The following is a 72,089-nucleotide window of genomic DNA, read 5'->3' as shown; positions in this document are numbered from 1 at the left end:
CTAAAAAAATCTTTAAGCAGGTGTTCTTTTTAAAAAGCTCTTTGAGGGGCGCCTGGGTGGCGCAGTCGGTTGGCGTCCGACTTCAGCCAGGTCACGATCTCACGGTCCATGAGTTCGAGCCCTGCATCGGGCTCTGGGCTGAGGGCTCAGAGCCTGGAGCCTGTTTCCGATTCTGTGTCTCCCTCTCTCTCTGCCCCTCCCCCGTTCATGCTCTGTCTCTCTCTGTCCCAAAAATAAATAAACGTTGAAAAAAAAATTTAAAAAAAAAAAAGCTCTTTGAATATTTCTAGATTAAAGATTTCTAAAAAATTTCCAAGACAACCAAATCTAAAAAATTTATTGCGAACTATAGTCTCACAGCCTTTAACATACACTTTATTTAAATAAACTGATTTACTATTTCAGTTTAAATCATTTTCTGATAATTAATATAAAAATATTTAAAACAGAATTTAATAAGAATTAATGTTATCAGTTTTGCTCTGAGTAATTACAACAATTACAATTGTAAAATTACAGTTTTACAAAACAAATACATTGAACAGAAACATTTTATAAAACAAATAATACAGTTCAGGGCTTGTCTGGTATTTTAATTTTGTCCAAATTATCTTTAAGGGTGCTACTTGACCCACACCTATAGGAAAGCCTAATTTTAGCTAGAAACTAAGTCCTACTTTTTACCTTGGGAAACATTCTGGAACTTAATAGCAGACACCATTCTACCTAACTGAACTCGAGTCCTAATTTTCATAAATGTGTTTGTTTCCAATATGAACGTTTGACCATTCTTTTTAAGTAAATGGACTTCTATTTTTTTTTTTTTTTTTTTTTTGCTTTTCTTCACAAGGACAGGTGGTCAGTGTTTTTCTCAGAAAACCTTACCTTTTGCTAATCTCCTGCTGTCTGCTCAGGTGCTTCAAACACCTCAACATACTGTGCCATCTTAGAATCTCCCAATGGTAACTACTTTTCTTTGTCTCCTCTGTGGTGCATTGAGTTACTACTGCACAGCTACCATGCTCAGTCTCCTAGCTGGGACTTCCTCTGAACAGAAAATAGAACGTCCTCAGGACCTTTCTATCATCAACCTCTTAAACTGCATACATTTTGATATGTTGGCTCAACATTTAGTGTCACTAACTTAGAGGATATTATTCTATTTTAAAGCATAGAGTTTGACAACGTAATCATTTCCCAGACTTGGTTTAACAGAATCAATCAACCTAAATAATTCTGGGAGACAATATCCACCTGAATAATCACTATTATTTCCAGGGGAGGTGGGATGTTTATTTATTTTTGAGAAAGAGAGAGACAGAGCATGAGCAGGGCAGAGGCAGAGACAGGGGGAGACACAGAATCTGAAGCAGGCTCCAAGCTCTGAACTGTCAGCACAGAGCCCAATGCAGGGCTCAAACTCACTAATGGCGGGGTCATGCACTGAGCCGAAGTCAGACACCTAACCAAGGGAACCCCCCCTTTTTTTCTAAGCACAAATATAGGAATACACTTTGAGTACTAAGTGTACCCAACAATCTGTACATCTCTTTCTAAACTGTGCAGTTATAAATTAACATGAATTACCACATGTAGAATTTAACTAATGAACCAACTAGGTTGCCCATTTCTCCAGGAAAAGCTCTGAGTCTGATGTATTCTTCAAAAAGCCCAGTTCACTGTTAGTTTTATCCACTCTTCATGTAATACCATTTCAATATTAATGTAATTATTAGGCTTTGTAAATTCCACTAAATTCTATGTTCTAACATTTATGTTTAATAGTACTTTCCTTGCAAAATACATTTTCAACCCATGTGGTTTAATTAATATCCATAATATTAATTCCCACCAGTTGCCATCTCCTGCCTTTGATTGAGAGGATGGACACATGATGCAAGGGGAAAAAGAGAATTTTACTATTTCTCTTTAGATTATGTTGATATGAGTACTGACTTACTGGAAAGATTATCTTCCCTCTTACTCCTTTTTTAGAGATTAAGCTAATTAAGTTTTTGTATCATTTATGGTGAAACATCTTGACTGATCTAAAATCTAGCACTTACCCTTTCAATATCATCACCAATTCCATGTAAATATTCTTTGTTTCCACTATATGCTCTCCTATATTTTTTAGTTAATTAATTTATTTTTGAGAGAGAGAAAGAGAATGAAAGAGACAGTGCACAAGTAAGGGGAGGAGAAGAAGAGAGAGACAATCCCATGCAGGCTCTGTGCTGTCAACCCAGAGTCCCACACGGGGCTCATGTTCCACTATGAGATCATGAACTGAGCCAAATCAAGAATCAGATGATATTTTTTATCATAATACTTTATTTTTTTTAAAGTTACATCCAAATTAGTTAGATTATAGTACAACAATGATTTCAGGAGTAGATTCCTTAATGCCCATTACCATTTAGCCCATCCCCCCTCCCACATCCCCTCCAGTAACCCTCTGTTTGGTCTCCATATTTATGAGTCTCTTATGCTTTGTCCCCCTCCCTGTTTATATATATTTTTTGTTTCCCTTACCTTATATTCATCTGATTTGTCTCTTAAATCCTTATATGAGTGAAGTCATATGATTTTTGTCTTTCTCTGACTGACAAATTTCACTTAGCATAATACCCTCCAGTTCCATCCTCATAGTTGCAAATAGCAAGATTTCATTCTTTTTGATTGCCAAGTAATACTCCATTGCATATATTACCACATCTTTTTTTTTATATATGAAATTTATTGTCAAATTGGTTTCCATACAACACCCAGTGCTCATCCCAAAAGGTGCCCTCCTCAATACCCATCACCCACCCTCTCCTCCCTCCCACCCCCCATCAACCCTCAGTTTGCTCTCAGTTCTCAACAGTCTCTTATGCTTTGGCTCTCTCCCACTCTAACCTCTTTTTTTTTTTTTTTCCTTCCCCTCCCCCATGGGTTCCTGTTAAGTTTCTCAGGATCCACATAAGAGTGAAACCATATGGTATCTGTCTTTCTCTGTATGGCTTATTTCACTTAGCATCACACTCTCCAGTTCCATCCACGTTGCTACAAAAGGCCATATTTCATTTTTTCTCATTGCCACGTAGTATTCCATAGTGTATATAAACCACAATTTCTTTATCCATTCATCAGTTGATGGACATTTAGGCTCTTTCCATAATTTGGCTATTGTTGAGAGTGCTGCTATGAACATTGGGGTACAAGTGCCCCTATGCATCAGTACTCCTGTGTCCCTTGGATAAATTCCTAGCAGTGCTATTGCTGGGTCATAGGGTAGGTCTATTTTTAATTTTCTGAGGAACCTCCACACTGCTTTCCAGAGCGGCTGCACCAATTTGCATTCCCACCAACAGTGCAAGAGGGTTCCCGTTTCTCCACATCCTCTCCAGCATCTATAGTCTCCTGATTTGTTCATTTTGGCCACTCTGACTGGCGTGAGGTGATATCTGAGTGTGGTTTTGATTTGTATTTCCCTGATAAGGAGCGACACTGAACATCTTTTCATGTGCCTGTTGGCCATCCGGATGTCTTCTTTAGAGAAGTGTCTATTCATGTTTTCTGCCCATTTCTTCACTGGGTTATTTGCTTTTCGGGTGTGGAGTTTGGTGAGCTCTTGATAGATTTTGGATACTAGCCCTTTGTCCGATATGTCATTTGCAAATATCTTTTCCCATTCCGTTGGTTGCCTTTTAGTTTTGTTGGTTGTTTCCTTGGCTGTGCAGAAGCTTTTTATCTTCATAAGGTCCCAGTCATTCACTTTTGCTTTTAATTCCCTTGCCTTTGGGGATGTGTCGAGTAAGAGATTGCTACGGCTGAGGTCAGAGAGGTCTTTTCCTGCTTTCTCCTCTAAGGTTTTGATGGTTTCCTGTCTTACATTCAGGTCCTTGATCCATTTTGGGTTTATTTTTGTGAATGGTGTGAGAAAGTGGTCTAGTTTCAACCTTCTGCATGTTGCTGTCCAGTTCTCCCAGCACCATTTGTTAAAGAGACTGTCTTTTTTTCCATTGGATGTTCTTTCCTGCTTTGTCAAAGATGAGTTGGCCATACGTTTGTGGGTCTAGTTCTGGGGTTTCTATTCTATTCCATTGGTCTATGTGTCTGTTTTTGTGCCCATACCATGCTGTCTTGATGATGACAGCTTTGTAGTAGAGGCTAAAGTCTGGGATTGTGATGCCTCCTGCTTTGGTCTTCTTCTTCAAAATTACTTTGGCTATTCGGGGCCTTTTGTGGTTCCATATGAATTTCCATATGTGTTCCATAGAACAAGGATTGCTTGTTCTAGTTTCGAGAAGAATGCTGGTGCAATTTTGATTGGGATTGCATTGAATGTGTAGATAGCTTTGGGTAGTATTGACATTTTGACAATATTTATTCTTGCAATCCATGAGCAGGGAATGTCTTTCCATTTCTTTAAATCTTCTTCAATTACCTTCATAAGCTTTCTATAGTTTTCAGCATACAGATCCTTTACATCTTTGGTTAGATTTATTCCTAGGTATTTTATGCTTCTTGGTGCAATTGTGAATGGGATCAGTTTCTTTATTTGTCTTTCTGTTGCTTCATTGTTAGTGTATAAGAATGCAACTGATTTCTGTACATTGATTTTGTATCCTGCAACTTTGCTGAATTCATGGATCAGTTCTAGCAGACTTTTGGTGGAGTCTATCGGATTTTCCATGTATAATATCATGTCATCTGCAAAAAGCGAAAGCTTGACTTCATCTTTGCCAATTTGGATGCCTTTGATTTCCTTTTGTTGTCTGATTGCTGATGCTAGAACTTCCAGCACTATGTTAAACAACAGCGGTGAGAGTGGGCATCCCTGTCGTGTTCCTGATCTCAGGGAAAAAGCTCTCAGTTTTTCCCCGTTGAGGATGATGTTAGCTGTGGGCTTTTCATAAATGGCTTTTATGATCTTTAAATATGTTCCTTCTATCCCAACTTTCTCAAGGGTTTTTATTAAGAAACGGTGCTGGATTTTGTCAAAGGCCTTTTCTGCATCGATTGACAGGATCATATGGTTTTTCTCTTTTTTTTGGTTAATGTGATGTATCACGTTGATTGATTTGCGAATGTTGAACCAGCCCTGCATCCCAGGAATGAATCCCACTTGATCATGGTGAATCATTCTTTTTATATGCCGTTGAATTCGATTTGCTAGTATCTTATTGAGAATTTTTGCATCCATATTCATCAGGGATATTGGCCTGTAGTTCTCTTTTTTTACTGGGTCTCTGTCTGGTTTAGGAATCAAAGTCATACTGGCTTCATAGAATGAGTCTGGAAGTTTTCCTTCCCTTTCTATTTCTTGGAATAGCTTGAGAAGGATAGGTACTATCTCTGCTTTAAATGTCTGGTAGAACTCCTCTGGGAAGCCATCTGGTCCTGGACTCTTATTTGTTGGGAGATTTTTGATAACCGATTCAATTTCTTCGCTGGTGATGGGTCTGTTCAAGCTTTCTATTTCCTCCTGATTGAGTTTTGGAAGCGTGTGGGTGTTCAGGAATTTGTCCATTTCTTCCAGGTTGTCCAACTTGTTGGCATATAATTTTTCATAGTATTCCCTGATAATTGTTTGTATCTCTGAGGGATTGGTTGTAAGAATTCCATTTTCATTCATGATTTTATCTATTTGGGTCATCTCCCGTTTCTTTTTGAGAAGCCTGGCTAGAGGTTTGTCAATTTTGTTTATTTTTTCAAAAAACCAACTCTTGGTTTCGTTGATCTGCTCTACAGTTTTTTTAGATTCTATATTGTTTATTTCTGCTCTGATCTTTATTATTTCTCTTCTTCTGCTGGGTTTAGGCTGCCTTTGCTGTTCTGCTTCTATTTCCTTTAGGTGTGCTGTTAGATTTTGCATTTGGGATTTTTCTTGTTTCTTAAGATAGGCCTGGGTTGCAATGTATTTTCCTCTCAGGACTGCCTTCGCTGCGTCCCAAAGCATTTGGATTGTTGTATTTTCATTTTTGTTTGTTTCCATATATTTTTTTAATTTCTTCTCTAATTGCCTGGTTGACCCACTCGTTCGTTAGTAGGGTGTTCTTTACCTCCATGTTTTTGGAAGTTTTCCAGACTTTTTTCTGTGGTTGATTTCAAGCTTCATAGCATTGTGGTCTGAAAGTATGCACGGTATGATTTCAATTCTTGTAAACTTATGAAGGGCTGTTTTGTGACCCAGTATATGATCTATCCTGGAGAATGTTCCATGTGCACTCGAGAAGAAAGTATATTCTGTTGCTTTGGGATGCAGAGTTCTAAATATATCTGTCAAGTCCATCTGATCCAATGTTCCATTCAGGGCCCTTGTTTCTTTATTGACCATGTGTCTAGATGATCTATCCATTCCTGTAAGTGGGGTGTTAAAGTCCCCTGCAATGACCACATTCTTATCAATAAGGTTGCTTATGTTTATGAGTAATTGTTTTATATATTTGGGCGCTCCGGTATTCGGCGCATAGACATTTATAATTGTTAGCTCTTCCTGATGGATAGACCCTGTCACTATTATATAATGTCCTTCTTCATCTCTTGTTACAGCCTTTAATTTAAAGTCTAGTTTGTCTGATATAAGTATGGCTACTCCAGCTTTCTTTTGGCTTCCAGTAGCATGATAAATAGTTCTCCATCCCCTCACTCTCAATCTAATGGTGTCCTCAGGTCTAAAATGAGTCTCTTGTAGACAGCAAATAGATGGGTCTTGTTTTTTTATCCATTCTGATACCCTATGTCTTTTGGTTGGCGCATTTATCCATTTGCATTCAGTGGTATTATAGAAAGATACGGGTTTAGAGTCATTGTGATGTCTGTATGTTTTATGCTTGTAGTGATGTCTCTGGTACTTTGTCTCACAGGGTCCCCCTTAGGATCTCTTGTAGGGCTGGTTTAGTGGTGACAAATTCCTTCAGTTTTTGTTTGTTTGGGAAGACCTTTATCTCTCCTATTCTAAATGACAGACTTGCTGGATAAAGGATTCTCGGCTGCATATTTTTTCTGTCTAGCACCCTGAAAATCTTGTGCCAATTCTTTCTGGCCTGCCAACTTTCAAAAGAGAGATCAGTCACGAGTCTTATAGGTCTCCCTTTATATGTGAGGGCACGTTTACCCCTTGCTGCTTTCAGAATTTTCTCTTTATCCTTGTATTTTGCCAGTTTCACTATGATATGTCGTGCAGAAGATCGATTCAAGTTACGTCTGAAGGGAGTTCTCTGTGCCTCTTGGATTTCAATGCCTTTTTCCTTCCCCACTTCAGGGAAGTTCTCAGCTATTATTTCTTCAAGTACCCCTTCAGCACCTTTCCCTCTCTCTTCCTCCTCTGGGATACCAATGATGCGTATATTATTTCTTTTTAGTGTATCACTTAGTTCTCTAATTTTCCCCTCATACTCCTGGATTTTTTTATCTCTCTTTTTCTCAGCTTCCTCTTTTTCCATAACTTTATCTTCTAGTTCACCTATTCTCTCCTCTGCCTCTTCAATCCGAGCCGTGGTGGTTTCCATTTTGTTATGCATTTCGTTTAAAGCGTTTTTCAGCTCCTCGTGACTGTTCCTTAGTCTCTTGATCTCTGTAGCAAGAGATTCTCTGCTGTCAGCTATACTGTTTTCAAGCCCAGCGATTAATTTTATGACTATTATTCTAAATTCACTTTCTGTTATATTATTTAAATCTTTTTTGATCAGCTCATTAGCTGTTGTTATTTCCTGGAGATTCTTCTGAGGGGAATTCTTCCACTTGGTCATTTTGGATAGTCCCTGGCGTGGTGAGGACCTGCAGGGCACTTCCCCTGTGCTGTGGTGTATAACTGGAGTTGGTGGGCAGAGCCGCAGTCAGACCTGATGTCTGCCCCCAGCCCACTGCTGTGTCCACAGTCAGACTGGTGTGTGCCTTCTCTTCCCCTCTCCTAGGGGCGGGATTCACTGTGGGGTGGGGTGGCCACTCTGGGCTACTTGCACACTGCCAGGCTTGTGATGCTGGGGATCTGGCGTCTTAGCTGGGGTGGGTAGGCAAGGTGCACAGGGGCAGGAGGGGCAGGCTTAGCTTGCTTCTCCTTAGGTGACCCACTTCAGGAGGGGCCCTGTGGCGGCAGGAGGGAGTCAGATCCGCTGCCGGAGGTTTGGCTCCGCAGAAGCGCAGAGTTGGGTGTTTGCGCTGAGCGAGCAAGTTCCCTGGCAGGAACTGGTTCTCTTTGGGATTTTGGCTGGGGGATGGGCGGGGGAGATGGCGCTGGCGAGCGCCTTTGTTCCCCACCAAACTGAGCTCTGTCGTCAGCGGGCTCAGCAGCTCTCCTTCCCTTTGTCCTCCAGCCTTCCCGCTTTCTGAGCAGAGCTGTTAACTTATGACCTCCCAGCCGCTAAATCGCGCTTGCTGTCGGAACACAGTCCGTCAGGCCCCTCCGCTTTTTGCAAGCCAGACTCGGGGGCTCTGCTTGGCCGGAGAGCCGCCCCTCCGCCCCGGCTCCCTCCCGCCAGTCCGTGGAGCGCGCACCACCTCGCCGCCCTTCCTACCCTCTTCCGTGGGCCTCTCGTCTGCGCTTGGCTCAGGCGACTTCCTTCTGCTAATCCTCTGGTGGTTTTCTGGGTTATTTAGGCAGGTGTAGGTGGAATCTAAGTGATCAGCAGGACGTGCGGTGAGCCCAGCGTCTTCCTACGCCGCCATCTTCCCTCTCCTATTACCACATCTTTATCCATTTATCCATTTACCCATCGATGGACATTTCGGCTCTTTCCATACTTTGGCTATTGTTGATAGTGCTGCTATAAACATGGAGGTGCATGTGTCCCTTCCAAACAGCACACCTGTAGCCCTTGGATAAATAAATAGTAGTGCAATTGCTGGGTCGAAGGTAGTTCTACTTTTAGTTTTTTGAGGAACCCCCATACTGTTTTCCACAGTGGCTTTCCGAGTGCACCAGCTTACATTCCCACCAACAATGCAAAAGAGATCCTCTTTCTCTGCATCCTCGCCAACATCTGTTGTTGTCTGAGTTGTCAATGTTAGCCATTCTGAAAGGTGTGAGGTGGCATCTCATGGTGGTTTTGATTTGTATTTCCTTATGATGTGTACGTTGAGCATTCTTTCATGTATCGGTTGGCCATCTGGATGTCTTCTTTGGAGAAGTGTCTATTCATGACTTTTGCCCATTTCTTCACTGGATTATTTGTTTTTTGCGTGTTGAGTTTGATAAGTTCTTCATAGATTTTGGATACTAACCCTCTATCTGATATGTCATTTGCAAATATCTTCTCCCATTCTGTCGGTTGCCTTTAGTTTTGCTGATTGTTTCCTTCACCATGCAGAAGCTTTTTATTTTTATGGGGTCCCAGTAGTTCATTTTTGCGTTTGTTTCCCTTGTCTCCAGGAGACGTGTTGAGTAAGAAGTTGCTGTGGCCAAGATCAAAGAGGTTTTTGCCTCTTTTGCTTTGTCTTCGAGGATTGTGATGGCTTCTTGTCTTACATTGAGGTCTTTCATCCATTTTGAGTTTACTTTTTGTGTATGGTGTAAGAAAGTGGTCCAGGTTCATTCTGCATGTTGCTGTCTAGTTTTCCCAGCACTACTCGCTGAAGAGACTTTCTTTATTCCATTGGATATTCTTTCCTGCTTTGTCAAAAATTAGTTGGCCATACGTTTATGGGTCCCTTTTGGGTTCTCTGTTCTGTTCCATTGATCTGAGTGTCTGTTCTTGTGCCAGTACCATACTGTCTTTATGATTACAGCTCTGTAGTATAGCTTGAAGTCCAGGAATGTGATGCCTCCTGATTTGGTTTTCTTTTTCAAGAATGCTTTGGCTCTACGGGGTCTTTTCTGGTTCCATACAAATTTTAGGATTATTTGTTCCTGGTGTTATTTTACTGGTGTTATTTTAATAGGGATTACATTGAATATGTAGATTGCTTTGGGTAGTATTCACTTTTTAACAATATCTGTTCTTTCTATCCAGGAGCATGGAATCATTTTCCATTTTTTTGTGTCTTCCTCAATTTTTTTCATACGCTCTCTATGGTTTTCAGTTTATATATTTTTCACCTTTTTGGTTAGATTTATTCCTAGGTATTTTAGTGTAACTGTAAACGGGATTGATCCCTTGATTTCTCTTTCTGTTGCTTCATTGTTGGTGTATAGGAATGCAACCGATGTCTGTGCATTGATTTTATAACCTGCAACTTTGCTGAATTCATGAATCAATTCTAGCAGTTTTTTGGTGGAATCTTTAGGGTTTTCCATATAGTGTATCATGTCATCTGAGAAAAGTGAATGTTTGACCTCCTCCTGGACGATTTGGATGCCTTTTATTTCTTTGTGTTGTCTGATTGCAGGGTCTAAGGCTTCCAATACAATGTTGAATAAGAGTGTCAAGAGTGGACATCCCTGTCTTGTTCCTGACCTTAAGGGGGAAAGCTCTAAGTTTTTCCCCATTGAGAATGATAATAGCGTTTGGTCGTTCATATACGGTTTTAATGATCTCGAGGTATGCTCCTTCTATTCCTACCTTCTTGAGGGTTTTTATCAAGAAAGGATGCTGTGTTTTGTCAAATGCTTTCTCTGAATCTATTGAGAGAATCATGTGGTTCTTGCCCTTTCTTTTATTGGTGTGATAAATCACATTAATTGTTTTGCAGATATTGAACCAGCCCTGCATCCCAGTTATAAATCCCACTTGGTCATGGTCAATCATTTTTTTAATGTGTTGTTGGATACGGTTGGCTAATATCTTGTTGAGGATTTTTGCACCCATGTTCATCAGGGAAATTGGTCTATTGGTCTGTAGTTCTCCTTTATAGTGGGGTCTCTGTCTGCTTTTGGAATCAAGGTAATGCTGGCTTCATAGAAAGAGTTTGGAAGTTTATCTTCCATTTCTATTTTTTGGGACAGCTTCAAGAGAATAGGTGTGAACTCTTCCTTAAATGTTTGGTAGAATTCCTCTGGAAAGCCATCTGGCCCTGGACTCCTGTTTTCTGGGAGATTTTTGATTACTGATTTGATTTTCTTACTGGTTATGGGTCTGTTCAAATTTTCTATTTCTTCTTATTTCAGTTTTGGTAAGGTATATGTTTCTAGGAATTTATCCACTTCTTCCAGGTTGCCCATTTTATTGGCATACAATTGCTCATAATATTCTCTTATTATTGTTTTTATTTCTGCTGTGTTGGTTGTGATCTCTCCTCTTTCATTCTTGATTTTATTTATTTGGGTCCTTTCCTTTTTCTTTTTGATCAAACTGGCTAGTGGTTTATCAATTTTGTTAATTCTTTCAAAGAACCAGCTTTTGGTTTCATTGATCTATTCTACTGTTTTTTGGTTTTGGTAGCATTAATTTCTCCTCTAATCTTTATTATTTCCTGTCTTCTGCTGGTTTGGGGTTTTATTTGCTATTCTTTTTCTAGCTTCTTAAGATATAAGGTTAGGTGTGTGTCTGAGATCTTTCTTCCTTCTTTAGGGAGGCCTGGATTGCTATATACTTTCCTCTTATGACCGCCTTTGCTGTATCCCAGAGGTTTTGGGTTGTGGTGTTATCATTTACATTGGCTTACATATACATTTTAATTTCATCTTTAATTGCTTGGTTAGCCCATTCATTCTTTAGTAGGATGTTCTTTAGTCTCCAAGTATGTGTTACCTTTCCAAATGTTTTCTTGTGGTTGATCTCAAGTTTCATAGCGTTGAGGTCTGAAAATATGCACAGTATGATCTTAATCTTTTGTACTTGCTGAGGGCCGATTTGTGTCCCAGTATGTGGTCTATTCTGGAGAATGTTCCATGTGCACTGGAGAAGAATGTATATTCTGCTCCTTTAAGATGAAATGTTTTGAATATATCTGTTAAGTCCATCTGGTCCAGTGTGTCATTCAAAGCCATTTTTTCCTTGTTGATCTTTTGATTAGAATATCTGTCCATTCCAGGGGCACCTCGGTGGCTCAGTAGGTTGAGCGACCAACTTCAGCTCAGGTCATGATCTCACAGTTTGTAAGTTCAAGCCCCACATCAGGCTCTGTGCTGACAGCTCAGGGCCTGGAGTCTACTTCTGATTCTGTGTCTCCCTCTCTCTCTGCCCCTCCCCCACCCATGTTCTGTCTCTGTCTCAGAAATAAATAAACAATAAAAAAATTAAAAAAAATATCTGTCCATTCCTGTGAGTGGGATGTTGAAGTCTCCTACTATTATGGTATTATTATTGATGAGATTCTTTATGTTTGTGATTAATTGACATATATTTGGGTGCTTCTACATTTGGTGCGCAAATGTTTATAGTTGTTAGGTCTCCTTGGTGGACAGTCCCTTTAATGAGGATATAATGTCCTTCTTCATCTCTTGATACATAGTCTTTATTTTAAAGTCTAGATTGTCTGATATAAGTATGGCGACTCCGGGTTTCTTTTCTTGACCATTAGCATGATCGATGGTTTTCCATCCCCTTATTTTCAATCTGAAGTTATCTTTAGGCCTAAAGTGGGTCTCTTGTAAACAGCATATAGATGGATCTTGTTATCCTATCCATTCTGTTGCCCTATGTCTCTTGATTGGAGCATTGAGTCCATTGATGTTTACAGTGAGTACTGAAAGATATGAATTTATTGCCATTATGTTGCTTGTAGAGTTGGAATTTCTGGTGGTGTTCTCTAGTCCTTTCTAATATTTGATGCTTTGGTATTTATTTATTTATTTATTTATTTATTTATTTATTTATTTATATTTTCATCTTTGCTCCCCTCAGAGAGTCCCCCTTAAAATTTCTTGCAGGGCTGGTTTACTGGTCATAAATTCCTTTAATTTTTGTTTGGGAAACTTTTGATCTCTCCTTCTATTTTGAATGACAGCCTTGCTGGATAAAGAATTCTTGGCTGCATATTTTTTCTGACTCAGCACACTGAATATATCCTGCCACTCTTTTCTGGCCTGCCAAGTTTCTGTGGATAGGTCTACTGCACACCTGATCTGTCTTCCCTTGTAGGTTAAGGACTTTTTTTTTCCCTTGGTGCTTTCAGGATTCTCTCCCTGCCTGAGTATTTTGTGAATTTGACTATGATATGCCTTGTTGATGGTTGGTTTTTGTTGAGTCTAATTGGGGTCCTCTGTGCTTCCTGGATTTTGATGTCTGCGTCTTTCCCCAAGTTAGAAAAGTTTTCCACTGTGATTTGCTCACATAACCCTTCTAGTCCTATCTGTCTCTCTTCCTCTTCTGGGACCTCTATGATTCTGAGTTGTTCCTTTTTAATGAGTCACTGATTTCTCTAATTCGTAAATCATGCTCTTTTGCCTTAATCTCCCTCTGTTTTTCTGGTTCTTTATTCTCCATAATTTTGTCCCCTATATCACTAATTCTCTGTTCTTCCTCATCCATCCTTGCCCCCGCAGCATCCATTAGAGATTGCAGCTGAGTTACAGCATTTTTTATTTCATCCTAATTTTTACTTCTTTTATGTCCACAGAAAGGGATTCCGATCTATTTTTGACTCCAGCTAGTATTCTTATTATCGTGATTTTAAATTCTGTTTCAGACATCTTGATTGTATCTGTGTTGGTTAAGTCCCTGGGTGTCACTTCTTCCTGCTCTTTCTTTTGGGATGAACTCCTTTGTTTGTCACTTTGAAGGGTGAAAATGAATTAATGAGGTAGAAAAAATTAAAGTAAAAAAATTAAAATGTAAAAAATATTAAAATTAAAAAATTAAAAATATACACACAAAAAAACGAATGATGCTAGATCCTAGGTGTGATTTTGTCTGGGTGTTGAAAGTGGCTTGATATATTAGAGGAAAAAGGGGAAAGAAGAAAAAAAAGAAATCTTTTGAAAATTTGAAAAAAATGAATAAACTGAAGTAGACTAAAATAAAATGATGGAAGGAAAATAGAATTTGAAAAAATTGACACAAAAGTAAAATATATAGTAAAAAAATTAAAGAAAAATATTTTTAATAAAAATTGAAAATAAATTTTTTTCTCTTTCTGTATTCAAGAAAAAGAAAAGTGAAAAAGAAAAATAAAGAAAGAAAATTGAATAGATGGACCTGCTAACAGATTGAAATAGGACTGAAATTACTTCGTTTTCCCCTAGAAGTCAGACTATGAAGTGCTTTATAGTCCATAAACTAAGCAGGCGGAGAGACTTGTGTTCTTGAAGATCTATGTTGGCCCAGTTGGGCGGGCTTAGCATAATGGCTCCTTTATCCACTAGATGGCCCTGCTAGTCTTCTGACGTGGAGTGTTATGGTGCATATGCGCATGTGCGGGAGTGGTGAAAATGGCGCCACCCAGTTACCCAGTCTCTAGTATTGGAACTCTGTTCTCTCCAATCAGCAGTCACGCACTAGTCCTTTGTCTTTAGCTTTCATCCACTCCCCGTTTATTCACTGTGCGTGACCAACCCCAGGTAGTACCTCTCTCTTGAGTTTTGTCTCAAATGCGGCTGTTTTCCCCAGCCTCTTACTTCTGAGGGACTGTGGCTTTGACCCATTCTGCCCCTCTGTGGAGTATCTCATGGAGCAATGGCCAAATGCCAGCCACACCCATGAACGTTTGCGGGACCCTGCTGCTGCCAAAGCCCAGAGATTGTGGCCAGGTGCCAGCCGGCCCCAGAAAAAGTTCACGAGATAGTGTAGCAGCAGCTTTTCAGGGATTATGGAAAATCACAACATACATCTGGCACCAGGTTTCACCCTTAAGGACCTTGTTCCAGCACCAGCAAATGCGGCCGTTCTCTGGGGTCTGCTGTGTCCATGTTGCCTCACAGCGTCTACCAAATCTCCTTCCAGCAGTGGGACTGCTTCTCCCCATGTTGCCCAAGAACCTCCCAGACCCCATTGTGCTCCTGGGGATTCATCCTTCCCACCAGAGCACCATCAGGTATTGAGCTGCAGAGTTGCAGACTCTCTGTGCTCCCCGTTTACAGTCTTAATGGAATTTAAACCCTCTTCTTTCTCTTTTCTCCTTTCTCCCTTTTTAGTTCAGTCCCTGTGGCTGTTTCCACTTTTCCACTTTCCTTCCAGCTGCTTTTGATGAGGGTGCTTTTCCCATATTCTCCCCACTGTCTCCATCCTCTCTCCACACACAAAAGCACCTCCCTGCCCTCTGCAGCTTCTCTCTCCTGAAGTTCACTTCTCCACACCAGGTACCTGCTGAATTCTGTGGTTCAGGTTGTGTAGATTGTTGTGTTAATCCTCAGGTCAGTTTTCTAGGTGTGCAGGATGGTTTAGTTTTGGTCTGGCTGTATCTCATGGATGCAAGACACACAAAAAACTTCCATGATGTTCCGCCGTCTTGGCTCCCTCTCAAGAGTCAGATGCTTAACCAGCTGAGCCACCCAGGTGCCCCTATCCTCTCCCATATTTTTATAGGACCTCCCATATTCCTACAGATTCCATTGGTGTTGATTAAGAGCACTGATGAATCAGTTATTGGCTTAGTGCAGGACTGACAGGGGTCTACAATAGCAGGAAATGAGCATTATACTTCAGGTGTGATGTAGAGGGAGCATCAGGTAGAATTGTACTTCACAGGATCCCTGTAAGACAGCAAAGTCCCTATACACACAGATAATTTAGAGGAATTTTACTCAATACCATACACAGGGAAAAGGGAGAAAACTATGGGAACTGGGAAGATCAAAGTTTTTAACGACTCTTCAGAATGTCTTCATCTTTACTAAGTAAGAGCTTAGAGGCTTGGACAATATCATTAATAACTAAATCAGTGGTAGGAGCAGAGCCGTGGAAGACTAACTCATTATTATCCAGACCCAATGTATTTCCAGACTGCTGGTATTGTGAGGAGCAATATTTATAAGTCACTAATACAGTGTCATTTTTAATTCATCTCAGGATTAAAGAGACTAGTACTTCCCAAGTAAAGTGGTATCCCTAGTAAAGATTAGGCATACCTATACCTCTTTATATGTTCTCATTTTGGTTGCTACACTGTTTTCACTGACAGTTTGTTAGCCATCTTGAAGATTTAGTTAAGTTATGCAGGTATGAGTCATTCTAGTATCATGTCATATTTACTGGTACTTAAAGGCATAAGACATAAAACTGGGTACATTAGATAAAATTTTATGACTTCATGACAATAAAATTACCAAAGACATTTGTTGAGTAGGTAAAATTACTATATGTGACTTACTTCTAAACTTTGGCAGCTCTTGGTTTTAGAACATTATATTCTTCTTTCTAAAGTTCTGATATACCATTTTATATTTGTTTTGTTTATAATCAGTACTGTTACTCATAGAAAATGTATAACATTGTGTCAGATTAACATATTCAACTCAGCTATCAGGAATTGCATTTTATATTTTTATTTTATTTTATGTGACTACAAACTTATGTGTAGAGTTATTAAAGAGGTGATAACAAATGGGGCATAATCACTTCATATAATTCTTTTAAAATTGCTTGCTGGTTGTCAATCTGTGGTCTTCCTCAGTTCCTTACCACATGGGACTCCTTATGGGGCAGCTCACAACATGAAAGCTTGCATCATTAGAACAAGCAGGTAAGAATAGCTAGGAATAAAATAACATATTCTTAATGAGGATAATATTTTCTGATAACTTCAGTTCTTATATATTTATTATATAAAGCTAAAATTATCTATTAAGATGTCAAAAACAGTTTAAACAAATGAAGTATACAGATTTCATTATAATTATTTCAATTATTCCCTTGGGATATATCTGCTCCTTGATATTCTGTATCATAATTTTTGTTTGACTCTATGTTAGCTCACAACCTTCTTGGGAGATTTCTGGGTGAACCCTGAAACCAGCCCTGTACTTGAAGGACAAAGAGAGACTGAAAAAAGAGGCAGGCCACTTCCAGATTGGTAGGTGGCAAGTTTAATAAGCATGGGAACTTCTAAGGCTTATCTTGGGTAGCCACAATGCAAATAGATTTCTATACCTGCCTTCTAGAATCCTTGAAGTTTATAAAGAGACCTTAAAATGATTTAGTCACATACCCAGTCCAGACAGCCTGGGAACAGTGTTTGTGAGTGGGAAAGGCAAGCTTCACACATATTCCAAGGACAGGGGAGGAGGTGGAAGTCTCCAATTGTCAGGGTCCAACTGGCAGTCACAGCTTCTTGATGACCTCCTCCAACAGACTAAAAATATATCTTCCATTTCACTTGCTGTTATCATGCATCAATTAATGTTTTTTCTCAAAATTGCAAAAACGCTAAAGTGTAAAACATATTTAATCAAATTTGTCATAGTAAATATCAACCAAATAATTTTTCTACTTATTAAATCAATGAATTCTTAGTCATCTGTGAAATATTATTTTCTGCAATTACACTGGGAGGAAACAGTGAAATTTCTGAGTAGGATGATTTAGGAACTATTCTGTTTACTAGTGTAACTCCTGGAATCTTATTATGACCAACATGAAATTATCAAAAACTGATTTAGCCCAAACATATCCATGATCTGAAATCAATACAGAACCTCAGGATATATGGGATTTATAATCTCATACTTGCCATGGGTCGGGAGTCCAGAACATTTTAGCTGTGTCTTCTGTTCAAGACTTGACAAAGCTGGGTGTGTCCTTGACTAAAGTTTGATTAGAGAAAAGTCAGTCTTAAAGCTCCCTTGGGTTGTTGGCAGAATTTATTTCTTTGCAGCTATATAACCAACATTCCTATTTACTTAGTAGTTGTTAGTAGGAGACCTTTCTATGTTTTTAGAGATCATAGGTCCTTAGCACATGGTCCCCTCCTTAGGCCCTCTCACACTTTAAATATCTTCCCTCAGTAAATGTCCAGTTCCTTTTAAGGGCTCACCTGATTGGATAAAGCCTACTCAGGATAATCTCCTCTTTGATGAACTCCTTTTTGATTGGGAATCTTAATTTTATCTGTAAAATCCCTTCAATTCTGCCACATTAAAAGGGAGGGAGTAATATGTATGTTGTGTATACAAAGGAGTATAAATCTTATGAGTTATCTGCAAATTCTACCTACCACAATGGTTTTGTTGATAGAATATAAGTGACTAAGGGAATCCAAAAGGAAGGCTGAACAAAATGCAGATCTCTTTTTCCATGTTAAAAAATGCTTTACAGCAATTTTGGAACACTAAAGTACGTTAAACATTTTAATTATATTTCTCTTCAGTTCTGTGCAATGTATTCAATTAGCTTTAGTTTCAATATACATAAGTATCTGAAATTCTTAATCCATTCCCATAAAGGGTAAAACCTTTTACTTGAAGTATTACATCATAATGTACTTGATCACTGAAATAAAAATTCCCCATCAGAGGACTAAATATATTTATTTTATTCTCATCTTCTTTCTGAAAAGAAGCATTTAGCTGTGATAATAATAATATTAGTAATAATAATAATAGTTGTGCTGTTTCATATTCCTTGCCACAGAAAATTCTCTCTTAATACTCCTTATCCATTAAATTTCCAATAACCTCTAGTGAGATATTTATCTTTTACCCTTTTATGTTTATTTATTTTATTATTTATGAAATGTCCAGAGCAACAGAGACATAAAAAGTCCAATGATTTACTAATACAGAGATGCTTATTACTCCCCTTTTAATGTACACTATCTTCCTTCTCCTCCCATAGATGTCTATTGCAAACTATAGATAATTGATTAATATGCCTATTTCTGACACATACGTGATTTTAAGAGAAATAAAATCATAATACCTTATTTGATTTTTTAATTAATAATATAGTCAATTACTAAAAACACTTTATATTCCAGGCACTATTCCAGTCACTGGGAATATAGTAGTGAACATACAGTAAAGGTTCTAAAAGCATGAATATTACTTTACACTGGGATGAAAAGAAATAAAACAGTAAAACATATGTCTAAGTAAAATAATCATTGAGAATAGTAGGGACAATATCAAATTATGTCATCGACCACTCTGTCTTTATTAGGTATGATTAGGAAAGTTTAGTCTTATTTAAATTTATTTTAAAAACCTGGGTAGCTTAAATAATTAATATATGGGTCTCTTTTAAGCTCAAAAGAAATTAACCATCAAATACTGATCCAATAACATTAATTTCGTCATATTTGAAAAGTTTTCTATCTTAATTGGTCTATTTAAGGTTCCAATACCTCTTTGTGTATGTTTGGATAGCTTATATTTGTTAGGAAATAACAAATTTCTGAAATTGGGTCTTTGAATTTGTCACCTGTGGTAGGCAGTCTCCTGAAAATGGCTCCCTATGATCTTTGACACCTGGTACTCATGTTCTGGTATAATCACCTCCCCTACAGTGTGATTATACAAGTGAGATTATAAAAAGACTATGTCTTCTGTCTAGTTTCCCCCTCTCTTCTTCTGGCTGTTTTTGCTGTTCATTCTAATGACACAAACTTTCATGTTGTGGTGAGCTGTCCCACAGAGACTCCCATGGGAGTCCGTAACAATTTCCAAACTTTTTTCCATGACATTGTTTAAAAATATTGTTTCTAATAAGAAGCCTAAGTAAAGTTCTTAATTCATTTTTTTTAAACATTTATTTATTTTTGAGACACAGAGAGAGAGAGCATGAGCAGGGGAGAGTCAGAGGAAGAGGGAGACATATAATCTGAAACAGGCTCCAGGCTCTGAGCTGTCAGCACAGAGCATGACACAGGGTTCGAACCCACAGACCATGAGATCATGACCTGAGCCGAAGTCGGACGCTTCACCAACTGAGCCACCCAGGCGCCCCATAAAGTTCTTAATTCAGTCTGTCTCCTTTTTAATAGAAGTTAGTCCATTCACTCTTTAAAGGAAGAAAATATGATTTAATAATTGCATATTATATTTTTCAGAGGCTAATTAGGTCTATAATATAAAAGGGTGGGGAAAAAAAAGAGTAAAAAGAAAAGGCAAGTGGCAGAAATCTTGCACAAGCTATTTAGTACCATCTGGTCAGGCAATACAATGTAAATTAATCTTACTTTCTAGTTCCCTGTGTAGACACACCTTTTCTTTACTGCTTCTGTTGACCCTTGGAGCAGAATATATTTCTACTGAATACCCATACTTTAGGAAACTTTATCAAACTTTCAAGTTCTGCTTTGATCATCTGTTCTATGAAAGTCATATTTTAATCAATAAAAATATTTCAAGTATGGTTTTATTATTAATGATAGTTTTATTGCAGCATAACTAAATGATATGTTCTCTTTCATTTCTACTTTGAAAACCATGAAGCTGTCATTATGACTTACTAAATTGTCACCATATTCTCACAGCTATTTATTATGCAAAATTTCAAACTTAAAGATTCATGGAAAGAATAACATAATGATGTAATTTATTTAGTAATTATTAAAATTTGTCATGTCTGCATTATTTGCATGTATAGTTCTAAACATAAATATATAGATATACAAATATAAATGGTATAGGAATCACATATATAAGTATTGTTATTTATTTGGAATTGGTTTAAAAACTGAAAAATCATAATACTTTACCACTAAGTATGCATTCTTTTTTAAAAATACCCTCCATCTAAAACTACTCAAAAATTATTTCTTAGAATTGTTTAATTTCTAGTTCATACTTAAGTGTCCCTAAATGTACCATTATGATAGAAATATCAGTTATACACATATTTCAAATAGGTTCACTTATTGCACTTGGTTTTTACATTTGGTTAACCTCACTTTTCTAAAAAATAACATTGAAGTAAATAGACAAAGCTGTTTAATTGATTGTAGAATGGTCCATATTCTCTATGTGTATGATTGTTTTCTCACAGTATTATGTAATATCTTTCTTCATTTCCTATATTTCATGTAGACTAGAAGCCAGATTAGTATAACCTAGAGGATGGTATGGATACAGGGTAAATATTTGTGATAAGAGCATTTCATAGATGATGCTAAGCACTTTGTGTGGAATCACATCAGAGGTCACTTGATACCAGGCTATCTCATTTTTAACAATGAACACCGTATTTTAAAGAATATAACTACCAGGTCTCAAAAATATAAAAGAATGCCATTCCTTTTAGAATCAGCAAGTGCCATGTTGGGGGATACTTTGAGTCTTTGCAAATATTCTGTTCCCTGATAACTTTTCACTGATGTTTTCAGGATTTTTTACTGATCATTATGTGAATCATTTACTTTCTCATAGGTTGAAAACATGATGTTCTGTTTATCATTGCTTCTAAATTTATCTGCCATTCCTTTGCAGTTTTATTTGAACTGCTAGTCTTCCTTTAAAAAGAAAGTGTAAGTAGTTATAATTTTAATTATCAATTTTTTTTTGAGGAAGAAATTGGCATGATGATTACCACCACTGATGGAAAATTTTTTCAAAAATTGTTAGTAACAAAAAAATTATTATTATTCAAAAATATGAAATGATAAATGCTTGATAGATTCATTATAAGTAGCTTTTTAGTAAGTAGTTATGAAATATTTTCCTCCATGGATATTAAATGAGTTTTTTTTCTTTTTTTTTCAGTATCATTATGATTTAAAGGATGATTATTTAATTTTAAACAGTAAATTTCAGGCATTATTTTTTGTGATGTTTAAATTATTCCAGTTGTGGCCATTGGAGCACCTTAAAATTGGATTTTTTGTCCATTTGACATGACTCTTATCATAAGTTGTCATATACTTCCTTGTTTTTTAATGTAAAATGTTGTTCATGAATACTTTACACTCCAGACCTGGAATCAATGATTTTTCCAAGGAGCCGTAGGTTGGTTATTATGTAAATGATATTTGGAAAAACTGGGAATGAGTTGTGTTCATCCTGTTAACAATACCAGGAAATACCTTTTGTTTAAGATAATTGTGAGTTTATTTTTGTATTGGCATTCAATAGTAAAAGGTAGTTTTTTTAAATATCTTTAATTTTACTCTTGATTATATTTGTAAATATTGATTCCTCATTACATATATGCATTTGTTTTTGTTATTTTATGTACTTGAATAAAGCCAATATTATAATAATATGATAAAATCACTGAGATCAGCCTAAGATTTATTTATGATTTTTGTTTCTGAAGAATAAATACCTTGAGGAGGTAGAGGGATACAAGGGGTTAAAAGCTAAGAGTATTAGGTTTCATTTTGAGATAATAAAAATATTCTGAAATTGGCTATGGTGATGGCTGCACATATCTGTAAATATAATTTAAAATATTAATTTGTGCACTTTTAATGGGAGAATTTTATATAAATTATATCTTAATAAACTATTAAAAAGTATACTACCCTATAAATGTTTACTCAAATCCTTTGTATCCTTTTAAATTAGGTTCTTTATATTATTGAGTTATGAGAAATCTTTGTATATTATAGACACAAGTTCATCTGATATGTTATTTGCAACATTCTTTTTTCTCATTCGGTGCATCATCTTTTTACTTTCTTGATGGTGTCCTTGATTTTTAAATTTTAGTGAAGTTCAATTATCTGTTTTTCTTGTAGTTATTTGTGCTTTTTATATGATTTATAAGGAAACATTCCCTAACCCAAGGTAACAAAGATTTACTCCTATTTCTTTTTCTAAGACTATTATAGATTCAGCTCTTAATATTAGAACTAGGATAAATTTGGAATTAATATTTGTGTATGATGCAAGATAGGAGTCTAACTGTATTGTTTTGCATATGTGCATTCAGTTGTCCATACACCATTTTTTGAAAAGATTGTTCTTTTTTCATTGAATTGACTTACCACTCTTGTCAAAAGGAAGTAACAGTATAAAAGTCAAACTTTCACACACTTAATAACATCAATGAATAGAAAAAGAAGAAGTAATTATGGATAATAGACTGATGAATTTAAATAAAAGATTTTAGTGATATCTTCTCATCATGGATTAGTTTATGTAACAATTAAGGAAAGCTTTGAAGAAACAAATAAAATTATAGTCTTTGGAAAACTAGGGCTTCAACATATGAAAACCATTTTTTTTTAACTTCCTTTATCTCATTTATCTCAATTATGCCTTACCTGAATTTTTATTCAGTTTCCCTGGTGACTATAGTGATCCATTTCATTCTCTAGACTCTGCTATTGTTGATTTCATTGCAATTCCAATGTGACATACATTTTAGAGATTTTCCCTGGCATGTGTTGTGGGTTCTTAGTCATTTTCATAAAATCTGTCAGAAATTATTTAGTTTCTTGGTATGATCATGAGACACCTCCTGAATTCTCAGAACTGCTACAATCACATTTTTTTAATTTTTTTATATTTCTCATGAAATTTAAATGTGAAATGAGGTGAAAAGAGACCTGAATGTGTATGCACAGACTGTCATGATGAACTGGAACACTCTTTATTTCAAGGTTTTTCTCAAATGTTACTTCCTTTTTCAGCTTTTTTTTTTTTTTTTCTTCAGAGAAAGACTCAAGAGAGAGCATGAGCAAGGGAGGGGCAGAGGAAGAGGGAAAGAGAGAATCTTAAGCAGGCTCTACGCCCAGTGTGGAGCACAACTCAGGGCTCAATCTCATGACGGAGATCGTGACCTGAGCAGAAATTAAGAGTTCAATGCTTAATAGACTGAGCCACTCAGGCACCCCACCTTTGTCAGTTTTCTCCAGATATGACCCAAAGTGTATATATTTTTGATGTACAATTTAAATTTTTATAGATCTATATTTGCACATTTCTTATAATATGATAACCACATGTTTTCGTGACTGTTTCTCCTATTTAGAAAACTGAGAGAAGATGCCTTAATTATTTTTGGATTCTTGTAACAAAATATGGTTTAAAAATATAAATGGAAACCAATTTGACAATAAATTTCATATATTAAAAAAATCATATATATTAATCTTATGCTCAATGTCCTGAATAGTTTATCATTCTATATAGAAAAAAATATAGTAAATATTCATGAATGATGCATCTTTTAATTCTGGAATATTATATGACTATATTAGTAAATATAAAATAAAGTGCATTGATTGGTATGTCTTTATCCCATTAAGTAATCTAAAATACTAGAAATCTCTTGTCCTATTACAGCTTTGAACATACTCATCGTGTGATAATCATTTAAAGTCTCTGAGTCTTAGTTTATCTATACATAATCTGAGAATGATGTCTGCCTTTTTTCATTTATTTATATGCAATGCTCATCAACAATGGAGGAGAAATTATGCTTGGTTATTTAACACTAACAAGATAATTAAGCAAGGCACTATCACTACACTGAAAAGCAAAAATACAAAAATCAAACTAAATAGTAAATTTTAATATGCAAATGTAAGGCATTATTATTACATGTATATCTATATATGTGCTGCCACCAAAGAGAGCACTACATGCATATCTTTGTAAACAGAGTTAAAATATGAACTTAAACTAAATTATACCCTGCAAGAGTAGTCTGATAAAATTGGAGAACCTGATACTAATCGCATATATTGGGTTATTTTTGTTGTTTATATATAAAATTGAATTATAATGAAAACAGTGTCTTCTTAACAGGAAAGCACCAATGTACTATATAATGTATATAATTTGACTTACTGTGTTCAGATGCAAGTGAAATGTTTAAGGGAAGGAATAATTCTCTAGGGCAGAATTTGGCAAGGCCTATGGGTGAAATTTGTCCTGCTGCCTGTTTTTGTAGGGCCTGACCTGAGAGCTAACAAAGGTTTTTACAGTTTAAATGTTTGGAAAATATTTTTTTTAATAATAATCTTTTAGGTTACTTGGAAATGATATGAAATTCAAGTTTCAGTGTTGTTATGAGCTGAGTTGTAGAAAAATTATATTTGCCCCCCAAATTCACAAGTTGAAATTTAAATACCCAGTACCTCAGAATGTTGACTATATTTGGATACAGCCTTTAAAGAGGCAATTAAATTAAAATGAGGCCATTAGTGTAGGTCTTACTCCAATATGGCTTGTGTCTTTATAATAAAAGGAAATTTGGATACTCAAAGAGACATGAAGAATGTGAGTGCAGAGAGGAAAGACCATGTGAGGGCATCAGAAGGTGTTATCTGCATGCCAAAAAGAGAGATCTCAGAGGAAACTAAACTTGTTGTTAAAAAGAAAACCATAGGCTTAAAAGGCATCCCCAAACAGGGGCTTAATTGCTAATCTAACTGCAATCTCAAACTTCCTCAGAAATACATTCTTTTTAAAAAAATTTTTTTAGGTTTATTTATTTATGAGAGACAGAGACAGCATTCATGGGGGAGGGGCAGAGAGAGAGGGAGACACAGAATCTGAAGGAGGCACCAGGCTCAGTGCTATCAGCACTGAGCCTGGCGCAGGGCTCAAACTCATAAACCATGAGATCATGACCAGAGCCAAAGTTGGACCCTTAACCTACTGAGCCACCCATGTGCCCCAGAAATACGTTCTTAATGGGTGAGTTAGGAATTTTCTGGTAGATGCCAATGAGTTTGCCACATGGGTCCTCTCCATCCCCAAAGAATGATGACAGAATCTGCGTAAACCACTTACTTTTCCCCCTCAAGCTTTGCCTAGAATAATCCTTTTCTTTTGCTAGTAATTTTTTTGCCACCTTCCTTCTATAAAAACCTGACATTCTGGGGCGCCTGGGTGGCTCAGTCGGTTAAATGCCCCGACTTCAGCTCAGGTCACAATCTCGCGGTCCGTGAGTTAGAGCCCCACGTCGGGCTCTTGGCTGACAGCTCAGAGCCTGGAGCCTGCTTCCGATTCTGTGTCTCCCTCTCTCTCTGCCCCTCCCCCGTTCATGCTCTGTCTCTCTCTGTCTTAAAAATAAATAAACGTTAAAAAAAACACCAAAAACCTGACATTCTGTACAACTCCTCAGATCTTGCCTCTACTTACTAGATGGGATACTACCTGATTCATAAATCATTTAATAAAGCCAATTAGAGCTGTAGAATTTATTCAGTCTAATTTTCGTTACCTAACACTGTCTACACTTTGATTTTGGACTTGTAGCCTTCAGAACTGTGAGAAAATAAATTTCTGATACTCAAGCCACTCAGTATGTGGCATTTTATTATGGCAGCCCTACCAAACTAAAATCAAGTATCCAGAAATAAAACCACATAAACAGCCCTGCTGATTTGTTTCTTTTCAGTGGCTGTTTGTTGTTGTTGTTGTTGTTGTTGTTGTTGTTGTTGTTGTTTTTATTCCAAAAGTAGAGTTGTGGTTGTGATAGAAATCATATGGCCTGAAAAACTAAAATATTTACTATCTGGCCTTTTGCAGAAAATGTTTGCCAATTACTGGTGTAAGTTTGTGGAAGATAAGAACTTTAGCAAAGAAACTTATATAATGCTGTGATTTTGAAAAGGCTCCCCACAATGTTTTAAATATTAACTAGGGAAATGCTACATAATGGTAACTGTACTCTCCCCCTGTCTCTGTAGCATGAAAAATAGAAAAGACAGTTCAAAATAAGTTAGGGTTGCAGTATTTCAGCAGCACATGTGCAAAATAATTTCTTAATCAAAATACCATTACTGATAATAGTGAGAAAATTATTATTTACTTTCATGGTAAAACTATAAAATTATGTAAGGTAAAGGATAAAGATCCAAAAGTTAATGTTCATGCTGATGTACCTGGAATTATTAGGCCATGTATTGAGAATTGTTGTCAAAGAAACTCAGGTGAATTCAAAAGAAATATTTTAATAGAAGGCTAAGAATATGACAATTTAGCTTAGGTAGATTAAGTCGTGGTATTATAGTAAAGAGTTAATAACAGAAGCAGCAATAGCACTTGGCCTAGCTATCAAGTGGTTCTTATTTTCTTGAAAATTGGAAGAAGTGTGAAAAAATAATGTGAGAAAATGTCAATCCAACTTTTCTCTTGAAATCTGGGGAAATACTATATCTCAAGGGACATAGTAGGTGTAAAAAGTTACAAATGCCTAAGCCTTCCAAGGAGAGAAGACTGTCCAAGTCCCAAGGGAGGGTGGTTCATGATGGAAAGGAGCTTCCTTGCCAAAAACTGTTGGATTGGGTTTCCGCAGCTTTATTCAGTACAAAAACATATTGTAGGCAGTAACCTAGGTCTCCCAGCAACACAGACACACAAGAGGATATGAGGTTTCATTCCATGAACTCACACAATTAAATGCTCTCAACAGTTGTGTTCTTATTCAATATGGAAGGTACAAAGGAAAACAAATGAACAGGTATAGTACCATAGTAATCTGTAGTCTATAAATGGATGCCCCTACTATGTGCCAGATGCTCTCACTGGATCTGAAATAGAAATATGAAACAGGATCCTTGTGCCCTTACAGTAATGGACTTATGGAGGGGAGAGAGCTGTCTTTAACCAATAAATTGCTAGTGCAGTAATTTCTTTAAAATGTAAAGATCATAAAATTTTAGTTCAATGAAAATACAAAGTGTAAAGTAAATTGTTTAATATTTTTTCAAGAATTATAGGAATTACCAAGTTCAAGCTATATAAACATTTAATGGACACTCTTCTTCAGATGAGTCCTAATATGTACTTGATAACTATCAAGAATTTTGTTGTTAAAGAATTGCATAGTGATAGATTAAAATTAAAGAAAAATCAACAAATCTTTTATTTGACCTATGTCACATGCTCCAGGAGAGGACAGGAGTGCCATATGCACCATATTTAGATTTCTTCTATGTAGAAAAATTGTAATTTCATAGGCATGTTACATGCAATTTTATTTTTCGTAAAAGTGCTTCCTATAGATCTGTCATCTAGAAGCTAGAATGTGTGAGACACATACATGATACAAGATGGAAAGTGGAGTTAAATAATCATTTTTTTTAATTATTTTTTTATTTTTTCAAAAAATTTATGTTTATTTTTTGAGAGAGAAAGAGCACAAGCGGGGGTGGGGGGGGAAGGGGGACACAGAATCTGAAACAGGCTCCAGGTTCCAGGCTCCAAGCTGTCAGCACAGAGCCCCACGCAGGGCTCAAACTCACAAACAATGAGATCAGGACATAAGCCAAAGTTGGTTGCTTCACTGACTGAGCCACCCAGGTGCCCCCTGTAAATGATTTTTTAAAATGTGGAGATGGTGGCCAGAATTAGCTTCTTACTTTCAATATCATAAATTCAGGGAATTTTAACACCTCTATCTACTTAAAGTGAATTATGTTTTAATACTGAAGTAATTTCCTTCAGATGTCAATTAAACAAATTAAATACATTTATAGAAAACTTTCTTGGGGATTTGTAGCTCTGGTGTGTAGTAGATGCAGAGTTCTAAATCCTCACATTCCTGGTGGGTACAAGGTTGACTGTGACTGAAAGCCACTGTGCTCTAATATGTTCTTGTTTTAATTAGGATAAATTGGTCTTTAGTGGGGGTTTTTTGATTTTTTTTTTTTTGTCAAATCGTAACATTTTCCACTACTTCTGTCTCAGGGTATTTGTTGGTTTTCATACTAAAATTTTGTGTCAAATTTATCTAAAGCAGAACTCATCCTCAGCTCCTTACCGTAATTTCTTCAAATGAAATTTATATTCAGTGAAAGAGCTCTGCCCCATCCTCACTGCCAGTGTGTTCCCTAAGGTAACAGAATTTACTAGATCTCCTTTTTAGGCACTAAAACCAATAGCAATTCGTAAGAAACAGGTGTTGTTTAATTTTCCTACTCTTTATTTCAAACTGTTGTTCAGTTAATTTCATTTATCCTTTTAATTACCTGCCATTATTTAGACAGTTTTAGTCATTTTGCCTCTTGTTACTTTGTTAATATAGATGATAGCGACCAAACTTTTAATAATCAGCCTAACGAAACCTCCAACTGGAAAATGTGAAATCTCATGTGGTGTGTATTGCAGGTAATTAAAGGAAAGAAAATAGAATAAGAAAGCCAGGAAGGGAAGCAGGTAAAAGAAAAGAAAAAGAAAGTGGAACAAAAGAACAAAAGTAAGAAGGAAGCAGGAAAGAGGAGAAAGAAAAAAGAAAAAAAATGAGAAAGAGTTTAATATCAGAGAAAATCAAACAACTCTGACGTAAGTAGGGTTCATTTGTATTAGGGTTCAAGAATAAAAACCAGTGGTAAATGGGTAGATATGAGTAGGGCTGATATATATTAAACAATCAAAAATATTCATTGGAATAAATTTATGTTCACTTAAATAACACCTAGAAATATATCTATTCAGTTCAGATGGTTATTCTAACATCTTAAATGCATATAACTCTTGGGTGGCTTAAGATACTATTTACTAATTATAACACTTACACACTTATTGTCTAATTTGTTACTACTATATAATCATATGTCTTATATTGTAAAGTCAGTCTTTTGCTCTTTCCTCCCTCCCTTCTTTCCTTCCATCCTTTTTTTCATTCAATTTTTTTTTACTTTTCTCACTGTTATCTCTCTTTCCTTCTTTGTTTCTTTTTTAAAATCCATTTCTCTTTTATTATTCCTTACATAAGGTCATAGGAGTCACAGTGGGACCTATAGAGATTGCTTAGAGAACTGCTAGCAATAAGGAAGAAAATATTTACTGATATACTTCTTAAAAATATCCCTTATAATTATGAACTCAAATTTAATTTATAATAGAAATGTAATGAAAATATTGAAAAATTTCCAAACACACAGAAATATGGGTGAAAATTTCCTTGAATATTAAAAAAATGTCATATATTATATAATATAGACAGTTTTAGATTTTGATCTTGATACAGGAAATTCTGAATCATTCCCTGGCTCTGGATGAAAGATGTTTTTCTTATATTCTTTTACCATCCAGGTGTATTCCTAAGGGAAATTGATACATTATTACTGCCAAGCTCCATTCATCCAACTCTGTGGTAGAAGAAAGAATCAAGCTTTGCCCAGGACTTTTTGTAGCCAACCTGCCTTTGCTTTGCTCTAGGTCTGCACAATGAAATAGACATTTTTCTTCCTTTTCCTCGGGCACTATCTTTCATGAAAAATTCATTTCTTCCATTTCCCATCTCTAAGTAACTCTTTGTAAAAAACATAGACAAAAGGAAGTGACCTTGAGTCCATTTGAATGACTAGTCCTGAACTGTTGGCTTGCTGTTTTCTGCTCTCACTGTGAGTGTCATACTTCTTACACTGACGCTTGCATACAAATTGAGCTTCTGTCTTCTACTGTGCGTCACTCATACCAATTAGGTCCTCCAGACAGACCCCAGTCAGCTGGCTATTATTGACGTAGGTTGGGTTCAAAGTTCCTCAGAAGACTGTAGTGCAAAAGTCTCAGTTTTTGAAACTTGCTAAATAGAAGCATTGGAATGAACAAAATGCTGTTGTTCTTAAAAATAAAAGGAAGTGCAATAAGCCATGAAATTTTAAGTTAGGAAGTTATCATCATGATGCATTACTCTATGTCCAATAATAATTATAACTGGAGCCCAGGAATGGCTAACTGCAAGGCTCAACACATGGACAGAAAAAGACAGTCAATAAAATCAAATAGATACAAGATAATATTAAATATAATATTAACATAAATTCCTAATAATTTATATACTTTCCTTAGCATTTCTGAGTAACTTCCAGAGAATACAGATGTTTATAATCATGCTAATTATTTTCAAAGGATAAATTTGAATCTCAAAAAAGGGATAAATTCTATTAGTCAAAAATTATCAACATAGAATTTCAGAGACAGAAATATTCAAGGAACCAGCCAAACCTTTGGAAGGTTGTAGTCAGGGATCTGACTGGGAAAAGGAGTTGGAAATAGAGATAAATGATAATTCTTAAAACCTGGTATAAAAAGAAAGCCTGTTTATGCTGTATTTTGCAGCCATCTCATAACAGATTTTGAGATTGGTTGAATGATTCTTAGTCTGAAATAACTACTCCTAAAATCATTTTTTTTCTTTTTAGTCTTTTTAGATCATTATTATAAAGCATGAAGACAAAAGCCTTTTTATTTTGTTTCTGAACTCTTGTTTTAGAACCCGTTCTACTCTCTGTAGAACCAGTTGGAGTATTATGCATGGATTTTTATAGCTGTTCAAAGAGTAACACATGTATTCTTGGTATGAACAACAGATTATGAGGTGACCTTGATGACTCATTTGACACACAAAAATCAGACTTTCAAGAAATATATTTTGTGCCTATGATCTTCTATGACCTGCATATATGTAAAACTAGAGAGAGTTCACTGTCATCTGTTTGCTTAAGAATAAGTCCAAGTACCTCAACAGGGTTCATAAGGCTCATCAAGACACAGCACCAACTGACCTACCCTGTCTCTTCAATGCCACTGTCATCACACTTGAGTGTGTCCAATACAACATTCTTATAAGGCTGTATTTTCACTCTCCATCCAAAAGGAATTCACGTTTTTCCTCTTTATTAGAAAAGCCTTTGCATCTCAGCTTGGACTCCATTTCCTCAAGCAGCTCTTTCTAAATCTTCAGGCTTGACTTTTTGTCTGTTCTTTGGGTTCTAAGACATCCTGAACTTAAGCCGTAGTTGTTTTTCCTTATCATTTCTACTGGGATAAATGGCATTTCACAATTACCAATGAGATATATGTTGCCTGACTTTACTGTGATTTGTTCAGCACTTACCCAAACATTTATCATACACTTGGACTACATTTCTCTAGTTTATTCCCATGATACTCTTTCTACCATGCTTATCTTTATGACTTGTTTATCCTATAACACTGGATTCTGATCCTGACAATTTTGCTCCATTCCTCTCCAGGCCAACTGCATTTTTCCTGTTCTCTTTATAGCCACCTGTAGAGTTCAATGGCTCCCCACTTTGTTATATCTCCTGACATTTTTAGAATCTTAAGTTTTCAATGAATAATCCTGATTAAGATAATCAAAAACAAAACAAAACCATAAGGTAACAGAACTGAAAAGTTTTAGAAGATAATGTTTACATACAAAAGCAAGTTCAGAAGCTATAAAGAGTAATTAAAGTAAAACAACATGAGTGATGCTTTTTACAGAAACATTTCTACATATATTTTATCAAAGAATTATATAAAAATAAAGAAATTTTATATACATGAAACCTAAACATTATAAAGACTAACATATCTAAGATCCCAGAGTTGTGATTTGAATTTTTATTAGTATGTCCCCTTGGGCCATGCTATTTGTATGAAGAATGATGGAAAGGCAGAGAACTGTTTTTATTATATGTTTTTTTTCAACGTTTATTTATTTTTGGGACAGAGAGAGACAGAGCATGAACGGGGGAGGAGCAGAGAGAGAGGGAGACACAGAATCGGAAACAGGCTCCAGGCTCTGAGCCATCAGCCCAGAGCCTGATGCGGGGCTGGAACTCACGGACCTCGAGATCCTGACCTGGCTGAAGTCGGACGCTTAACCGACTGCGCCACCCAGGCGCCCCTATTATATGTTAACAAAGGTAGAAACTTGTTGTGAATGAATGGCTGATAAGTGAAAGCAGTATACTGTGAATTATTCTTTGGAAGAGTTCAAGGATGAAAAAGAAGATGATGACATAGGGTAGTAGAGTTGAATGGTACTTTATTTTTTTGTACATGGAGGTAAAAGGCCAAAGTAAAGGGGAAATTGAAGGGAGGAAAATGTAAAAGATTGAGAAAGCAAGAGCGACAAAACAAAAGAGAAAAATAGAGCAAAGTGTAGGAAGAATATTCTTTTAACCTGGTGCTCTGATGGACTTTTGATTTTAAGACTCATTAGAAATTCAGCAAGAGAGGAAGAGGAAAGCCAGCCAGATGAAACAAGCCACTGAAGAATTTAGAAACAGAGATGTGTTAATCATGATCTTTTTCTATATGTAGCAAATGAAACCTGCTTGTGAGAAGGATGAGGAGGGACTTTGGGACCCTGAAAAACTGGAACAAAGTTTTGGAACTTAGATCTCTCTCTCTCTCTCTCTCTCTCTCTCTCTCTCTCTCTCTCTCACACACACACACACACACACACACACACACACACACACCCCTTCCAAGGAATCAGTAGCCCATGAAACCCATTATGAAGAATATTGGAATTAAGGTTTTATTGTTGTGATTCTTTGTTTCAAAGTTATATCCATACAATTAATTAGAAAGCACTTTCTAAAATCAGAAATGTTGATGTTATCCCTATATTTTTTTTTATTTTATTTTTTTAATTTTTTTTTTCAACTTTTTTTATTTATTTTTGGGACAGAGAGAGACAGAGCATGAACGGGGGAGGGGCAGAGAGAGAGGGAGACACAGAATCGGAAACAGGCTCCAGGCTCTGAGCCATCAGCCCAGAGCCTGACGCGGGGCTCGAACCCACGGACCGCGAGATCGTGACCTGGCTGAAGTCGGACGCTTAACCAACTGCGCCACCCAGGCGCCCCAGATCCCTATATTGATTTGATATCACTCACATTAGGAGGAGACAAATATTTTGTGGGTAGGTCCCAAAACACAGATTCTGCCCAAAATGCAGGGAAGGATTTCATTTCCTTGGCTCAGGCTGGCAAGCTAAAAACTTATATAGAAAATTTTCTGATGCCTTCCAAATGACCACCTTGGTAATTTATACCCTAACCTTACCAAATGGCCTTTCTTAAGGATCTTAAATTTTGACAAGCCTTACAAATTTTATTATTTATTTATTTATTTATTTATTTATTTATTTATTTCTTTAAACTAGTTATAATTTTTCAAAGTTATTATTTAAATTCTAGTTACTTAACATAAAGTGTAATATTAATGCTAGGGGTACAATATAGTGAGTGACTCAACACTTCCATACAACATCTGGTGCTCATCAGAAGTGTACTCCTTAATCCCCATCCCCCATTCCTTATGCACCTGCCCTTTAGTAACCATCGGTTTGTTCTGTATAGTTAAGAGTCTGTTGAGAGGCACATGGGTGGCTCAGTTGGTTAAACATCTGACTCTTGATTTTGGCTCTGGTCATGATCTCAGGGTTCCTGAGTTCGAGCTCCAAGTGGGGCTCTGTGCTGATAGTGCAGAGCCAGCTTGAGATTCTCTCTCTCTCCTCATCTCTCTTTGCCCCTCCCTTGCTTGTGTTCTCTCTCTCTCTCAAAATAAATGAGTATTTTGAATAAAAACAAGAATCTGTTTCTGGGATGCCTCTCTTCTCTTCTCTCTTTTCCCCTTTGCTCATTTGTTTTGTAAATTTATTTTAACTTGTCAGCCTATCAGTATAAATTACCTTCTGTTGGTAATTTAATTTTTCTAGAAAATCATCTTTATATCTTCTAAATTATTCTTTTAGAGTTGAACATTGTAATGTTTCTAAAAATTTCTCCTACATCTTTTTCACTAAATCTCCTTTCCTTCTTAATGTTGTGTTTTCTTTCTGTTTTCAAGTTAGATGTGACATTTTTTAATTGAATTGCTATTTGTGAGACTCTTTGTTTTATGCAAAATTCCATTACTTTTATGCTGTCTTAGTTAATTTCTAATTACTCTAATTACTAACAGTTTACTAATAGTGTTCTAATAACTTTGTTTTATTGAAAACTTAGTTCACTAAATTTCAAATTTATAAACATATTGATATCTGTTCAGGAATTATATTTTCACTATGTTATATTGAATTGTCTTACATTATACTATAATATGTTGCATTGGTATTTTATTATGGTATTGACTATTTACCATAAAATTTGAAATGGTCTATTTTTATTTATCCAAGACTCCATTGTGACATTTAATTTTCCCTAGCAACAAAACCAAATTTCTTAGTGAATCCTTAAAATGTTTATGTGATTTCATGTTAGCATTTTTTTCTGTGTCAAAATAGATTTTTGTTGTGTTTTTTTTCAGAGGCCTAGTTTGTCTTATGTATATTTTTCTTCACTTGTAAGGAGTTCCTTTCATTTTTTTACATTATCAACTAGAAATAGTTTGACATTCTTTATGGTGTGTCAAAAGGGAAAAGTTAGAGAAGGATGTAGAGAACTTTTGGATTTGGTGATGAGCAGTTTAAGACAAGACTTCCATTGTTGGAAATTAATTGGGATTAGGTAAAGTCTGTTGCATGGAGGCAAGACTGAAGCAACTTTTAGTGGTCAAATACTTAGATAACTGAACTGTTTATCTCAGTGAACAATTGATGTTCTGGGTAGACAGCCCTTTGCCCAGATGAGCAAAGTGTATACCTGTACAAACTGTTTTGCAAGAACTTCCTCATGCAAACATGGAAGTTACTTAACTTCCTGACTAAAAGTATCTTGGAGCAAATAGTTACGTTGATGCAGGTGGTCTTAGTTCTCAGTCAAATCGTTTTAAGTTGTGAAAACTCAGGCAATCTCCATTTACTTTGACCATCTCTTGATTTTTAAGCATTCTGTATAATTTTTGAAATTTTACTCCAAATTGCATATTGCTAGATGTGTTTTTTGTATTCTCTGTTCTATTTCTTACATCGATTTTTCTGTCTTTGTGTCTAATAGCACCCATGTTTTCTTCTAATGTAAGTTCTTATATTTATCTTTGGTCCATTTTAAGTTAAATGTTGTATATGGTGTTAGGTAAATTTTATGATTTCTTTTTTGCATAAATATTCACTTGTTTCAAAAGCATTTTTTGGAAAAGACCATCTTTTCTTAGTTGAATTTTCTTTGCTCCTCTGCTGAAAGTAATTAACCCTATGCAGGTAAATCTATTCAGGGGTTTCTATTTTTTCCTTACTGATCTACATATCTATCCTGATGTCAATAACCTATTGACAGTCACAATGTAGGTTCACAGTCAGTCTTTACATCAGGAAGCTACAGTCCTAAAACCTTGTTTTTTTGTTTTTGTTTTTTTTTTTTTGGCAAAATTGTTGCTATTCTAGATTTTGTGATTTTCCATATAATCAGCTTGTCAATTTTTACCTCTTCCCTCTCCTAAAGCTCTACCCTATTGGGTTTTGATTTGGATGGCATTCAATTTAGAGATCAACTTGTTGAGGATTGTCTTTTTAATAATATGGAGTTTCCTCATTTGTAATATGGTATATGTCCTCATTTTTTAGATTGTCTTTAATTCCTTCCAGCAATGTTTATGTAGCTTTTAGTTAATGAAACTTGTCCATATCTTGTTAAATTTAAAAAACAATTTTTCTAAATAATTTATAATTGTAAACAGTAGCATACTTCAACTTGAATTTCCAATTATTTGTTATTATATAAAACTACAACTTGATTATGGTAGATTAGCTGAATCTCCTTATTAGTTCTCAGAGATTTTGTATGGATTCCCTTGATTTTTCTATATAAATTATGCCATCCAATAAAATGAACACTTTTATTTCTTCCTTTCCAACCAGTATTCCATCGATTTTTTTTTTAATGTGTGTTTATTTTTGAGAGAGAGAGGGAGAGACAGAGAACAAGCAGGGGAGGGGCAGAGAGAGAGGGAGACACAGAATCTGAAGTAGGCTTCAGGCTCTGAGCTGTCAGCACAGAGCCCGACACAGGGCTCAAACTCACAAACCCAGAGATCATGACCTAAGTCCAAGTCTGACGCTTAATTAATTGAGCCACCAGGTGCTCCTCCATTGTTTTTGTTTATTTTCTTATTGCACTGGCTAGGTTATACAGTATATTGTTAATTAAAAGTAGTGAAAACATATTTTTGCCTTGTTTTTGAAATTTGGGTAAAGCTTTCAGGCTTTCAATGTTTAGTATAATGTTAGCTGCACATTTTTAATAGAAATTCTTTTTCAGGTTGAGGAATTTTCATTCAGTTTTGAGAATTTATAATGAATGGGTGTTGAACTCTTTCAAATGTTTTTTTCTGCATCTATAGAAATGTTCAACTGGTACTTCTTTTTGAATGTGTTAATATTTTAAGTTCCATTGGTTGAGTTTTCTTTTAAACTAATTGTGCATTCTGGAATGAACTCGGTTTTTCCAATGTGGGTACTATATTTTTTATAAATCATTGAATTCCATGTGCTAAAAATGTAAGGTTCTTTGGGTCTATATTAATGGGCAATAATGGTCTATATTTTTCTTTTCTTGTAGTGTCATGTCTGTTTTGGGAATCACTCTTGGTCTCATAAAAAGAATTGGCAGATTGAGCACCTTTTCATATGTATGTTGACCATCTGCATGTCTTCTTTGGAAAAATGTCTTTTCATGTCTTCTGCCCATTTTTTTTTTTGTTTTTAAATGACATTTATTTTATTTTATTTATTTTATTTTATTTTTTTTATTTATATATGAAATTTATTGTCAAATTGGTTTCCATACAACACCCAGTGCTCATCCCAAAAGGTGCCCTCCTCAATACCCATCACCCACCCTCTCCTCCCTCCCACCCCCCATCAACCCTTAGTTTGTTCTCAGTTCTCAACAGTCTCTTATGCTTTGGCTCTCTCCCACTCTAACCTCTTTGGTTTTTTTTTTTTTCCTTCCCCTCCCCCATGGGTTCCTGTTAAGTTTCTCAGGATCCACATAAGAGTGAAACCATATGGTATCTGTCTTTCTCTGTATGGCTTATTTCACTTAGCATCACACTCTCCAGTTCCATCCACGTTGCTACAAAAGGCCATATTTCATTTTTTCTCATTGCCACGTAGTATTCCATTGTGTATAGAAACCACAATTTCTTTATCCATTCATCAGTTGATGGACATTTCGGCTCTTTCCATAATTTGGCTATTGTTGAGAGTGCTGCTATGAACATTGGGGTACAAGTGCCCCTATGCATCAGTACTCCTGTGTCCCTTGGATAAATTCCTAGCAGTGCTATTGCTGGGTCATAGGGTAGGTCTATTTTTAATTTTCTGAAGAACCTCCACACTGCTTTCCAGAGTGGCTGCACCAATTTGCATTCCCACCAACAGTGCAAGAGGGTTCCCGTTTCTCCACATCCTCTCCAGCATCTAGAGTCTCCTGATTTGTTCATTTTGGCCACTCTGACTGGCGTGAGGTGATATCTGAGTGTGGTTTTGATTTGTATTTCCCTGATAAGGAGCGACGTTGAACATCTTTTCATGTGCCTGTTGGCCATCCGGATGTCTTCTTTAGAGAAGTGTCTATTCATGTTTTCTGCCCATTTCTTCACTGGGTTATTTGCTTTTCAGGTGTGGAGTTTGGTGAGCTCTTGATAGATTTTGGATACTAGCCCTTTGTCCGATATGTCATTTGCAAATATCTTTTCCCATTCCGTTGGTTGCCTTTTCGTTTTGTTGGTTGTTTCCTTTGCTGTGCAGAAGCTTTTTATCTTCATAAGGTCCCAGTAATTCACTTTTGCTTTTAATTCCCTTGCCTTTGGGGATGTGTCGAGTAAGAGATTGCTACGGCTGAGGTCAGAGAGGTCTTTTCCTGCTTTCTCCTCTAAGGTTTTGATGGTTTCCTGTCTCACATTCAGGTCCTTGATCCATTTTGAGTTTATTTTTGTGAATGGTGTGAGAAAGTGGTCTAGTTTCAACCTTCTGCATGTTGTTGTCCAGTTTTCCCAGCACCATTTGTTAAAGAGACTGTCTTTTTTCCATTGGATGTTCTTTCCTGCTTTGTCAAAGATGAGTTGGCCATACGTTTGTGGGTCTAGTTCTGGGGTTTCTATTCTATTCCATTGGTCTATGTGTCTGTTTTTGAGCCAATACCATGCTGTCTTGATGATGACAGCTTTGTAGTAGAGGCTAAAGTCTGGGATTGTGATGCCTCCTGCTTTGGTCTTCTTCTTCAAAATTACTTTGGCTATTCGGGGCCTTTTGTGGTTCCATATGAATTTTAGGATTGCTTGTTCTAGTTTTGAGAAGAATGCTGGTGCAATTTTGATTGGGATTGCATTGAATGTGTAGATAGCTTTGGGTAGTATTGACATTTTGACAATATTTATTCTTGCAATCCATGAGCAGGGAATGTCTTTCCATTTCTTTATATCTTCTTCAATTACCTTCATAAGCTTTCTATAGTTTTCAGCATACAGATCCTTTACATCTTTGGTTAGATTTATTCCTAGGTATTTTATGCTTCTTGGTGCAATTGTGAATGGGATCAGTTTCTTTATTTGTCTTTCTGTTGCTTCATTGTTAGTGTATAAGAATGCAACTGATTTCTGTACATTGATTTTGTATCCTGCAACTTTGCTGAATTCATGTATCAGGTCTAGCAGACTTTTGGTGGAGTCTATTGGATTTTCCATGTATAATATGTCATCTGCAAAAAGCGAAAGCTTGACTTCATCTTTGCCAATTTTGATGCCTTTGATTTCCTTCTGTTGTCTGATTGCTGATGCTAGAACTTCCAGCACTATGTTAAACAACAGTGGTGAGAGTGGGCATCCCTGTCGTGTTCCTGATCTCAGGGAAAAAGCTCTCAGTTTTTCCCCGTTGAGGATGATGTTAGCTGTGGGCTTTTCATAAATGGCTTTTATGATCTTTAAGTATGTTCCTTCTATCCCGACTTTCTCAAGGGTTTTTATTAAGAAAGGGTGCTGGATTTTGTCAAAGGCCTTTTCTGCATCGATTGACAGGATCATATGGTTTTTCTCTTTTTTTTGGTTAATGTGATGTATCACGTTGATTGATTTGCGAATGTTGAACCAGCCCTGCATCCCAGGAATGAATCCCACTTGATCATGGTGAATCATTCTTTTTATATGCCGTTGAATTCGATTTGCTAGTATCTTATTGAGAATTTTTGCATCCATATTCATCAGGGATATTGGCCTGTAGTTCTCTTTTTTTACTGGGTCTCTGTCTGGTTTAGGAATCAAAGTAATACTGGCTTCATAGAATGAGTCAGGAAGTTTTCCTTCCCTTTCTATTTCTTGGAATAGCTTGAGAAGGATAGGTATTATCTCTGCTTTAAACGTCTGGTAGAACTCCCCTGGGAAGCCATCTGGTCCTGGACTCTTATTTGTTGGGAGATTTTTGATAACCGATTCAATTTCTTCACTGGTTATGGGTCTGTTCAAACTTTCTATTTCCTCCTGATTGAGTTTTGGAAGAGTGTGGGTGTTCAGGAATTTGTCCATTTCTTCCAGGTTGTCCAATTTGTTGGCATATAATTTTTCATAGTATTCCCTGATAATTGTTTGTATCTCTGAGGGATTGGTTGTAATAATTCCATTTTCATTCATGATTTTATCTATTTGGGTCATCTCCCTTTTCTTTTTGAGAAGCCTTGCTAGAGGTTTGTCAATTTTGTTTATTTTTTCAAAAAACCAACTCTTGGTTTCGTTGATCTGCTCTACAGTTTGTTTAGATTCTATATTGTTTATTTCTGCTCTGATCTTTATTATTTCTCTTCTTCTGTTGGGTTTAGGCTGCCTTTGCTGTTCTGCTTCTATTTCCTTTAGGTGTGCTGTTAGATTTTGTAGTTGGGATTTTTCTTGTTTCTTGAGATAGGCCTGGATTGCAATGTCTTTTCCTCTCAGGACTGCCTTCGCTGCGTCCCAAAGCGTTTGGATTGTTGTATTTTCATTTTCGTTTGTTTCCATATATTTTTTAATTTCTTCTCTAATTGCCTGGTTGACCCACTCATTCGTTAGTAGGGTGTTCTTTAACCTCCATGCTTTTGGAGGTTTTCCAGACTTTTTTCTGTGGTTGATTTCATGCTTCATAGCATTGTGGTCTGAAAGTATGCATGGTATGATTTCAATTCTTGTAAACTTATGAAGTTCTGCCCATTTTTAAACTAGGTCATTTGTTTCTTGGGTGTTGAGTTTGATGTTCTTTATAGATTTTGGATACTAACCTTTTTTTTTTTAATTTTTTTTTTTTAATTTTTTTTCAACGTTTATTTATTTTTGGGACAGAGAGAGACAGAGCATGAACGGGGGAGGGGCAGAGAGAGAGGGAGACACAGAATCGGAAACAGGCTCCAGGCTCTGAGCCATCAGCCCAGAGCCTGACGCAGGGTTCGAACTCACGGACCGCGAGATCATGACCTGGCTGAAGTCGGACGCTTAACCGACTGCGCCACCCAGGCGCCCCTTGGATACTAACCTTTTATCAGATATGTCACTTGTAAATATCTTCTCCCATTCTGTAGTTTTTGTTTGTTTGTTTGTTTTAGTTGATTGTTTCCCTCCCTGTGCAGAGGTAGTTTTATTTTGATGAAATCCCAATAATTTATTTTTTTCTTTTGTTTCCTTTGCCTCAGGAGACATATCTAGGAAGATGTTGCTATGTCTGATGTCAAACAGGTTACTTGTCTATGTGTGTTCTCCTCTAGGATTTTGATGGTTTCCTGCCTCACATTTAGGTCTTTCATCCATACTGTATGCTAACTAACTGGAATTTAAATAAAAACTTAGGAGGGAAAATAAGCATATAGGAATACTCTCATGTATAGCTCATTGAAATTAAAAAAAAATATTGGGACGTGTTGTTATCTCTCATTTTCTGGAAAAGATTGAGAAGAATTTGCACAAATATTCCTTAAATGTTAAGTAGGACATCTTTAACTATGAATTCAATTTTTAAGTAGAGATATGGCTGTTCAGATTATCAATATCTTCTATGGAGTTTGTTACATTGTTATCTTGCTATACATTGTTATATTGATAGTTTTTATCTTTCGGATAATATATTTATATCTAACTTGTCTAATTTATTACCATAAAGTTTTTCATAATTCATACATTAATATGCATGTCATAATTTGTATTTCTTTATTACCCATGTAATGCCTATTCTCTTTTCTCTAACATTGGCCTTTTTATTCCTGATCAGTATGGCTATAATCAATCGTATTGATGTTAAGAGAGAAAGAAAGAAAGAAAGAAAGAAAGAAAGAAAGAAAGAAAGGAAGGAAAGAAGGAAGGAAGGAAGGAAGGAAGGAAGGAAGGAAGGAAGGAAGAAAGAAAGAAAGAAAGAAAGAAAGAAGTTTCTGGTTTATTTTTCTACTCTGCTTTCTATTATGTTTTTATTGATTTCAGTTGATTTCAATTTTTATAATTATTAATTCTTTTCTTGCTTTGAGTTCAATTTGCTTTGTTTATAATTTCTAAAGATGAAAACTTACTCATTGAATTTAATCCTTTCTACTTTCCTTCTTTTTCTTTTTTTAATGTTTGTTTATTTATTTGGAGAAAGAGAGAGAGAGAGAGAGAGAGAGAGAATGAGTAGAGGAGGGGCAGAGAGAGACAGAGAGAATCTCAAGCTGACTCCATGCTCTCAGCTCTGAGCCAATGTGAGGCTCTATCTCAAGAACCATGAGATCATGACCTGAGCCAAAATCAAGAGTCAGACACTTAATGGCCTGAGCAACCCAGATGTCCTGACCTTTTTACTTTACTAATGTGATCAATGCTACAAATCTTGCTTTATATACTCTTTTAGCTGTATCTGACATATTTTATTACTTAAAAGTGTTTTTTTATTTCAGCTTAAAATAATTTCAAACTTTCATTTGTATTTCTTTTTAAATGTGTGGATTATTTTGAAGTTTGTTGATTAATTTTCAATATGTGGGAATTTTCCAGATATCTTCTCATTTTGATTTATTTTGTAATTCTGTTGTGTTCAGAGAATATACATCCCATGCTGTTTTTCCTTTTACATTTATTGAGACTTGACTCTTGGGCCAAATTATGGTTTATCTTGGTAAATATTCCATCTACACTTGGGAAAAAATGTGTTTTATACTGCCATTGATTGTGTTGTTCTATAAATCTTAATTAGGACATATTGTTCTACTCTTCTATGTCCTTTCTGATTTTCTGCCTTATTATTTTTTTTAATATTTTTTTAAAGTTTTTATTTATTTTTGAGACAGAGAGAGACAGAGCATGAGCAGGGGAGGAGCAGAAAGAGAGAGGGAGACACAGAATCTGAAGCAAGCTCCAGGCTCTGAGCTGTCAGCACAGAGCCTGACGCTGGGGCTTGAACTCACAGAGTGTAAGATCATGACCTGAGCTGAAGTCGGGTGCTTAACCGACTGAGCCACCCAGGCACCCCAGTCTGCCTTATTTTTCAATTATGAGATAAGATCTGATTTTCTTTTTCTCAGGACTTATCTTTTTATTTTTTTTTTATTTTTTTTGCCCCCTCTGTCATGGACTCACAGTTCTGTGCTGTTTGTTGTCTAATGTCTGAAAACAGTCTTTCAGATGTTATCTAGATTCTATTTGTTTAAGTTAGGATGATAAATCTGGCTCTTGTTACTCCATCTTGGCCCAAAGATGAAAATGTTTACTTCTAAGGGTGCCTGAGTGGCTCAGTCGGTTGAGCATCTGACTTCAGCTCAGGTCATGATCTCATGGTTCGTGAGTTTGAGCCCACGTCAGGCTCTGTGCTGACAGCTCAGAGCCTGAAGCCTGTTTCAGATTCTGTGTCTCCCTCTCTCTCTGCCCCTGCCCTGCTCATACTTTGTCTCTGTCTTTCAAAAAGTGAATAAACACTAAACAAAATTTAAGAAAAGAAAATATTTACTTCTTTTATTAAAAAGTGTTCTCTCGGGGCACCTGGGTGGCGCAGTTGGTTAAGCGTCCGACTTCAGCCAGGTCACGATCTCGCAGTCCGTGAGTTCGAGCCCCGCGTCGGGCTCTGGGCTGATGGCTCAGAGCCTGGAGCCTGTTTCCGATTCTGTGTCTCCCTCTCTTTCTGCCCCTCCCCCATTCATGCTCTGTCTCTCTCTGTCCCAAAAATAAATAAACGTTGAAAAAAAAAAGTGTTTTCTCTTCCATTTTTCTTTAGTATGATATCTTTTATATACATATAATGTTATATGTATATATTAACACTAGTTTTTGCAAGACAAAAAGATTACAGGGGATTTCCACTTTTCTTTTCTCATATGCTGCAACATTTTCTACAATCTGATAATATTTAAATAAATACAATCTATTTTACATGTAATAAGTAACGTAATAATTTTAAATTCAGCTTTGAAAATGAAGTAAATTTATATAAACTATCCATTTTGTTTTGTTTGTTTTTTCTTTTTTTTTGAGAGAGAGAGCTCCTGCATATGTGAACAAGGGAGGGGCAGAGGGAGAGGGAGAGAGAGAATCTTAAGCAGGCTCCTCATTCAGTGTGGAGCCCAATGGAGTTATTGATCTTATGCCTGTGAGATCATGACCTGAACAGAAATCAAGAGTTGGATGCTTAACCAACTGAGCCATCCAGATGCCCCTAAACTATCCATTTTGTAGACAAACCTAAACATGAAAGTTCATTTGAATTGTATAAAGCCATATTGTTTTTATTTGTAGTCATAGGATTAAATTCCACCTCTACTGGAACCTTAATACTGTTATCTCCAAGAGTGCATATGTCATTACTTTGCATTATTTATTTTTACCATAAATTTATTCAATTAGTGCATTTTCATTTTCAAAAATCATATTCACCCTCAAAGGAAGAATAATTGATATTGTCAGACCTTTAAGTCAGTTTAAAAGCTAAACAAAATCTATACGTTGACATATAGTGGCCATAAATGGCAAGGATATCAATGGATTTAAAGCTTCCTAGAGCAATGGTTTTGAAGACAATGTTCTTTCCTATAAACGATATATGATTCTATCATTCATATTCAATGGAATTAAAATAGTATTTAAATCACAAATATAACTTACAAATATAATCATTATTTAAATGTGTAAAAAAACGGAGTTCAAAATGCACCCTAATAATTTCCTCTGTTCTTTAGTGAAGCTAACAGAAGAATTTTCCAGAGTACAGTGTAATTAGCAAATCAATGGGTTAATTTAAAGATATGCAATTTTCAATAATAATGAGAGTTAATATTTCTTATGGGAACTGGCTTAAACTGGGTTATGAGGAGGTATGAATAGTTGAAATAGATTAATTATCTTTCAAATTTGGGATATTAAGATTGAATAAAATGCTCTTAAAAACTCTATTAAAATGATATCTCTGTGTGAACAATTCAGGTCATAGATCTTATTTTTCCCCCTTTCTCTCCCCTTGCCAAATGCATATTTTAAACCATTTAGCTGTAAACCATTGAATGGAAATGATAGTTTATGGTTTTCTTGCCAATGACACTGAAAGTATACTAGTGGTTTTATATACGTTTATACAGATAGATTGAGAATTCTTGAACAAGCAAAGATTCTTCAGAAGCAGCCCATTTTTTGAATCGACATATTTTTCTTTGCCAGTTATTTGTAGATCCAAATTTTAAACTTATATTTCTGCACTTGAGTAAAGCTTAATTTATTTTATTTATACACAGACTAATTTGCTCAAATAAACTTTGAAATTAGTCTTTCAATTTGAAAATGTTATCATCCCTCAATTATTTACATACAAACTCTAAAAAAATAATAGTAATTCATTTTTATTTTCCATGGTTTCTACTTTTCTGTACCTACCTACTGCTGCAACATCTGTAGCTATACAATTTGTACTTGGAAAGCTGGCAAATGGCTGACTTCCAAAACTTCCTGCCAATATAAATTAATATGTACCATCAGAGGTACCCCCAAGTGGTATAAGAATGCGGTCTCTTGGGTTATTTTTATGGAAGAAGCTTGCAGCAAATCTGAATAGCTCTGGCTCCCATACAGCAGACATGAAAACACTTGTGCCTTTAGTGTTGTCCCTGATGCTATGTACTAATTCACTCTAAATTATTCTGGTTTCTATTTTAAAATGAATGAGAATGAGAAAAAAATAAGACTTCAATGTGTGGATAAATTTATGTATGCTTTTTGTGCATAAATGTATACATAATCTATCTATCTATCTCCATATAAAGAGCCTTAATGATATATTAAAACTCTTCTAGGAAGACCACTTGTATACACCAGTTCTTTACTTTAAGAAACAAATTAATATATGGGGCGCCTGGGTGGCGCAGTCGGTTAAGCGTCCGACTTCAGCCAGGTCACGATCTTGCGGTCCGTGAGTTCGAGCCCCGCGTCAGGCTCTGGGTTGATCGCTCGGAGCCTGGAGCCTGTTTCAGATTCTGTGTCTCCCTCTCTCTCTGCCCCTCCCCCATTCATGCTCTGTCTCTCTCTGTCCCAAAAATAAAAAATAAAAACGTTGAAGAAAAAAAAAATTAAAAAAAAGAAACAAATTAATATAAAATTCTGATTAATCTATATTAAGATATGATTTTAAAATTATAAATGTGTTCCTTGAAGTAGCAAATTTTCTTCCTGTTTATTTTATCATATTTCATAGAATCTTATTTTTAGAAAGATAAACATTTATCCAAAAATATTCTTCTTGGACTGATAAAGATATAGTAAGATATATTTTAAAATAATGAGTAAATTTTGGATATTAAAATTATTCTTAAATATTTCCACAAATGAACAAATAGCCACTGTTCCCCAAAGCTCTCATAGCATTTAGAATCAGAGGGCAAACACATGCACACAACTATATAAAACATTTTTTTAAAAATTACTTTTTAAAAATAGGCTTTTTGTGGAACTCATAAATTGACATTTCAAAAAACAAAATTCTTTTTTTTTTTAAGGAGAAGAAGTGGCTTTGAGAACCTCCTGTAAGATGGCTTTATTTGATACCATAGAATAGAATTTTAATTGCTTATATATTTTAGTAAAATAGCACATTTTTAGTAAACGTACAGTTTACAAATTACTAGAAGTAGAGGGTAATATTATAGACCTTCTCCTTACCACTTAAATTGTTTCAAGTCACATAAAACTTTGAGAAGCTAATTAATAGAATATCAACTTTCTTGATTTAAATTTAAATTATTAAATAAGCTATGATGCATAGGACAGAATAAAAGACATAGACAGTGTTATTATTAATTAAACTATAAGGAGATTTGCCACATTCATCTCAGGATATTTGTTGTTTGTTTCCCTTTTAGAGGTCCATCTCTGGCATAGGCATCTTGCCCTCTTTATTCTATTACACACTCACCAAAGATGCATGTGACTATTCAATCATGTTTATTCATATTATGATTTCAAAATACTCTTCCACTGAAGCTATTTTTAGGAGTCCAAATGCTTCTTGGCTAACGATTCACTTTTTCTGTACTCTGTCTCTGCATTTCCATACTTTGCCAAGTCCTGTCTCAAGGCCCTTAGTAGTATCAGGATTTGGCTGGAAGGTTGATGAGACTACAAATGAAGGGTTACATATATATTGTGAACAACATAGCATTGATGTAAATGAGTCTATTTTTGTGTATCTATTTAAGTTTAAAAATGAATAGCTGATGTTTCACAAACTTATTAGCTTATTTTATACATAAAAATATATATGCTCTATATTTTCAGAATAACACACTTGCCTGAAGTCAATATTTCTTTCTTCTAAATAGTGAATTAAAGAAAGTGCTGCTTGGAAAATGAAAATATTTAAATAAATTGTAGTGCTCTTGTCTTCCTATCCATTTCATATTATTGATACCATTCCCTAACATCATAAAGGATAAACTGAGATGTAATTATGAAAGTCATGACTTTTCATTTTCCTAGTGATTAAAATAAGACTAAATAAAACCACATGTAGAGGTCAGTTTAATGTTTTCAGTTTTGTTCATTAGTTTAATCAATACTTATTAGTTCCTAATTAGTTACATTAGATCAACCAAGTATTTACTGTGTGTCTACTCTGATGCAGGCATCTTCTAAGAGCTGATGATAATGAAGTTTCAGCTCTCATGTTTCCTTTATTTTAGTGAGAGAAGCAGACACAAAATAACAGAGATATGTGATATGTGAGATGATGAAAACTATATGTAAGGTTGATAAAAAACAAACCTTTGAGACTTGAATGTAGTTAGGAAGCAAAATTTATAGCAAATATGTAAGAAAAATTTGTTCTAGGACAAAGGACGAGCTTATGCAAAAGTTCTATATTGAACTCCTGAGGCTGTTGTAACACATTCCTACAAACTGGATGACTCAAAGAAAACAGAAATTTATTATCTTATAGTTTTATTTTTTTAAAGTTTTTATTTAAATTCCAGCTAGTTAACATATAGTGTAATATTAGTTTAAAATGTGCAATATAATGATTCAGCACTTCTGTACATCACAGGGTGCTCATCACAGCAAGGGATCTCCTTAATGCCTATCACCTATTTTACCCATCCCCCCCACCCACCTCCCCTCTGGCAAACATCAGTTTCTTCTTTTTAGCTAAGAGTCTGTTCCGTAGTTTGCCTCCTTTTCTCTTTTTTTCCCCTTTTGTGTCTTAAATTCCATATGAGTGAGATCATATGGTATTTGTCTTTGACTTATTTGGCTTAGCATAATATTCTCTAGCTCCTTCCATGTCATTGCAAATGGCAAGATTTTAATTTATATATATGTATATATATAAATATTTATACATACCGTATCTTCTTTATCCATTCATGAGTCGATGGACACTTGGGCTGTTTCCATAGTTTGGCTATTATAGATAATGCTGCTATAAACATTGGGGTACACGTATCCCTTGCAATTCATATTCTTTGGGTGTTATTTGGGTACATACTTAGGAGCGTAATTGCTGGATCATAGGGTAGTTTTATTTTTAACTTTTAGGAACCTCCATACTGTTTCCCAGAGTGCTGCACCAGTTTTCATTCCTACCAACAGTGCAAGAAGGTTCACCTTTTTCCACATCTTTGCCAACATATGTTGTTTGTTCTGTTGTTGATTTTAGCCATTCTTACAGGTGTGAGGTGATATCTCATTATAGTTTTGATTTGTATTTCCCTGATGATCAGTGATCTTGAGCATCTTTTAATGTGCCTCTTGGCCATCTGGATGTCTTTTGGAGAAATATCTATTCATGTCTTCTCACTTTTTTTTTTTATTTTGTGGGGGTTGGTGTTGAATTTGATAAGTTCTTTATAGATTTTTGATACTAACCCTTTATCCAATATGTCATTTGCAAATATCTTCTCCCATTCTGTCTGTTGCCTTTTAGTTTTGTTAATTATTTCCTTTCCTGTGCAGAAGCTTTTTATTTTGATGTAATCCCAATAGTTAACTTTTGCTTGTTTCCTTCCCCTTAGGAGACATATCTAGGAAAATGTTGCTGCAGCAACAAAAGAGGTTACTTGCCTGTATTCTCTAAGATTTTTATAGTTTCAGGTCTTATCTCATAATTTTAGAGACCAGAAGTCAGAGATCAAGGTGTCCGCTGGGCCACACTTCCTCTGGAGTCTCTAGCAGAGAATCCTTTGCCCCGCCTACCTTCTAGTGGCACCAGGTATCCTTGGCTTTTGGCATAATTCCCACCCCTTTCCTTGTCTTCTCCTGCTTTCTCTGTTTTCTCCTCCAGTAGTAGTACTCTTTTAGGAGGACTTTAATTAACTTTAAGGCACATCCAGGTATTCCAGGATCATTTCATTTATCTCATCTTTAATTTCATTAAACTTCCAAAGACACTTTTTTCAAATAAGGTCAATCACAGGTTCCAAGTATTAAAGGGTAGTCATTGTCTTTATGGAAGCCACCATTCTTTTTTTTTTAATTTTTTTTATTTTTTTTTCAACGTTTATTTATTTATTTGGGACAGAGAGAGACAGAGCATGAACAGGGGAGGGGCAGAGAAAGAGGGAGACACAGAATCGGAAACAGGCTCCAGGCTCTGAGCCATCAGCCCAGAGCCTGACGCGGGGCTTGAACTCACGGACCGCAAGATCGTGACCTGACTGAAGTCAGACGCTTAACCGACTGCGCCCCCCGGGCGCCCCTGGAAGCCACCATTCTATCCACTACTCCAACACTCCAAGACAAGGGCACACTTGGAATATTCAATAAAGAATTGCATTATGCTGTATTAATACAAAGATCAGGCAAAAAAACAAATCACTAGGGGCAGTGTTAATTGTGGATTGGATTGTGCCCTTAATCCAATACAATTGGTGTCTTTATAAGAAAAGTAAATTTGGACATAGACACAGACATTCACAGAAGGAAGACAATATATGAGGATGGCTATATGATGAGGGAAGCAGAGATTAGACTGATGTAGCTGCAAGCCAAGGAATGTAAAAATTGCTGGCTATACCGAGAAGCTAGTAAATGGCAAGGAATGATTCTACCCACAGTCTCAGAGGAAGTATAATACTGCAGATGCCTTAATTTTAGTCTTCTATACTCCAAAACTGTGAGACAAAAATGTTTCTCTTCTTTTAAGCTACCCAAGTGTAGCTCTTTGTTATAGTAGCCCTAGCAAACTAATACAGGTGGTTATCTAGGTCATTAGAAACAGATATATCTAGGTCTTTGAAGATCAAATGTGTCCAGTAAGGACTAAGTTCAGCTACATATAATAGAAAACTCAAATAGTGACTTATTTCACTTTTATTTAATTTTTAAAATTTTTTGAAGTTTATTTATTTATTAATTTTGGGAGACACAACATGCACACAGGCAGGGGAGGGGCAGAGACAGAGAGAGAGAAAGAAAGAGAGAGAGAGAGAGAGAGAGAGAGAGAGAGAGAGAACCCCAAGCAGGCTCTGCACTGTCATAGCAGAGCCGGATGTGGGACTCGACCTCACAAACTGTAATATCATGACCTGAGCTGAAATCAAGAGTCAGACGCTTAACCAACTAAGCCACCCTGGAAACCCTTCATTTTTAAATTTATATTTTAAAAACTTTATTGCATAATACGAGGTCCAGGGCTTTTATGATGGATCTAGTTTTTCATCAAAAACTCAGATAGCAATTATAGCTATCTTCTACACCATCCATAGAGCATGGTCTCTATTCTTATAAGATAGTTGACCAGTTTAAATTGCATAATTATATTCCATAACACTGTAATGAGGAAAGACCAAAGACAAACAAGCAAACAAACAAACAAAAGCAAAAAGGAGTGCCGATTGAACCTGACACTATTGTAGGAACATTCCTGAAATTACCGTAAAATGTCAGCTTACATCTTTTTGGACCCTATCTGTAAGGCATGATAGGAAATAAAGTTTTGGGGATAATCACATTATCACTTCAAAGAAATCAGAATTCTATTAATGAGGATAGAACAAAATGGGCAAAAATGGATGTCGGGTAGCCTCTGCAGTACTATGATAAGAATTTGATATTTTATGCTGCTAAGTATCAGAAACCATTTCAGATGATTTTGAACAGAAGATGTGAAAAACTTACTTATAAAAGGTTATCTCTGCCTGCCTTGTTGGCTATAAATCTTAAAAGAACAGGGGCAAGACCATGGAGACCAGTTAGGACATCCAGGCAAGAGGTAATGGTGGCTTAGACTAAGATGTCAGCAGTGTAAGTAGGGAAAAGTGGTGTTTTTGGCTATCTTTTGAAATTGAAGTTGACAAGATTTTGTCAAGGTTTGAATTTAGGGTGTTTACTAAAAGAGAAATCAAGGATAACTACAAGATATTTGTCCTGGGAGACTAGAAAATAAACTTTGCCACTTACCTCCGTCTTAATGGAGGATATTGTGGGAGAAACATGTTTAATGGTAGAATTTAAGAGTGTTATAATGTTAAGTTTAAACTGCCCATTACACTAAGTAACATAGATATCCAATATGTGAGTCTGAAGTTCAGAAATATATCAGGGTTGGAGATCTAAATTTTGGAATAATTATACAATAGATTTCTTATTTGTTTCATAAAAAACATCAGTATGGCAAAACAAACATCAATTTTCAAAAATACAAATGCAAAAGTTTAAGTTACATTATTTTCATTAGCATTTTAGTGATAATTATCTAGACATTCTCTATGCATTGAGTTATGCATACAAGATAGATTATTGTGTGGTTTACATACAGATTTTGTTTTTAATTATGTAGTTTGTTTTTAGTTTGTGATTCCCTCAGGATATATCATGTAGTAGAAAGGGCTAGCCTCTTTTTGAAAGCCAAATGAAAAAAAAAAACTTATTATATGAAAACTCTAGTTTAATAGCATGTGTTTAAATATGATATTACAGGGGTGCCTAGATGGCTTAGTCGGTTTGAGCATCCAACTTCAGCTCATGTCATGATCTCACAGTTTGTGAGTTGGAGCCCTGCGTCAGGATCTGTGCTGACAGCTCAGAGCCTGGAGCCTGCTTCAGATTCTGTCTCCCTTCTCTGCCCCTCCTTTGCTCTCTCTCTAATAAACATTTTAAAAAATTAAAAAAAATATGATATTATAAAAGCCAGATTATGTTACTGAAGATATTTATTTAATTTGAAAATAAGATTGTCATGCTTTTTTTTTCACTCTCATTTTTATATGCTTCCCATTTTGAATTGTGTTTAAGAGATAGTTTTCTTTAATTGCCTGTGTTTCTTTTCTCTGGCATTTTCTATACTTTCAAGCAGCTAAGGTCTTCACAAGTTATCTTAGAAACTACAAAAATCTTTTCTGCCATTTTGGATTTTCTTATTAGCAGGAGGATTGAAGGTTGTGATTTCTTTGCAGCTTAAGGCAGTTGATCCTCAGTAGGAGCAAATGCTCACAGCAACCATAAAACTTGAAAAGATTATTGTCTGTACTCAGATATGCCTTTCCATATGAAAACAAAGATTCTGAATGCTACAGATAGCTGCAGGGCTTTAAACTTTTTTTTTTTGAAATAAACCTAATACAGTAGCCACAAGCTCTGAAGCTATATAAAGAGTATCATTAAGCAGAGACATTCACGAACATTACATTTTTAATTAATTTCCTATGAAATAAAGGCTTATAATAACAATCAGTCAAAAAACTAAATGCACATCAATGTTTTATAATATACAATGTTTTATAAAAACATTTATTTCTTTTATACCTGAATAGTTTTGGGCTATTCTAGCTCTATAAAATTTTTAGAAATGAGGACGTTATTTTCACCAAATTTAATATAAAATGTGGCTGAACCTCAGAAATTCTATATTAGTGACCTTTGGCTTTATACAAACTTAGCTGTTCACTTTGTACATAGAGGAATACTTTTCTATTGTTGAAATAATGTCAGAATAATTACAAAATAATAATTTTAAGATATGTGTCTTAGAATAATGATTTCACACGTTGTTTGGGATAATGCACTACAAATGTAAAAAGAAGTCAAGTGACCTGGGAATTAGTCTGTTCTCCTACTATGTGCATACAAATAAATTGTTTCACCCCCTTTGTTTCCCAGTTTATAAAATAAAAAGTTACCCATGAGAATTAGGGATCTTAAGAGGGAACTGTCCAGGAATCCTCAAAATGTAGATACATTGACTTCTGAGAACAGGTATGTCATACGGAGCTTTCAGCAGATATTGATGGTTTTGTATGGTGAATCTAATTTTATTTTTGGATAATTATGGTTATGATTATGAAATATGTCATTTGAAAATCCTCTGAAAAATTTTTGTAGAAGTATAGAAATATATTAAATATAGAAATAGTAGTTACTGTCACAAAAATTTAGATGCTGTTTATTATTTTTATTATTATTAATGTTAATTATTAGATAATCTATGTTGCCTAAGTGGAAAGAACTCCTTATGAGGGTAAAGCATAACAAAGTCAGCAAAATTAGTAACTAACAGAAATAAATTGAGTAACTGAAGAGATACTGGTAAGAACAATAGAACATAAACACTGTAAATCATTATAGATCTGAAATTACATATATAGATAATCTTAGGCCTATGAAATGAATAGTTTCATTTTTCATATGAATAAATTAGACTATCTTTAATTTTCCTCTCTGTGTGGGTTTTAGTGACAGATTGTGATCATGGTACCTTTAAATTTATGGAAAAAATAACAAGACAAAATTTGGAATGAAAAAATAATTAAATCATACAGAAGGAACTGATCATTTTAGAATTAGCAGGCCTGAAGCCAACAATTATTTTAAGTATCACTTACCAGACAAAAAAATTCAACAAACTTCTGCCTAATAGATAACTTTCTCATAAACAGAACTCAGAATGCATACCTTAATTACACATGTAGATCTTAGCTTGCTCATCTTAGCTTTTTAAAAAATTTGTACAGTGTCATTCTTTTCCTCCATATCCTAAAGTTTAGATCTGTGAAACATCTCTTTACTTTTTTTAGTTTCATTCCATATCAAGGAAATATTTAATGTATATAAGTGACCTCTATGTTTGAATGTAACACAAGTTGCATCAACAACGTGCAGGAAGCCAGCATCTTCTTGAGAAATACTTAAGAATAATTGAATTGAATTCTTCTTGAGAATGTACCACTATAGCCACAATTTAATATAACTTCTTTCTTGGGAAAGCTTTGCTATGCAAAGGCACAGACACTTGTTTCACAGCCTAGGGAAAAAGCCTAACTGCTAAGAACTAAAATATTGTTGCTCTGATATAGACTTTCCTGGCTTTGTTCTTCAGATTTTTATATATTTCATTAATATAGACTTTGCAATCTCTCTCATGAATATGTAGTTTAAATAGCCAAAAAATGTCACCAAATAATGTGGGACAATAAGGGTCATATATTGTTATGGGTAGAATTGTTTCGCCTTCAAATTCATATGTTGAAGTCCTAACCCTCAGTACCTTAGAATGTGACTATATTTGGAGACAGGGTCTTTAAAGATACAATTAAGGTAAAATGAGTGGGTCCTATGGTTATATGGGAGCACCCTAATCCATTATGACTGATGTCCATGTAGGAAGAGTATGTTTGGATACAGACATGTGGAAACACGGAGAAAAACTATGTGAATACACAAAGATATGGCTATCTACAAGCCTAGGAGAAAGCCCTTCATAAACCAATCCTAATGACACATTGATTCTTGGACCTAGCTTCCAAAATTGTTAAAAACAAAAATTCTATTATTTAAGTCACCCAGTCTAAGGTATTTGTTACAATAGTCCTAGCAAACTAATACATATATATTCAATTATCTTAAGTAAAAGATGGTAACTAAAAAATGCTTATTATATAAAGTTCATCGTGGAAAACAAAAGAGTTAGTAGTAGAATCCTTGAAGAATGATAAGGACAAAGGTGTGATGTCATTTCCTAACATTCTTTAAGTATGCTGTTCTTGATCATTATGTCTGTTATTAATATTATATCATTTCTAATTTATGCTATGTGAGTTACATTTAAAAAATAATTTAAATGCTGTCAAACACTATAGTGGAAAATCTTTTACCTTCCCCAACAAAAGTGTTGTTTTTAGATATTGATTCTATTCTTAAATTGATAGTTTCTATTATAAGGTATATGTCTTCATCATATATTTTAAAATAACAATGTTTTAATTTCACCACTTATATTTCAGGCAAGATACTGTTATGGTAAAATATTTGCAGTCTCCTGAGTATTTATTTTGCCAAAGATTGATTTTCTTTAATGTTTACATAGTAATTGGCCATAATTACAGATTTTGAAAAATAGATACAGGTACAGAAATGATGAAAATGAAAACCAAGAGGCTAGAGTTCTCATCTTGGTTAGAGTAACTAGATATATTTAATTAGGCCAATTATTCCATGCTTTAAGTCTGTCTCCTTAGTTGCAAATAGAAAATGAAATATATGTTTTATTTTCTTCTAGTTCTAAATCCTATTACCTGTGGTCTATGGCAGGGGTCAGTACAGGACCACAGAGTAATTATTTGACGTGTTTTGGTCCATACAGTCCCTATTGTGAATACTCCACTCTGCTCAGTTCTGTAATGCAAAATCAGCCACGGGTAGTCAGTCATAAAGAAATGAATGTGGCTGTAGTTCAGTAAACTTTATGTATAAAATGAGAGATAGGCCAGATTTGGTCCGTATGCTGATTCCTGCTTGATAAGATTTACATATCACAATCCACAACTAGACAAACAAATATTTATATGGGAAATAAATATAAAAATTATATGTACATAGGAAATAAGGCCTGTGATATGTCATCGACAACATAAGTATGCAAAAAGAAAGTGGTACAAAGATGATTAAGCATGTTGTAGAACAGTAAATTCAAAATAGCAATAAATGTAAGTAGTCATAGATACTACCTAGTCACTACTAGTCATGTTATTGTAAAATAAAATAACAATGAGATAATGCTTTACAACATCAGCTTAAATATTAAAAACTGTGATTATGACTACTTCTTTAGCATTGAAGGGAAAACAAAATTCTCATACATTGTTTTTGGAAACAGTAAATTACAATAGCCTTATTGAAAAGCAATGTGGTAATTACTTATTAAAGTCTAAAATGCATGTTAATATAAATGCTAATCAGTCAAGAAGAAACCAATAATCAATAGCTCAATAACTATCAGATAAATTGAATTCATAGTTAAAATTCTCCATTAAAGGAAACATGACACCTATATGTAGTGTGTTTAAAAGGGCTATTGGTCTGCAATTTCATTTCTGGAAAGATATTACCAGAAATATTTTGGTATTAAACTAATGCTGGTCTCTTAAAATGAGTTGGGAAGTATTTCTTCCTCTTCTATTTCTGAAAAAGGTGTATAGTATAGGTGTTATATTTTGTATACTTATGTAAATAAATAGTAAAGATTGTGTCATTAAAATTCATTTACAATTTTGTTTATATATAATTGTTGTGTTCATTTTGTTCATGTGTTATTATTCATTGTTCAACAATGGTTAAATTTCTGGGAAAGATTATAAACTATAAAAGGGTCAAAATCATCATAACTTAAAAGGGCATTAAGACTCAAATGAGAGAAAGTAAATAAATACAAAAAAATCCCCTGGGAATAGCCATGGGCATTTAAAGGAAGCAAGAATGCCAACCATATTTAAATCCATCTTAATTTAATTTAATTTAATTTAATTTAATTTAATTTAATTTAATTTATTTGAGACAGAGAGAGAGAGAGAGCAAGCAGGGCAGCAGGGCAGCAGGGCAGAAGGGGAGAGAGAGAGACAGAGAGAGAGAGAGAGAGAGAGAGAGAGAGAGAGAGAGAGAGAGAGAATCTTAAACAGGCTCCACGCTCAGCCCGGAGCCCAACTTGGGGCTCCAATCCCAAGATCCTGTAATCATGACCTGAGCCCAAATAGAGTTAGACTCAACCAACTGCACCAGGTGCCCCCACAGCCTTTTTAAAGAAAATAAATTTTTCGCTTAAAATATTTCACTCTAAATGAATTGTTCAGCTGTTAATAAATGCCACTAAAATGCTATACCTTTTGCAATATAAATCCATGTTGTACAAATGAAATATAATTTACATCATACCAAATATTTCCAAATGTAGGGAATCCATCAGCCTACCCCATTGATCTCCGGGCACTTTCTATGTTACCCTGGGCTTCACTTTCAGTCTCCCCTTAGGCTCTAGTTCAGTCCCTGGAGTTCCCAGTGCTGTTGTGCTTGCAGTAACAGAAATGGCTGCAGGGGCTAGAATACCTGCACATGAGTAGCCGCAGTCTTTTCCTTCTTGTGTTTTCTTTGTTACTGGGTGACATCAGGGATGGAGATTGCTGCAGATCATGAGATCCTGAGACAGATCTGGAGCTTGATAACTCTTCTTATAAACTGGGGATGCCGATGCTGCCTAGTTTTATTTTGTTTTCTCACCTTTTGGAATTCCAGAGTCCTGGCCCTAAGACTTGAAGATATGGACTGCTTTCTTTGTGGTAAGCTGCTGCTGCTACTCTTAAGGTGGGGGTGACTGGGCAGAAAACGGTGAAGGGTGCTATGGTGATCTGAAGGTGGTGGTGAGGGCAAACACTGGTTGGTTGTAGTGATGGTGCTTCTTGGCTAAATGGGCTCAGGGAAGGCCCTTTCTTATGCTTTTCTGATAACAAAGGCAAATTTTTCTTGGTGACTGGTTAGCTTCTTTGTGAAGAATGGGGGGAGCCTCTGCATTGCTGTGGTTCTGAGAGTGATGCTTTTGTTTAGGAGGTTGGGCGGAGACGGTTCTTCTCTGGAGAATATGTCCTCTGTGTTCTAGAATGAGTGCCTTCTTGGGGAAGGTGAGCACGGATGTGGGACAGGAGATGGGGGAGAAGGGAGAGAAAGGGGAAGAAAGAAGGAGGAAAAACGTTGCCCTCTGATGCAGCAGTAAAGGCAATTCCCCCCTCTGCAGCAAGGGAAATCTCTTTCCGGCACTTTCGTGGATAGGCACCCTGGGAAGGAGGGTGTTTCTGCAGCCTGCCTGTCTCTATAATTCACATGGGACCTCATGAGTCGCAAGTTGCTGAGAGAAAGAGCCTGAGTCATATAAAGGCTGCTAGTTTTGTTGGCCATCTTTGCGTCTTGAACCGAATCTGCTGCTGCATGTATCACTCTACTTTCTCTTTAACTGGTTTGTTTTTTTTTTTTTTTTTTTTTTTTTTTTTTTTTTTTGTTTCGACAGCTACTTTTCTAGGTTTGAGTGCTGGTAAAGGACTTGCCTTTTCTCAGTTCCTTTAAGTTTTATCATTTTACTTGAAGTTCTGTCTGGAGAGACAGAAGCACGACTTTTTCTTGTGTAGTTGGATTGTACAGTGCTGAGGGAAACGTTTTTGGCGGGGGAGTTGCTGAAGGTTACAGCCGGCACCTTCTTGGAAGACTTGTGGAAGATAACCTGTTAGTTTTACCGGGAGGACTGGATATTCTTGTGGGAGGTTTCCTTGATGGTGACATAAAAGGAGGACAATATGTTGTTCCCAGACAAGGTTGCAGATGAGCATCTTTTTGTTTCATTGGAGATCTCTCCTGTTATGCCTTGTGGTTGATACCTGTCTGATGGAGGAGACACCTGTCTGGTGGAGGAGACACCTGTCCTGTGGAGTTCTTTGAGAAATGGCCTCGTTGGTGGGCTAGGCCACCTCCTGAGTCATTGATCTTCATTGGGATCTATGGTGTTGGCTCTATTGAGAATGAGAAGGAGACTTAGAAGGCATTTGGGAGTTCAATTTGGAACGTGGTCAAGTAAGTATGTTTGTCCTTTTCATTTTTATAATTTTCTTTACTCCCCTCCCCCACCCCCCAACCCCAGGAAGGTTCTCTAGAGTCTGATACATGTTCATCTTTGGGAACTTTTAGGATGTTACTAGTAGAGGTGGCCTCTTGCACTGAAGTTTCTTTAATTTCACCCAAGGTTTTGGGAGCTCTGGCGTCTTCTTCATTTCAGCGGCTAGGGAAGGATTACACCACCACCACCACCCACCGCCCCCCCCACCCCCCCCGGGGGCAAATCTTGGTTTTGTGTAGATGAGATGGAGAATGACTGCCCAGTCTTCATGACCGGGGAAATTCACCTTCTAGGGGAAGGCGATCTGGATGGGGGTCGTCTTAGGCTTCCCGACCTCTCTGTTTTTCTGTTGTGCTTTCTTTTTCCTACTTATCCTTTTATGCTTCATCTTGCTTTTTTATAGATACCAAATTCTTGTATATCTCTATTTTATTTATTCTTCATTGAGCTCTAGGAAAGCAGGATGGAATCCATTGGAATCCAGTCATGTGTTTTTTTTTTTTTTTTCCTGTGTGTAACAGAGGCCACACTTGATAAAATTTCTAGTGTTTCCTTTCCTTCCTTCCATCCTTCCTTCCTTCCTTCCTTCCTCCCTCCCTCCATTCCTGCCTTTATCCCTCCCTTCCTCCCTTCCTTTCTCTAGCTCTCTCTCTCTCTCTCTCTCTCTCTCTCTCTTTTTCTTTCAAAATATGAATTATTTTGGAGTCTGGAGTTTCACTTCCAGCTGGTTGAATATAAACCCAGTCACAGTATCATTTTAAGCTCAAGCATTTCTGTTATTTGCTTTGTTTTCTAGGGCTTTATAATATTCCAATTTACTTTGAACAAGGTTTCTCTTGAGGCCTCTCTTGGCTTGCAGGCAGCCACTGATTTGTTATGTCCCTATATAAGTGGGCACACTCCCTATGTCTCTTCTTATAAGGGCGCCACTCCTATTGAATTAGGGCTCCTTAGGAGCTCATTTAACCTTAGTTACCCCCTTAAAGACCCTATTGCAAATACTTACTGGGGGTTAGACTTCAGCCTATGAATTCAACCTAGATAAGATGCAGTCCAGACAGAGGAGGACTGAGAGTAGGATATAGTTACGAATTAAGTACAATTCAAATTGACAACTACACTGAAAAATGTGGGGATGAAAAGAACTAACCTATGTGACTTTGGAAAACAGTATTTTGGCTGGATAATATAAGACTAAAGAAAAGAAACTACATAGATACTATATTCTATAAATAATACTTAGTAATTTTTTTCACAGGTGTATAGGTTATAATTCTAAGACTTTTATGGATATCCTAGTATTAACAAATAAATAAACATATTGTAAATAAGTAGGACACAGTTTTTCACTGTTGGAGAAATAAGTTCTCTGGTATTACATGTAAGGACTCATTTATCTATCTATCTATCTATCTATCTATCGATTGATCTATTGATTTAACTATCCATGCATTATATTATATACATATAATATAATGTGGTTATATTTCCTAGCTCTGTTTTTATTGAGAGACACTAGAAATGATACTCTTGTAGGAATGAGTACATTTAGCAGTGAGCATTGATATTCATCTCTAAATGCCATTTCTCCTTAAATAAATTATTAATTCTAGGGCTGTGGCAGGAAAATCAAGGTGAATCTGGAAAAACTTATAATGATAAAAAATAGGGAAGTACTATATAGATATAGATATAGATATAGATAGATAAAAACATAGTTGTGGAAGTATATGTAGACATAGGCATAGATATATGTGCATGTAGAAAGGGTAGATGAGGCATTCTGAAAGAACTCTCTGACTAAAACTGAGAGCAGGAAAATTAGAGCAGGAAAATAATAATAATATCAAATTGTAAGCTATAGAGCAAATTAACATGAGTCCATATTTTTATAGATTAAAACAAAATGGAATACATAAATTATTGGGAACATGACAGTGTTCCCTCTTGGAGAAAATTCCCAATGGATGATGTAGAAGGAATGAGGAAAATACAAAATCAACATTAGAACCCCACGGTAATAGCTGAAGAAGGCAAGATTCACAATAACTACTAAAATTTGTGGTCGGAAGTTTGAAAAGAAATAGATACTAATATATTCTTAAAGAGTCTCAAGATATTTCTGAGTTGTAAAGGGAAAAATAATTTTACCACATAATAACTTCAAAACACAACTTTAATGAAATGATCAAGGTTAGTATCTTCAGTAACCAGACATCCTATGTACGACTGATAAGATTTACTGAGAAGGGCAATTCTGTATGCTATTCTTACAAAAAAAAAAAAAAAAAAAAAAAAAAAAAAAGCGTATCACTAAATCTAATCATGAGAAATTTCAGTCAAACCCTAACTGAAGGGCAGTGTAGACAATATCTGACCAGTATCCTTCAAAATGTCCGGGTTGGGGCGCCTGGGTGGCGCAGTCGGTTAAGCGTCCGACTTCAGCCAGGTCACGATCTCGCGGTCCGTGAGTTCGAGCCCCGCGTCAGGCTCTGGGCTGATGGCTCGGAGCCTGGAACCTGTTTCCGATTCTGTGTCTCCCTCTCTCTCTGCCCCTCCCCCGTTCATGCTCTGTCTCTCTCTGTCCCAAAAATAAATAAAAAACGTTGAAAAAAAAATTAAAAAACAAAAACAAAATGTCCGGGTCATGAAAGAGAAGCCTAAGGTACTGTCACAGATTAGAGGAAACCAAGAAGATATGTTGTCTAAATTCAGTTTTGAATCCTAGATTGGACTGGTGCAGAGAAAGAATATTAGTGGAAAACTGATGAAATCTATATAATTTTCTTTTGTACTGTTTATTTTTGAGAGAGACAGAACGTGAGTGAGGGAGGGGCAGAAAAAGAGGCAGATACAGAATCTGAACTGAGCCACCCAGCTGCCCCTGATGAAATCTAAATCAAATCTGTAGTTTAGTTAATCGCATGGTGCTAACATTAATTTTTAGTTTTAATCATACCATTATTTTTCAAGGTGTTAATATTAGGGGAAGCTGGGTGAAGGGTGCAGAGGAAATAATCTGTATTATTTTGTATCTTTTCTATGCATATAAAATTATTTCAAAAGAAAAATGAAAGGACATGAGAATTATAAATTTAAGCCTAATTTTTAGCTTTGGAATTTACTTATAATTTCAACATTATTTACACTGTGATGGTTTCTTGCTCATAGTGCCACCATAGTTTATATCTAAATATATAATAATGAAAATTGTTCATGTATAATTTTTCAGTTACAATTATTATATTTTTAGGTATATAATTTGATTTCCTTCTAAGGTTCTCAAGATTCTAAGATAAATTTCTTTCAAAACTAAAAGCTTATGAATATCTTTTCAGAAAAAAAAATATTAAGATCTGAGAAACCATAGCACTATTGATTAGGGGAGATGGGATTATTGTGTCAGATAACTTTTTCCAGTTGTTTTCAAATATGAGAAAGAAAGGAAACTTACGCCTTGGTGCCATGACTTGTGGACCTTGTTATCAATGCATGCTGCAGAAGAGGTAATAAGAGTAACTTTCTAATTGGCATCTGTTTCCCAAGAAGTCATTATGCATCCACCATAGCATGTGTTATTTCAATATGACAGTAGTTAATTCACCTCAACCACTGCATGGAAGTGAGTTAGTTTAACACATTGACGAATACCTCGGTTTTATAATTCTAGGGAATGTTACCTGAGGTTTTCTTTTAATAGGTGATATTAATACACATTAATTTGATATATTTCCCACTTCCCCCTGGCTCATATATTTTAAAAAAGACTGTGTGGCTGTTCTGTCCTAATTAAAAATTCAACAAAATTTGTTCTTTCTCAAACAGTGTCTTCCTTACCAAACGAAGGATGATTTACACTTTTCTTATTGGGATTGTGATGGTAGTGGTGGTAGTAGTTCTGACAATAAAAAATATCAAGTACTTAATTAGGGATAACATACATTCTACTCAACTTTATCAAGTGATGTGATTAAGAAACAGTTTTAGAGAATTATAATGTATTCCTCTTCTAACCCAGGATGTCAATATTCAAAGTCAAAATAGGTTCAATTACCATTTCACCTAATGTTTAATATACTTACAGGATCATTTTAAAAAACCACTTATATTAATCAGATATGAAGATAACTAGAAAAGAAATGGCTGCATAGATGTATTGCTTTGATTAATATAATGTAATTAAGTGAAGGTAAATGAGACTTTTCTGCTGAGTATTAGTAACAAGAGCAAAGTAAATTTAAAGAAGCAAATTAATGCCGCTAATATCTCCTCAGCATACAGTAAAAAACAAAAACAAAAACAAAAACACAATTTTCAGTATTATAGGCACAGGATACATATTGGTTGTATTCCTTTTTAATTTTTCCTTCAATAACCAAGCCAAAATATGGTAAATTTATTAAGCCATCTTTACATTACGAACAGGTTATAAGATTTGACTTTTAAAATTTTCAGATGAAGGGTGCTTATAACATATTGTAATTATTATGAAAGAAGATAATCTGGAACCTGCTATTTTTTGGTTAACTCAAATAAAATAATACAGTGAAACATTAGACTCACATGGACAAACTTCCTAAAAATGTTTTTAAATTATTTCAAGCTTCTGTGGACTAAAGGAATTCTAATTTTACACAAGTCGTAACTCTTTGAAAAATATTATAGAAGAATTAGAACAGGCTTAACGTACAAAACTGTCTACCAAGATGACAATATTATTATTACATTATTATTAATACAATATTAATGTATTAATTATTATTAATTTAATTATTATTAATACAATATTATTAATATTACATTAGGAAGTATTTCTAAATACTCATATAAAAAATGGGGTGCCTGGCACTGATCACAAGGAACCTGCTTGGGATTCTTTTTCTCCCTCTCTCTCTGCTCCTACCCAGCTCGTGTGCTCTATCTCAAAATAAATAAATAAACATTAAGAAAAATACCTATATGAAAAATAATTTAAACTTATGATCAACAATTTTTTAAGATTTTAATAAAGCTAACATTAACGGCACTATACTAAATGACCAATTTTGGAAGAAAGAAATAACAAATTTTACATAATGCTGTTTTCTCTTATCAGAAAAACACATACAGTGTTAAACTTTGAAATAGTATTTGAGTGATGAATTGATAAAGGTGCTCTGTGACCTGGCTTCTCAAGGTGAGGTCCAAGGACCTGCAGCAACATCACTTGGGAGCTAGTTAGAAACACAGACTCTTGGGCCCTGCCTCAGACCTCTTAGATTACAAATTACATTTTAAGTTTGGCAAATACTGTTCTAAGAAATTGGCTAAGCATTGGAAACAGAATTTTTTTTGCAAGTACTGATGCTTTTTTTTAACTCCAGAAATTCTGATTTAGTAGGCATGCAAGTGCAACTTAGACATGGATTTTTTAAACCTCCCAGGTGATTATAAAAAGCAGCAAAGTTTGAGAACCATTGTTCCAAGATACATTATCAATCACCAGTAGGTAACTTATTGGCAACAGAGACCCACCCAACCAAAGTCAATTACATTTATAGTTTTTATTTGTTAGAGAGGACTTAACTTACTTCAGGCTTTCCTTTAAAAAGTACGTTGTTGGAAAAAAACACGTTGAAAAGTACATAATTCAGAAGATTAAAATTTGGATAATAGACTTATTCATGAAGTTTTCTCTTTAAAGGCATTGTGAATACATGTGTAATTGAAAATCCATTTTAATTACTATGACTGGTGTCTTTAATTTTACAGTTTTGAAAATTAATCTTACTATAAACACCTTTGTCTTTAATCCAATTTCAAAATAGAAGTTCTTTTTTGAAATTATAATATACCCCTTATTTATTTTTATTATGCAAATATTTGCTTATGCTGGAGTTAGTGATTATTTCCAGAATTGATATAACAAATTTCTGAGAAGGTCACATATTATTCTTCATTACCTTACAAAGTACATTTAAGTTTTTGTCCCAATGAAAAGTGAATATTTTAGTCTATACTAGGCATTTTTTCATAAAGTTATATTTGTCTCAAATATTATGCCCTTAGGGCACAGGTATCACTCCTAAACCTGTTTTATGGATTTTGGGTAGTACCACTTTATAAATGGCTATTTAGTAAATACTGGTGGTGATGATTACTGTACGGTACTTTCCCTAAGGCAATATAAGAATGCATTATATGCACTAATATAGTTTTTATTTCAGTTGAACTGTCTGAAGTTAATAATTCTATATGGTACTTTACAATTCACCCTGATGACCCTTACAATAAGTATAGAAATGGTATATTTCTCTGTTTTTATTTTAATAAGAACCGTGTAGCAATAATTCTTTTCATATAATTTTCCTTCACCATACCTTTTAACTTGTACTTGTCCTTGTGTGGAGTATGTATTTTCTAGAGATTGTGGTAATGAGAAGATTGGTTAATAAGGGAGAAGGAGATAGTAAATGTAGAAAAGGAAAGAATATATTTAAATACCTATAACTAGCTAATTAACATCTTAATTAAAAGGTCTATGTATACTAATTTAAACTAATTAATACATTGTATCAACTTACCACATTTATATAAATTATTTTATTATATTTGATTTGATGTCATTCTATTAACCATTCACATTCTGATTGCTGTATAAATATAGTTTTAAAATATTTCATTTCATTTTTTATGGATTTTATTTTTAATAGTGTCTATACCAAACATGGGGCTCGAATTTACAACCCTGAGATCAAGAGTTGTGTGCTTCACCAACTGAGTCAGCCAGGAACCCCAGTTTTAAAGTATTTTAAAAGTGTTTAAACATGCATGAAACTTTATAAAGAGAATTATATATTCTTGAGTCTTCACTGTTTTAAGGAGAGCAAAAGTCATCATCTCCACAATCCAATCCTCACAATTAGGTTTAGAGTTCTGATCCACAGAGTAATGTCATTCAGTTTTGAGTGGGTATTAATTATTCAATCAACCCAAACTTACTGGATATTACTCTAGGCATCAGGAGTTCTGCACCTTTACAATAAACACATTTGCAAACCCTGAGTTTTAGATTATGATTAATACAAATAATTGTGACAAAAACTGGATGGAACTTTGATGGTTTTCAATAGAAGAAGATATCTTGGAAAGTAAACCTTAATATTTTATGATACATAAATTTTTGCCTTTGTCCCATTTTTAAAGTAAAATTAATGCAATAAATAATGTTTACTATATTGCTGTAGATTTCCTACATGAACATTTTTCTGTAGAGGAAAAAAATAAAACCAACACCCCTCCCCCCAAAAAAAACTATTCAAAAAGCACTGAATGAAGGAAAAATGTCAGAAACATGAAAATGACAGAGTAATAAAATAGCATTGCAATATTTGCATAAAAGCTGAATTTCAAGAATATAGAACATGATTATAAGCACTTACTTAGGAATTTGAATTTATTTTGCACCCAAATTACCAACCGCATTAGTTGTAGAGATAATCATTGTACGTTTGGTTTCCATTACTAGGAATTTAAAATAACCACCTCATCCATTTCTTAAGACTGTTGTGCGTTAATTAAACACTATAAAGCATCTTGCAATAAAATGCTACATACATACCTAATAAGGCTAATAATGTTTATAATGATACCAGCTGTTGAAATCCAACAGATATACATAATTAATGGCAGTTGAAGTTTACCTACAGCTTTTCCATCTGCTTCATTAGAATACAATTTCTAAAATTAAAAATGCTACTTTTACTTTAGAAGGCAAGGTTTTTCTCCATACCCATTCTAAGATATGTGTAGGCTTTTTTTTTGTTTATGTAGCCTAAAATATATTTAACGTCTTGTTTCAAGAAAATATCCAAAGGAAGCTTTTATGATAAATACATTTGGAAATGTTATCTCTTTCTCTAATATAATTCTGTTTGTATATGTGTCACATTTCAGTACCATATTTAGAAGTGAGTGATAACAATAGTTTAATTTGATTTGTGTCAACAACTTTGTGCAGGGCTATCCAGCAAACATTATACATTTCATTACTTAGGTAACATCCAAAACAGGACTATGAGACGAGTATTGCTAATAGTTCAATTTGATAGTTTATAAAACTAAGGGTAAGTCAGGTATTAATACAGAGATAACTTTACAATATCAGAGAAAATACCTTTATAATTTAACAAAGGCACCCCAAAATTGAGAAAAAAAAAGATGTAAAGTTTAGTGGTAACAATAAAAGAGAAAATGAATCTAAACATACAGTATGCTTTGAAAAACGCTAACTATGAGGTTCAACATGAGTGTCGTGGTACTCCTTATAACTCCCCAGTTTCCTGATGCAGAGAAGATGAGTTGGCAGAGTATTGAATATCCTCATTTGTAGGTTTCAATTTGGAAAGAATAAAAACAAATGAGTTAAGTATATGTTAGTGGAGCAACTTACCCTCAATATAAGGCCTCAAAAGTCAAATAATGCCATTTGGAACAACACGGATGGAGCTAGAGTGTATTATGGTAAGCAAAATAAGTCAGTCAGAGAAGACAAATATCAAAGGATTTCACTGATATGTGGGATTTAAGAAACAAAAGAGACAAACAAATGAAGAGGTTATGTATGAAGAAGTTTAGAGAAAAGACCTATGTTGGAAATCTACATCTTAAAGTTGTCAGTGTATAATATATGATATTTAAAGCCGTGAGACTGGATGAGATATTAACCATAAGCTGATTATTACTAAAAAGGGGTGCAGATCCACAGACTGAGACACACCAGCAATAGTATTTGGGAAAAAGAGAAGCCAGCAGAGCAAACAGAATGAGTAGCTTGTCTGGTGGGAGGGAAAACCAAAGTAGTATGTGGTTTCCTGGAAAGCCAATGATGAAAGCATGTTAAGGATGAGTACTGGACAGTGGTGTCAGATGTTGCTAACATGTCAAAGTAAGTTGTGGACAGAAAATTTACCATTGTGCTTAATAACAGAGGTCTTTGATGACCTTAACAAGAACATTTTCTATGTAGTTGCAGGGTCAAACACATAATTGGTGTGAAATTAAAGCAAGAAAGGATGACTAATGAATTAATAAAACCAAGGGATAATCACTTGGCTGATATCACAAAAAGATCCGGATTTATTGTAGACATAATAAATTTCCAATCAATTACAAAGTATTTACTAATTTATTAGATACTGATTCAGTCAAACAGACTGGGAAGAAACACATTTGTGAAAAATTTAGGGGAGTTTGAGCCTTTTATTATTAAATGAATATTTTTGCTGTTTTAAAATAATATTGTGAATTTTTTGAAAGCCTTTATCTTTTAGACATTCTAGCACGTTTATGGGTAGATAGCCATATCTATAAATTGCTTCAAAATAATTTAAAATGAGGAGAGAGAGTGGGAGAGAGACAATACTGTCTGTAAGTTAATAATCAATGCAACTGGCTGACGTGTATATGTAGGTTTATTACATAATTCTCTTTATTTTTTTTAAATTTTTTAAATCTTTATTTACTTTTGAGAGAGAGACAGAGTGTGAGCAGGGGAGGAGCAGAGAGAGAAGGAGACACAGAATCCGAAGCAGGCTCCAGGCCCTGAGCTGTCAGCACAGAGCCCGGCTCACAACTCGAACTCACAAACCGTGAGATCATGACCTGAGCAGAAGTTGGAAGGTCAACTGACTGAGCCATCCAGGTGCCCCTACATAATTCTCTTTAAGTTTTAACGTATCTGATAAGTTCTATTGTAAAAGGTCAAAGAAGGAAAACAAGCCCAGATAATTTATTTAGCACTACAATGAAAGAAAGAATTGGAAGAGATATATCAGAGAAAGCAAGCATCAATGACTCTATGAAGGAATTATCCCATATATATATATATATATATATATATATATATATATTAAACAGTGAAACCTCAGGAGGATTTTATAAGGTGAGAGAGAGAATATTTTGCTTGTGTAATGACAGGTATGATCTAGTAGAGTTGAAAAGTTGATGGTGTAGGACAGAGAAAAGAATCTTACCTTGCCTTGGATAGGCAATACAGGCCTCTCAAATGAAATCTGGTGCCCAAGTGGCATAGTTGTCTTTAGACTACAGCACAAACTATTCATTTTAATATACAGAGAGAAGGTGGATAATATGGGTACCTCTATTGGAGGACAGGAGTTTGAGCAAGTTAGTTGTCTTCTGCTTGAAAATGAGATAAGAAGCAAGGTCACAAGCTGAGAAGTAATTTAGCAGAGTAGATGTTACAAGTTTGAGAAGAAAAGAGAACATCTTAAAGAGTTATTAGAAGAGCGTAAGAGGGAGTAACTGTCATGTAGTGTGCCTGCCCAACAGTATCAGAGGCTCACTTGAGATTTATGGTCAAGAATTTGAGATGAAATCAGTCAGTATAGTTTTGAACCATTTTAGCCATGACAATCAACATTTATGTATTTGCATCCAATTCTTACATCTCTAATCATGCTTCTACACTACACTATAACCAGAGTCTTATTAGGTATGTACATCTGATAATTATCTTCTCCCCACAGTTAATGGTTTTCTGTTGTTTTTAGGATAATGGAAAGTCTTTTCACGTGAGAAATAAGGCCATACACAATCTGGCCTTTACCCAAATCTCCAACCTCTCCCTAGTTGTCTCCATTCTGGTCTCAAAAAGCTTCTTCGTTTTTGCCCAAATAATTAGTTTCTCAATAATATGTGAAATTAAATGAAAAAGGGAAATGGCGAATTAGTGGATAGTTAATACCTGTTAGTCATTTACATCTTGTAGTTTCCCAGCCACAAATTATGGGAATATTTTATCTTTTAGACTTGAAACTATTGTGGGTTTTTTTGTTTGTTTGTTTGTTTGTTTGTTTGTTTTTGTTTTTATTTCTGGTACTCCCAGGATCTAGTAAGATATCTGAGTCATTGTAGGCACTTAATAACTACTTATTAAATGAAAATAGTAATACATCTATTCAATGTTTTTATACATTGACCCTTACATAGAGAAACTGGATCTTGAAAATTACTTTTTAAAATAAAAACACAATAAAACCCTCATTCATTAACTTGCTAAAGAGTTGGTTTCACTGTAGATCTTAGTTTATATGTGATCATAAAAAGATAGAAAATATAAAAGTCACTTTTACATTCAGGTATGTTATAGGTATATGTCTATGTTTAACTATATTTAAAATCACCTATATGCTCAATGCCTGGGACAGTATTGGCATATAATAAGATAAGGGAAGGAAAAAAGTTTTCCTCAACCCTTATAAGGTTCCTGGCTGGGTAAACTGACAAAGACAGATAAATAGGAGAAAAGCATCCAAATTTTATTAAATTTTTACATGTATGGGGAAGCCTTCATAAGAAATTAAGACCCAGGGCACCTGGGTGGCTCAGTCAGTTAAGCGTCTTACTTTGGTTCAGGTCATGTTCTCATGGCTCATGAGGTCCAGCCCTGTGTTGGTCTGTGTGCTGATAGCTCAGAACCTGGGGCCTGCTTCAGATTCTGTGTCTCCCTTTCTCTCTGTCCCTCCCCCACTCATCCTCTGTCTCTCTCTGTCTCTCAAAAATAAACAAGCATTGAAAAAAAAAGAAGAACCAAAAATTGACCAGAGCAGGAAAAAGAAACAATAAATTTGTGAAGATTTGACAAGACAGAGGGGTTTAGGTAGGGGTAATAAATGGTAAAGAAGTAACTAGGAATACGAGGAATAGTTTAAGGTTTGTTTGCACAGATTTCTTGTACAACCCCCCACCTCCACCTCCAGCTCCCCATACCTAGTGATAAGAATGTCTTCCCTCCTCCTGGTATAGGGAGGGTACCTATTACGTGGGAGTTTTATGATGACTTTCAGGGAGGAAGGGCAGGGATGGGGAAGATCAGCGAGACCTTACTGCTTCTGTCATTAAAAAATTCTTTTAAGGGCACCTGAGTGGCTCAGTTGGTGAAGCGTAAGACTTCAGCTTGGGTCATGATCTCATGGTTCATTAGTTCAAGCTCTGCATCGGGCTCTGTGCTGACCACTCAGAGCCTGGAGCTTGCTTTGGATTCTGTGTCTCCCTCTCTCTTCCTCCACCGCTCATGCTCTCTCTCTCTCTCAAAAATAAATAAACATAAAAAAATTTCTTTAGCTAAAAATATTTAATATAGCAAATTGCCATAGTTTGGGGTAGCATGTCCTGAACCCCATCAATAGCATAATGGGTGACATGTCCAGGGCATGGTATACAACACATTTTAGATTTTCTAGGTGCATAAGTTCAATATAACCACCCGCCTACCCCCTGTGGATACAGATGGCAGTCTGATAGGTGTGAAGGCTATTCTGGGAGCATGTGGAGATGTGTGGTAGAGGAAATTAAAGTGAAGTTGGAATAACAAGTTGTAAAGTTGGACTCGAGAGATTAGTCTGTGGTCACATAGACTTTACTTGAATAAATAATTTGGGTTTGATATTTGTGTGAATGGGACATGTTTCGTTTACCTTTTTCACAGACTAAATCTGTTCTTCATTTCAAGTAATTGGTGAAGCTAACTGTTGAACTTGTCCCCTCTCTCCTCTACGGAAAACATTAAGCAATGTAGGATTCCCGGAGGGCAGTGAGAGATCACTACTAAGATTGAGGGAATGGTTGAATGGTGATTTTTAATTCCTCCTGGGTCCTTTTTATCAGTCCTGTGTGGTCAATATGCAAAATAGATGGTTCCAGGAGTTTGGCAATAGACTAACAGAATTAAAAAAAGGTTATTCCTTAGGTTGATTCACCTGTACTTGATAAAGGGTAGGCTCTGTAGGAAGTGCCACAAGCTAAAGGGGACAGTGTGTCACAAGACTAATACCTTCATTTTCATATGAACATGGATTCCATCCAGGCACAAAGGTAAAATTGCCAGATTTTGAAATAAAACCTAGAAGCCCAGTTAGGTGTGAATTTCAGATTAAAAAATACCGTGTTGTTTTTTTTTTTTTTTTTTTTTTTTGGTATATCTTAGATATTGCATGGGACAAATAATGTATTTTATCTGGCAGCCCTATGTGGCATTCTTCTGGATTGGAATTTAGTACACAATTATTGTTTTGCTACAGGGGTATTTGAATTGCCATAATCTAATGATACCGTACTTGGACTTGATAACCATTTATATAGTGTGTTAATACACTACCTTGATAATATCATGATTTGCCACTTCTGACAAAGAATCATAGGGAAAGTTAAGGACTGTGGTCACCAGTACTAAAACTCACTAAGTGATAATTCCAACTAAAATTCAAGTGTCAGTCCAGTCTGAAATTCCTGGGAGTTCTGTACTCAAAGGCTATCTATGCAGCTGTTCTTTATTAAATAGACATACACCACCTTTTTATAGGATATTGGTGTAAACTGCTCCAACTATAAAAGGGCATCAGTTCAGGATACAGAAATACTGATCATGACTGGGGTGACATAAGATAAATTAAA

At 35.5% G+C, this 72,089-nt stretch overlaps 1 long non-coding RNA gene across 1 annotated transcript; it reads right to left on the bottom strand.

Annotated features, from left to right (window-relative positions):
* Nucleotides 1–16,272: 16,272 nt before the first annotated feature.
* LOC121035767 (uncharacterized) lies at nt 16,273–57,866 on the bottom strand. Its single transcript, XR_005793058.1, has 2 exons — nt 56,912–57,866; nt 16,273–16,495 (listed from the first exon to the last, which is right to left on the bottom strand). It is a non-coding gene; the product is annotated as an uncharacterized LOC121035767 (long non-coding RNA).
* Between the last annotated feature and the right edge of the window lie 14,223 nt (nt 57,867–72,089).

Source organism: Herpailurus yagouaroundi, unplaced genomic scaffold, assembly GCF_014898765.1.
Source record: "Herpailurus yagouaroundi ecotype Mexico unplaced genomic scaffold, PumYag 162, whole genome shotgun sequence".
NCBI lineage: Eukaryota > Metazoa > Chordata > Mammalia > Carnivora > Felidae > Herpailurus > Herpailurus yagouaroundi.
Note: the sequence above shows the minus strand (reverse complement) of the source record. Positions and strands in the feature narration are given on the sequence as shown.